This window comes from Cornus florida, unplaced genomic scaffold (genome assembly GCF_030987335.1).
Source record: "Cornus florida cultivar Cherokee Brave unplaced genomic scaffold, ASM3098733v1 CherokeeBrave_3.0.0_Hap2_Chr11, whole genome shotgun sequence".
In the NCBI taxonomy this organism is placed as follows: Eukaryota; Viridiplantae; Streptophyta; class Magnoliopsida; order Cornales; family Cornaceae; genus Cornus; species Cornus florida.
Genome location: NW_026775581.1, coordinates 116,547,437 through 116,612,789, shown reverse-complemented (window position 1 = coordinate 116,612,789; position 65,353 = coordinate 116,547,437). Strand labels below are relative to the sequence as shown.

At 35.4% G+C, this 65,353-nt stretch overlaps 4 protein-coding genes across 5 annotated transcripts in view; 3 read left to right on the top strand and 1 right to left on the bottom strand.

Moving 5' to 3' along the window:
* LOC132286681 (probable serine/threonine-protein kinase PBL8) overlaps positions 1-3,390 on the top strand; it is a 7,835-nt gene extending 4,445 nt beyond the window's left edge. For both annotated transcript variants that reach the window (XM_059789047.1, XM_059789046.1), the window contains exons 4-6: positions 844-980; positions 1,091-1,214; positions 2,599-3,390. In XM_059789047.1, coding sequence (XP_059645030.1) covers positions 844-980; positions 1,091-1,214; positions 2,599-3,101 — 764 coding nt within the window. In that variant the 3' untranslated portion in view covers positions 3,102-3,390. The remainder of the gene's footprint in view (positions 1-843; positions 981-1,090; positions 1,215-2,598) is intronic.
* Positions 3,391-7,595: 4,205 nt separating this feature from the next.
* Positions 7,596-8,399, top strand: LOC132286682 (uncharacterized). The gene is made up of 2 exons (XM_059789048.1): positions 7,596-7,763; positions 7,877-8,399. The coding sequence occupies exons 1-2, from the start codon at positions 7,685-7,687 to the stop codon at positions 8,152-8,154; spliced, it is 357 nt and encodes a 118-aa protein (XP_059645031.1). The 5' UTR covers positions 7,596-7,684; the 3' UTR covers positions 8,155-8,399.
* A 24,583-nt stretch (positions 8,400-32,982) lies between these two features.
* Positions 32,983-34,569, top strand: LOC132287164 (protein LURP-one-related 5-like). Its single transcript, XM_059789686.1, has 2 exons — positions 32,983-33,483; positions 34,030-34,569. Exons 1-2 carry the CDS (start codon positions 33,214-33,216, stop codon positions 34,447-34,449), a joined length of 690 nt encoding a protein of 229 aa, XP_059645669.1. The 5' UTR covers positions 32,983-33,213; the 3' UTR covers positions 34,450-34,569.
* Positions 34,570-36,322: 1,753 nt separating this feature from the next.
* Positions 36,323-48,679, bottom strand: LOC132287163 (ethanolamine-phosphate cytidylyltransferase-like). The gene is made up of 10 exons (XM_059789685.1): positions 48,525-48,679; positions 48,102-48,432; positions 46,031-46,266; positions 45,249-45,424; positions 42,926-42,997; positions 42,486-42,553; positions 41,008-41,128; positions 37,544-37,603; positions 37,317-37,439; positions 36,323-36,754 (listed from the first exon to the last, which is right to left on the bottom strand). Exons 2-10 carry the CDS (start codon positions 48,425-48,427, stop codon positions 36,683-36,685), a joined length of 1,254 nt encoding a protein of 417 aa, XP_059645668.1. The 5' UTR covers positions 48,428-48,432; positions 48,525-48,679; the 3' UTR covers positions 36,323-36,682.
* Positions 48,680-65,353: the final 16,674 nt, after the last annotated feature.

The following is a 65,353-nucleotide window of genomic DNA, read 5'->3' as shown; positions in this document are numbered from 1 at the left end:
CACATACAAATCAATAATTTAAAAACATGATAATCATCACCACTAATCTTATCCTTTTCCTTCATACAAACAAAGAACTTTTCTAAAGAGTATTTTTTGTCCCCTTTTCTTCACCACAAAAAACAAGAAAACAAAACAAAAAGAAAAGGAAAAAGAAATCTCTAAAACACACTTGAACTACAAGAAGAAACAAAGCATTTTCCCAACTACTTGGGTCGGTTATATGAATCATATTTTTCCATTACTCTATCTAAGGTATAGTCCTAGTCAAAGCACATGTACCATATCTTACTAACTGTACCCAAGTTAATTTTGGATTTCCCTTCCCCTAGCATTACGCTCAATGTGGCTATGTCACTCTTCCACTGATGCACTTAGTGCTCTTCGTTGCACATGCCTAAACCGTCTTAATCAATTACGCACTTTAAAAAACTTGAACTAGGAGTTGTAATGTTCAAAACGGTCTTAAAATGTTATTAAATTTATCTGCCGCCTACCATCCCTTTCCGTGATGCCTGGCTTATCTAGGAAATTGGCTTCCCGAATGTAGTGACAATCTATCTCTATGTGTTTAGTCTGTAATTTGTTCCAATTTTTCTTTCTGGCAAATAGTTCCACTTGCCTGGTCAATCTTGCAGGTTTTGGTCAGGCTTTCATTTTTCCTATTTATGTAGCGGATGAATTAATACGACTGATTTATTTCTTATTGCTTTCTTGATAATAGGTAACGTAGTTGAGAATCTAATCTTAGTAATTGATTATAATGACACTATATAGAGCTATAATTTTCTGTTCAGTACCTGGTATTGATTAGTTAACATGGCCCTTTCTTGAGGTATTCAGAGGCAACTGCTCCATTATCTTGGTCAACAAGAATGATGATTGCTCTTGGGGCGGCGAAAGGGCTTGCTTTCCTTCACAATGCTGAAAGGCCTGTTATCTATCGGGATTTCAAGACCTCTAATATATTGTTAGACTCTGTAAGTCTTGTTTTAAAGGATATTTTTATTCATTTTTCTCCTTCTAGCCATATTTCTCGATAGGGGGTGATTTGTCTTTGTTAACCTTGCCATTGTCGAGGGACTTGCAGGATTATACAGCCAAGCTTTCTGATTTTGGGCTTGCAAAAGCTGGGCCACAAGGTGATGAGACCCATGTATCAACGAGGGTGATGGGTACATATGGTTATGCTGCCCCCGAATATGTAATGACTGGTATGGCTTCCTATTATCTTGTAGTGGCTCGAGTTCGGGGCATCACTTTATCCCTATTGACGTAGGAAGATAGAAGTACTCCTCAATTTGGAGCTCAACTAATGGGGAATTGAATTGGAGCCTGTGTTGTTTTTATAAAGGAATGCAATTTTATCTTATGCCATGAATTTCTAGGAGTTGGTTGATAGTCGGCTAATTTTGAGAGGTAAGATGGTGGTATCATCTGGTGCCTGCGCCATCTAATAATAGCATTGAGGTTTGGTATGTAAGGCACTTTTAGGTTCAATTTAGGACCATAATGTCGTTTTCCACATGTCTAACCAAGCCATGCTTCTTCTTTTTTCGGGAGATTAGTAGCTTTTCTGTGTTAATTTTGTATCTTAACTTGGCAAATATAGTGGCCTTTCTTTTTCAATTTTTTCTTGGCAAGATTCAAGTATTAGAACCTCCTTACCCCTTGTCCTACGCCTTTACCGCTTGAGCCAAGGCCCAATAAGTGATTATTTGTTATTGCCATGGAACTTGGATTGCAATCTTATACAGTATAAGACTTTTACATTTGATCTGAAATTCTACTGTAGACCTGGCAACTTTCAGTCATCTTTTAGCAAATAATACTCTGTTCTATTTTCTCGTCTGCCAAGAACTGTCTAGCGTGATATTCCTAAGAAAGTGTAATATTTCTAATTAAAAGTGCTATAGGAACTTACAATTGCAATTTTGTGTTGTGGGCCTATCCATCTTTTATTCTTTCTTGATTTGGCCACAGTCATGCTATGATGACTAGAAGATAAAGTCAATGACATGTGACTTGTATTACAGAATATTTCTATATTAATCCTTAGTTTTCTTTTTTTATTCACTGAAGAACACTAATTTATACAAAAGAAATGGGACACCCTCTTGACTTTTTCTTTTCTGAATCCCCGCCTTCCATCTTTTCCTAGAGAGAGTCTCTTATACTATGAAATTATCTTAATTTCTTCTTACCATTTGTCTTACCAGTTACCATTTGAGGGTATAATTGAGAAGTCAATATATATGTATATTGTTATTTAAATTTAATTGCCCTAGTTAGCGTTGAAGTTAGAGTGAGATAACTAGCTGGTAAGAGAGAATGGAGAGAAATGGTAACCAGGAGAGAAGGTGAGGAAAGTTAAATAAGGGGTGCTATGGAGTGACAGAGAGTAGTGGATTATTAACAAATCCTACTAAAAAAATTAGTGATAGTGAGTTAAAAAAATAGTAGTAGAGCAATGGTAGGATCACACACTTGCACGTTTGTCTCATATTTCCCATGCTTCAGGGAAATGAAGTTTTGCATTTGTGTGCATGACCCTTTATGGGTGCACTTTCCTTAATGAGGCATGTATGTATTGGACAGGACATCTGACTGCCAGGAGTGATGTATACAGTTTTGGAGTTGTTCTTCTAGAGCTATTGACAGGAAGAAAATCTGTTGACAAGACAAGACCAAGCAGGGAGCAGAGCTTGGTGGATTGGGCGCGGCCAAAGCTTAATGACAAGAGAAAATTGCTGCAAATAATAGACCCTAGATTAGATAATCAGTACTCAGTAAGGGCAGCACAGAAAGCCTGCAGCTTGGCATACTATTGCCTAAGCCAGAACCCCAAAGCAAGGCCCTTAATGAGTGATGTGGTTGATACTTTAGAGCCTCTACAAAGCGGCAATGTTGGCACAAACGAAGTTACTTTATCATTGTCATCAACCCCTGCCCTGATGGGTGGTGGTGGTCCATTTGCCATGGGGGCCATCCCTGATCACCGAATGCGCAAATTGGCTGGCAGTGTTGGTGCTGATGCTTTTTGTCGGTCTCCGAACCCTAATTATTCATCGGGCAGCCCTGCAGCATGTCGGGTTAGATGAGAAATGTCACATATTTGTACATCTTTTTTGTGTGCCTTTCTTCTTTCACCCCCTTGTGAAATGACAAAATTTGCTTGTTAAAACATGGGCGCATTTTCTGTTTTGTACTCGATGATGTACATGGTAATGGTGACCCAGGCCTGTGTTAATTATTTCTGTCCTGACATTTCCTCTTTTCAATGTCTTGTGGTGGTTCTTTACCAGTTAAATTACAATGTGAAAAGCTATATTGTAATTGCCGTTGTAGGTAAATGCCAAATTCTATAATTAAATTTTTGTTTTCTTTTTCTGAACGCGTGCAGCATTTTTTTTTTTTGTTGGGGGGGGGGGGGGGGGGGTTCTATAATTAAATTTTTGTTTTCTTTTTCTGAACGCGTGCAGCATTTTTTTTTTTTGTTGGGGGGGGGGGGGGGGGGGGGGGTGGGGGTTTTTTTTTTTATTTTTTTATTGTTATTAATTTAAATTGAAGTCTCATCTTATGTAAACCCTTTCTTTTTCTTTTTCTGGTGTCACTCATTTGTCTCCCAATTGCTATTCTTATTAAAATTGGGTGCCAACCATCTTTTGATTATCTGTTTTGCCACATATTTCTAAATCTATTGCTGTTATTAGGTTTTCAAAGCAGAAAATTTGTGGAACAATGTGTTGACACCCATTTTGGTAAATTTTGTATTGATGATGTGGAGAGAAGGGTGGTATTTCACGTAGATTGAAGTTGAAATTGCATGCAAATATGGGAAAGAATACATTGAATTAGTTGTGGATAAAGATCATTGTTTTGAAATTTATCTTTTAGTTAGTTTTAGTTGCATAATTATGTTATCTATAGGATTAGTTTATTTTGAATTTATAGTTTAGTTTTGATAGAGTTGTAATGCAAGTAAAATACTTGCATATAGGAATTTGTTTTACGAATTATTCTATAAATAAACAAAGAAGCATGTTGTGGTAAAGGTTAAGCATCTTTTGAAACATTTATTATTATTCTTGCTTCCTCAAGCTTTTTCTCATAATAGCATCTTTGCTATTTCTTTCTCTCTCTCTCTCTCTCAATATCTCGTTCTATCTCGTTCCATCTTTCTTTCTCTCAATCTCTCTATCTGTTTCTCTCTCCTTTCTATTCTCTCAAATTGTTACTATAATTATTCATTGATAAAGTCATTTTAATTAAGGCAATCATGAACTCAAAAGAGGAGTTTTATTGTTCTCTTTCTCCTTGCATCGCCTTATAGTCAATATTCTCAAAGAGACTAGCGTTGACAACTCACAGTTGAACCATATAATTGGTTCTGGCACGCCCGTTTTACATTAATTTCGAATTGGATCTAACCAGCTGATTTTAGAGTCAACATTCTTGGCACGCCCAGTGGGACCTTACTGGGTGAGTGATTTATAGTAAAAAAATGCAGTTGGCTTCTCAGCTAATGTACCAGTATTCTAATCAGCCATACAGTTGGCTAGACAATTATCAACAACCAGCAGTCGATTATCGGCATGTTCCAGCAGCCAACTGTGTGGTAAACCAGTCACCAGCAGTCGATTATCGACAAGTGGTAAACCAGTCACCAGCAGCCGATTATCGGCAGGTGATACACGGGGGGCAACCGATGGCCAATCAGTCATATGGTTGGCCTAAAAGTTATTAGCGACCAGTAGCCGATTATCAACAAGTGACAAACCAGCCACCAACAGGTGATTATCGGCAGGTGGTAAGTCAACAAATGGGAGAAATAAGATCCTAAATAAATATCCAAATGGGAGAATTTATTCAGAAGGTATTTGCCCAATTGGGGGAGGAGATTATTCAGGATGTGAAAGTAATGAAGGCTCAGATATCGGCAATCCAAAGTCGTCATCAAGCTGAAAACTCGGCATCTCAACGAGCTTATGAATCAATTTTTCAACGTATTTCTTTACAGACAAACATTTCTCAAGGGTTACGAACAACTACGGCAGGAATTGTCCCACCGAACACAACTTTTGGTATACCCATCGGTAATCCCCCAATAATAACAGAAATACCATTGATGCCGATTGAGTCGAATGTAAAATCGACAAAGGTTATTCTACAACGCCCACCAGTTATGCCGATCCCCCCTCAGAGAGAACAGCAAGAAATGGGGGAGATTGATCAGGAGATTAAAGAATTGATGGCTCAGCTTATCCAGGCCGAGGTAGCTCAAGGGCATAAACGTGCTCAGCCTGTATACAAGAAATCTTATCCTAACCAGGTGGTAAATCAGCATGTCACCCCTGTATCTCAACCTCTGTTACATGAGGGGCTATCGATAACCAGTACCGAAATTGGTTAGTCCTGTCGATCTTGGCTGGAAATTTTATCAGAAAATCGGCAGCAAAGTTTGCCAAAATATTATCAGTTACCGACTACCGATTATCGGCAGGCGGTAAATCAGTCACAATAGATGACTTATCAACAACAAAGTTGGAAAAGCTATTAGCTTGGTACTAATGAATGGAAGGGTACAAATCGGCTGAAAGTAAAGCGGCCTATATACCAGAATTCTTTGCCGATTGTGATATCTAATAATCGGAAAAAACAATCATAAACTCAAAGAATTATTTTAGATCGTTGTCCTCAACCCAATTTCAAGAGAAAAAAAAAAAAAAAGAAGAAGAAGAAGAAGAAGAAGAAGAAGAAGAAGAAGACTAGTAGATGTTAATTTTAAAAGGTTACTTAGAGCTCAGCTGAGGCAAAATTGGCTGAGGCAAAATCGGTTGAGACAAAATCGATTAAAGGAAAATCGGCTAAAAGAAAATCAGCTGAAAGACCAGTGGCTACCGGGGGGCATGTGATTGCTAACCCCCAACAAAAGTTAGTTGATCAATACCCTCTATTTCAGCTTGCCGATTATAGTGAGGTAATGCTTACCGATCAATGGATTTTTGGGCATAATGCAGTCTTGCCGATTGAGCTGAATGTAAAATCGGCTGAGGCAAAATCAGCTAAGAAAACTTCTTACTGGCACAATGTCATTCATCTAGAGAGATAATAGGCAGATCGGCTAAAATGACGTTTCATAATAATTTAATTCCTGCCGATCATGATCATAATTTGCTAGCAAAGTTAGAAAATGCATGGGGGACAAGTCCTTCCTGGGTTTATGGGCAAGTGATATCGGCAAACTTTCTGAGAATCTATGAAGAGCCTAAATCAGCAGATTTGGCTAAATAAAGATCATTTTAGGGGTGATTCAGAAGAAATAAAATTTTGGAGCTCGTTAAGTTGCAATCTTATTCCAATTGATTAGCTCAAAATTTCCATCCAATGTATTTTAAAATTTCAAATATCTTATCGGCTTGGGCAGCCGACAGCTGATAAGACATTTAAAATTGAGGGCATTGTTGACACCCATTTATATAATTTTGTATTGATGATGTGGCAGTAGAGAATGGTGATATTCCACGTAGATTAAAGTTGAAATTGTCTTTTAGTTAGTTTTAGTTGCATAATTATGTTATCTGTAGGATTATTTTATTTTGAATTTATAGTTTAGTTTTGATAGAGTTGTAATGCAAGTAAAATACTTGCATATAGGAATTTGTTTTACGAATTATTCTATAAATAAACAAAGAGGCATGCTGTGCTAAAGGTCCAACAGCCTCAAAAACATTTATTATTATTATTACTTCCTCAAGTTTTTTCCCAGAATAGCATCCTTGCTATTTCTTTCTCTTTCTTTCTCTCAATATCTCGTTCTATCTCTCTCTCTCTCAATTTCTCTCTCTATTTTTTTCTATATCAATTTCTCTCTCCTTTTTATTCTTTCAAATTGTTACTATAATTATTCATTGATAATTTTTTTTTTAATTAAGGCAATCCTGAACTCAAAAGTGGAGTTTTATTATTTTATTTTTCCTTGCATCGCCTGATAGTCAATATTCTCAAAGAGACCAGCGTTAATAACTCACACTCGAATCATATAATTGGTTCTGGCACGCCCATTTTACATCAATTTCGAATCGGATCTAACCAGCCGATTTTAGCTTGAACACAATGGTTGATTCCAAAATGGTTAGATTATAACCTTCTTTCATGATATTACTGTGGGAAAATTTGCCAAGCCTTCTTGAATTAATCAACACAAACATTTTTGCATGAGATCACTGCTTATTATAAATGCAATTTTTTTTGCAATAAAGTTTTGCTGCTGCCTATATTTGTCATCACAAATGGAGATGCAAAATGGTGCCCTATTAATTAAGCAGCTGACCTAAACTTTGCCACCCCAAGGCATGAAGATATATAGTAGGGTTCCATATCATTCATTATAGCAGGAAAACTGGATTTCAATTGGTTTTGGGCAATTTTGGGTTGAATGCTAAATAAATTCATGCCAAGAGGTGTACATAAGATGACACTTCAATTTAAATTAATACATCATATTTTCTATTATCTCACACTGGCAATATTGTATCAGGACAAGCAAAAATCCCAATCAATTGACCCACTTCACCCAATAAACCTCTATTCATAGCTTTGCACCACACAAATTGTATTGGAAAGATCTCTCTCTCTCTCTCTCTCTCTCTCTCAGTGTGTGTGTGGTGTGTGTCTGTGAGCCATGAATCAGATCGCAATTAACCATGTCAGAACACTGTCATTACTAATTCTCTTCTTCACCCAATTCAATGTTATTCCAGGTATGAAACTCAAAACTTTTTGGCTCATGGCAGTTGTCACTGTATCCATATGCAAGAAATCCGGATTTATAAGTAAAGCAAGCACGCGCGCTTTTCTGCTCTTTTGCATGCAGGTGATCAATCATCAACAGCAGTTGTGAGGGAAGAATTGCAGCCGGTGGAGCCAATCGTATACAGGGTGGTGGATGAAGTGGTGGAGGGAAATTCGCGACGGAGGCTGGCACCCTTCCAGCTGTGCTTGGCTTGCAAGTGCTGCACAGCCGCTGCCGTCCCCACCAGCTGCGCTACCATGCCTTGCTGCTTTGGCATCGACTGCCAGCTCCCTAACAAGCCTTTTGGGGTTTGTGCTTTTGTCCCCAAGACCTGCAACTGTACCGCTTGTGCTGTTTAGGGACTCTTATCGTCTTCCTCCATCTCTCTCCACTTCTCGCCATACAGTTTGATATATATATATATTGTTGGATCCATTCCTTAATATTGTTCATAAATTCATACATAAGATGGTCATATATTGTATACATGGAATTAATAGCTGCTTATAATTAATATATACTGCTAAATCATATGTAATGTTGTTTAAATAATTGTTATTCCATGGATAGATGAATTAAGAAGCTCTTCTGTTCTTGATAATAATTAGTTCTTGAGCAGCATGATTGAATGGTTGAAAGAATCTGAGTCAAAGAGGTTACTGGTCACCAAGGAAATAGGAATCTATCTATCATCACTCAATGATATGGGACCATCCAACTTGAAAGCTCACTTCATTAAAATTCATATTTTTTTAATGATAAATTATATTTAATAAAACATATTATGATATATAAATACTAGTCATTAATTGTAAAAACTCATACTGGAGTTTAAATTAGTAAGGTCAAAGTTAGTTTATCTCTAATTTTTCCATGTTCTGACCTTTATCTTCGTAAGCAAAATTGAAGTGACTAAAAGTTCTTGTTCTTTTTATCAGTTTTTTTTTTTTTTTTTTTTTGCAAATTCAAAAATTAATTTAAAAGGACATTCTGATAGCTTATAAGAATGAATTAAAGTTCAATTTAAAGAAACGTTGACACGTACGTAGTATATTTTTTTAAAAAATATTAGCTAGTGTGAATGATGGGATTTTATGCCTCCAGGAGCGCAGTGACGTTGGCAGGAATTCAAAAAATAAATTCTTAAAGTCTCACTTTTAAATCGTACCCCTGACTTAAATCGTAAATCTATTATGGAACTAATACATGTGCTTTAATAAATAAAATGAAAAATAAAAAATTCTAATTTAAATAGTATCTGTATTATAAAACTGATACACATGTCATGAGAAAAAATAAGAAAGAAAAAAAAAAAAAAAAAAACGTGATGGGCTTTTATAATTGAAATCCACAAACAAGGTGAGGTGGGGGCATCTTTTGCGGATCACACATATAGCATCCAACATTGCAGGCATGGACACTGAAACAATTCCATCCACCCACTCTACTTTTTCCTTCCTTCTACACTTGTTTCAAAAGGGTGCATATGATTCCGTCCAACCACTGAATCAATCAATCAATTCAAACCAAAATCCAATCAGACCACTGGCGTGTGAAATATTTCTCCCGTCTCATTATAAATATTCACTTAAAAAATTGTGACTCATAAATTTTAAGTGTACTTTTTAAAATAAGAGAGATAGTATTAAAAGTAAGATGAATCAATTCTCATTAATAATAATTATATATATATATATATATATATATATATAAATATTTATGTTCAAATAAAATTAACCCTTTTAAAGGTTAAAAAAAAATGGTATTGCAAGTGTAACCATTGGAGATTGACTTTGGAATAATATCATGTTTTAGTATAACAATTCCATCCACCCACTCTACTTTTTCCTTCCTTCTACACTAGTTTCAAAAGGGTGCATATGATTCCGTCCAAACACTGAATCAATCAATTCAAACCATAATCCAATCAGACCACTGGCGTGTCAAATACTTCTTCCGTCTCATTATAAATAGAAACTGTGACTCATAAATTTCATGTAAAATTTTAAAATAAGACACAGATAGTATTAAAAGTCAGGTGAATTAGTTCTCATTAATAATAATTATTTATATTTATATTTATTTATGTTCTAATAAAACAAACCCTTTTAAAGGTTAAAAAAAAAAGGTATTGCAAGTGTAAACCATTGGAGATTGACTTTGGAATAATCTCATGATATTAAACATCCTTTGAGTTTTCTTTTTCCTGTCCAGCAAATAAGACATGCAGAACATACCACCAATTACGGCCCTTGATGATATATATATATATGTATGTATATTGTTAAGTATGTATTAACAAACATTTTATAAATTACTTAGAGACGGATTTAGAAATTCATATGAGGGGAGAAATTTATATAGAGAGATTTTTTCATAATTTTAGTAGGGTGTGTAGGTGCAAAATTTCTCTATATAAAAGAATTTAAAAGAAATAATACAACTCACTCAAAATAAAACAATGAATAACAAGAACTATTCAGAGAAAAATGTATATTGCTCGATCCTCTTCAGTGGAGGTCTAGGCCTCTATTTATATACAAAAAGGTGGTGGAATTATAGTAGGACTTGCCTTACTTGTCCTCTAATTCATTGCATATACATCATTATTTACAAATAGAGTTCTTTCATTTTCATAATTCCTTTCATGCCAAACTTTCCTTTCACAGAGTTTTCCTTTTATGATGAATCATTTGATTAGCAGGACTTATTCATTCTCAAATAGTTTGGACCGGATACATCTTGGCCAGCTGAGCTTGAATAATGGGCTGGACGACTAGTGCCATCGATCTTGGTCTAAAGGTAAACTCAATTTGGGCTTGACCCGGATTGGGCTTCCGCAATTTGGGCTCGACCCGGATTGGGCTCTCGCAATATATCAAAGGATCAAAAATATAAATTCGTAATGTGATGAAGTGGGACTCTCACCGGAGGGGGATTTTTTCCTCCACACTTTGTCCCCAATTCCCTCTTTAATTGGACTACGGTTCCTAATTAAAAGGAAATTGAAGTTGCATGGTTACCTATTTTGTAAGAGGCAGTTCAAGGAACGTCCGTTGCCATTCTGTCCCAAGAGCTTCTTCAAGACCTGTTTTTGCCTTCGCTATGCTTACTGTATTCTTTGCTTCGTCATTAAACCAGATTTGTTCTTCACCTATTTCTTTGATTTAATATCATGAGTACTTCACCCACTCACGATCATATAGAGACTATAGACTCTGAGTCCACACCTTCATCTTCCCCTATTCTCATTAAGGTTCCTCCCCCTAGGGTTTTTTGATCCCCTTGCATCTGCGAACGATTCAGTCATTTGAATGGAGGATTCCCTACCACAAGCCGAAGTATCAACTTTTGGGTCAGATAGTGTTTTCACCAAAGAGGAGAGAAAGACCATTTTGTCTATTCGGCGTCTCAAGTTCACCATTGAGTCTGTAATGGAGGAATTTGAAATTCCTAAAGAGGTAGAAATTGTTGAATACCTCAAGAAGGCTGATTTCAGCTCCGGCGAGGGCGTAGGAGAGAACAAATTGCTCTTATCGGTTGGGCACCTTAATGCTTTTTGATTTCCTCTTCACCCCTTCTATCACTTAGTCTTCAATAAGTTAGGTTTTGCCCCTCTTCAAGTAAACCCTAACTTTGTTCGGAAAGTCTCGACACTTTTGGTCCGCCGAAGGCTAGAGAGTCTTGACTTGACTCTTGCTGACCTATTGATTAGCTACACCATCTCCAGGCATGGGACCGAGCCTGGCCGTTTTTATTTCACTTCTTCTCTTCAACAGAGGATATTTAAAGACCTTCCTAATCCTGAGAAGAAATGAAAAAAGAAGATGATAATTGTTAAAGCGAACTATGCTGTGTCTCAATCAAGCAAACTCCCAATTCCACGTAAATTTGGGAAGTTAGGTATAGAATGTTTTCCCTCCCTTCATGACAAGTGCTCTGGTTGTTTCCCATGTCGAGTCTTACTCTTTTGTCACACTTATGAATTTCTTGGTGTTTTTTCAGCGACGTTCCCCTCCTCTATATCCAAAAAGAGACTTATTTTTCTCGAAAAACAAGTTTGGAATGATCCCCTTTCAGTTGAAAAGTTACTTTCTTCAACCAATCTTAAGGAAATTTCCTTCAGTGTTATAGCTGCTGACCTGATGGATTTGGCACTCCCCTCCTTTGATAGCTTTCTCTTAACTGAGGAAGAGAAGAAAAGGGTTGAAACCCTTAAAAAGAGAGCTGTAGAAAAGGAGCATCTTGCTATTGTACGCTTTACTGAGCAGGAGAAAGAGGTTGAGGAAGCTCCTTTACACAAAAAGGCAAAACTGAACCCTTCTTCAACAGCAAAAACCAAGGGAGTTACTCCTTCAAAAAGCAAGGGTAAGAAAACTGGAGAAGCTGACTTTGAGGAGGAGGTGAGGGCTTTTGTCCTCGCTGAGAAATGTGAGCCTTTGAGGCCTACCTTTTCTAGGGCAGATAAATCAATCCTTCACCTCGGGGATTCGGTTATTACAGACCCTTCTGCAGCACTGGCAGTTGCACGGGGAGTATGGTTGCCCAAAAATAAAGAAATTATGGGCAACATGGGGCTAGACTAGCTTCTTCCTTCTGCTCCCGTTCGTGCTGTGGAAGTTTATTTTTTTCCCTTCGTTGTTAGTTCCTTAGCTTTCTTTCCACTCTTTTTACACTATTATTGTTATTGTTGATTGTGTAGAGCCTATACCACACTATGGCCCTATGCGCCACTGCTGAGGCTCAGTCTCTTTCTATCAAGAAATTGGAAAAAGACCTTGTCAATGCTGAGAAGAGGGCTTCTAACGCAGCTCTAAATATAAAGATTGCTTCTGAAGCAAGGGATGTTTACAAGAACCGTTTGGAAGCATCTGAAACCAAGCTGAAGGCATTGGAGGCTGAGAACAACATTTGAATGATGCAATTGGCACCTGCATCACTGCTGGAAAATAGATGCAAAGACACTACTCCACCTTGGTACGCTTATCCAGGGCAAAGGCCTTCAGGTTCGGCTTCAACCAAGGCTCAGGTGACAAACTGAAAGACCCAGAGGCTTTTGATGCTGACATAGAAGTGTCTTTCCCTTACACTGAGAGTCCACAGGCCCAAGAAGCTGAGGTGTTATTCGCTGAGATGGTGAAGTCTCACCAAGAGGACCATCCAACTCCAAGTTCATCAGCTCATCCATCTTCAGACCCATTAACTCCTCCAGCCTCAAGTCCGAACGTGGTGAACGCTTTTGATTCTGCTCATTTTGACCCCAAAATGAAGTGAACTTGTATAATATTTGCTCCGGAACAACATATAATTTGCTTATAGACAGTAATTGTTATAATTTTTATATTTACTTTTGAAAAGTTGCATATCTATTAACGTTTCTGAGCTGCACATACTTGCTGAGTAATTTTTCATGCCTTTGAGAAAGATTCATTTTCTCTGGAAACTTCGGACTCCTTATGGTCTGAAGCAAAAACAGAGAGGATGGTAAGAAGAGAGTTTCTATGACAGTTCGGTCACTAACTAAATAGTGTTCTACCCTTTATGATCTAACCATCAAGGGAACCCTTCTTGCCCTTAATTTGTATAGAGTAGGTATATCAAAACTCGTTTTTTTTTGTATCATTTTGATATGGGATAAATTTCCTAACACTATTTGGCCAAATATTGGGCCTGAAAGTAAGGTGTCCATAAAGAATATTTGCCCCCCTTTGGGTTTGAACCCATTGGAGTACCTTCGGACTCATGAGGTCTGAGGTGTTAAATTCTTCAGTAGTTGTGTATGCCTTAGAGGGATATTTCATTATTATCTTTGGACTATTATGATCTAAAACGTAGGGTTCCTTAGCAACGAGAGGAATTGTATTGTACCGGACACTTAGGGTCCGAAGCATAGAGTTCCTCGGCAATGAGCCAGAGAGGAATTGTATTGTACCGGACACTTAGGGTCTGAAGCATAAAGTTCTTCTGCAATGAGCCAGAGAGGAATTGTATTGTACCAGAAACTTAGGGTCTGAAGCATAGAGTTCCTCGGTAATAAGCCAGAGAGAAATTATATTGTATCGGACACTTAAGGTCCAAAGCATATAGTTCTTCGGTAATGAGCCAGAGAGGAATTGTATTGTACCAGACACTTAGGGTCTAAGGCGATGTATTCCTCGGCTATGAGCCTGAGAGGAATTGTATTGGGCCGAACACTTGGGGTCCGAAGCATAGAGTTCCTCGGCAATGAGCCTAAGAGGAATTATATTGTGCTGGACACTTGAGGTGCGATGCGATATTTTCCTCGGCTATGAGCCTGAGAGGACTTCAGCGATACTGCCTTATTCGTGGGATCCATAGCAGGTAGTGTCTTTAGCTTCTTGCTTTAGAGGAATGTTGCTGATGTCTTCAGACTTGTAGGTCCGAAGATTCAAAAACGAGAGAAGGCCAATGAAATGAAAAAAGTGATAGTGACCTAGCCAGACTCCCAAACGCTTGGTTAGGACCCTTTATTTCACGGTTACCCCTATCTTGGCGTTTACTTTTTACAACTTCTGCTTATATTAACTATCCCCACTCCTCATTTCTATTCAATGTGGGAGAAAAGTAGAATATGTATTTTGGGCTAGATTAGTTGGGCTTTTGTTAAAAAGAGAAAATTATTTCAAAGAATGCCCGCTGGAACTATTAATTACCAGCGGACCCTCTTTACAATACACCCAAAAATTTCACTGTTCCTTATATAAAGGAAACCTTAAAGTTATGCCTAAGCGATGTGAGACCACAACAAAATATATGCTTTGGGCTACATACATTTGGGCTCTGTGTCCAAAAATGAGAGAAAATATTGCAAAGAGTGTCCTTTGAATATATGCCTTAATTTTTAATGGTCCCTCGTTGCAATATATGTTCATGCTAAAGTCCGCCCCTATGTAAAAGGACTTGCGGAATAATAGATTATAGATGTGAGACAAAAGTACAACCAAAAAGCGAAAAAAAATATATAGCTTCGTTTGTCGTAGTATCTTTCTTTTGTTGTCGTAATATCTTTCTTTTATCGTAATATCAATAGTAGGGTATATGTGTTGCCCTCTATGACGGAAAAGAAAGTAGCAACAAGTAATATCCCACATCAATAAGTTCTTAGAAAAAAGCTGTAAAGAGGATAGTTAATAAGAAGCTTTTATTATGTGGGCTTATAAGCAGCCATATTTGTAGAAAGACAAATATATTGTCTATTTGTAAAAGAAAAGCAAGTGGACTATATTGTCTAATGATAGTACCTTTTAAAGTGTATTGCATTCCATGGACGTGCAATTGGACGCCCATCAGCTTCGACTAACAGGTAAGCTCATTTCCCTACCACTTTTGTAACTTTGTAGGGTCCGGTCCAATTGGGTTGTAACTTCTTTACGTGGGCTGTTTCTTGCTTCAGCACCCAATTGCCTACCACAAAGTTTCTGAACCTGACGCGCTTGTTATAACTGTTACGTAACTGTTTTCGGTATGAAGCAAACCTAATTACTGCAGCATCCTTCTTCTCCTCTAAGAAATCGAGGCTATGCTCAAGCTATCGATCATTGTTCCCTTCAAGCAATAAATGTGTCCAAAGAGTAGGTACTGCTGACTCCATAGAGATGAAAGCCTCGGACCCATAAGCCATTGCAAAGGGGCTTTCCCCCATTGGACATCGTGGGGTGGTTCGGTATGCCCAGAGTACCTTAGGCAGATTCTCGTACCACTTTGACTTGAACTGCTCCAACTTTTTCTTCAGACAGTTAAAGATGGTTCGGTTAGTTATTTCAGCCTGCCCATTCCATTGTGAATGACTAACCGCGGCCAACTTGTGCTTCTGTTGTCCAAGTTCTTACCATTGTCCATCATGATAACCTTCGGCACTCCAAATCGGTAGATTATATTGTTCCATAGAAAACTCTTTCTTGTTCATGGGTCACGCTTGAATAAGCCTTTGCCTCTACCCATTTCGCGAAGTAATCCGTAGCTAGCAACATGTATTCCTTTTGTTCCACAGCTTTGGGTAAAAGTTCGACCTTATCAATCCCCCATTATACGAATGGCCATGGATTTACCATTACGTGCAAATTCTCAGCAGGTTGATGTTTCATTGAGCTATGTCGCTGGCATTAGTCGCATCTCTTGGCATATTTTTCAGCATTCCGAGCCAGGTGTGGCTAAAAGTAACCTTAAGTTAAGACCTTATGTGCCAAGGATCTACTGCCAGAATGGTTGCCATAATCCCCATTATGAATTTGCTTTAATATTACGAAGGCCTCAGTGGGGCTTAAGCACTTCAGGTAAGGACCTGAGAATAACTTCCGATACAACTGATTATTGATAATAGAATATTTGGCTGCAGTCAACCTGAGTTTCCTTGCCTCGGCTTTCTAATTCGAAAGAGTTCCATGCTTGAGGTAAGCTTCCAGCGGATCTATCCAGCATAATTCTCGTGGAATGTCTGGGATCACCATTATCTCCTGCCGAAGACTTATACTAGGTTCGTCTAGGATGTCTATTGGCACTATCCGGACCAAATCTTCCTCTGAGGAAGATGTCGTTGTGGCCAGTTGATCTGCTTCGGAGTTCTCCTCATGAGGTACTTGGTGGAATTCGATTTAATCGAATCCACGTGTAGCACTCTCTATAGCCTCCTTGTATGCTTTCATTATTTCTTCTTTAGGTTGATATTTTCCTGTCACCTGATTCACAATAAGTTGGGAGTCATTAAAAACCTTTATACACCTTACCTGGAGTTAGTTTGTCAACCGGAGGTCGGCGAGCAAGGCCTCATACTCGGCTTCGTTGTTAGTGGCAGGAAAAGACAGACAGATTGACTGCTGTAGTTTGGTGCCTTCAGGGGTTGTGATAATGATTCTGGCCTCGGCACTAGTTAGGTTCGAGGAACCGTCTACCCGAAGCTCCAATTGTGGTTCGGAAGGGTCTGGCTCTTTGGGCTTATCTTCATATTCAATGAGGTAGTTGGCTAATGCATGGCCTTTGTGTGACACCTTTGGCTCATAAGATATATCGAAGGAACTGAGTTCAATTGCCCACTTAGTTATTCTTCCGGACAAGTCTGGCTTGGAAAGAATAACTCGCATGGGGTAGTTAGTTAAGACTACGATGCTATGAGACTCAAAATAGTGCCGAAGCTTCCTCTTTGCATAAACCAATGCTAGTATGATCTTCTCTGCTTTGTTGCACCGCGTCTCAGCATCTGTCATCGTCTTACTTGTGTAGAAGACTGGGTACTGATTCTTTCCTTCTTCTCTGATCAGTACGGCACTTGTGGCTATGCCGGAGATTGCTAAATACATGATGAGAGTTTCACCAGGCTTTGGAGCGGACAAAATTAGAGGTTCAGCCATGTAGCACTTTAATTAATTGAGAGCCATTTGCTGCTGAGGTCCCCATATATCCTTGTTTTTGGATCATATTGCATCAAAGAACGGTTTGCACTTATTTGATAATCGAGATATGAAACGGCTGAGAGCTGCAATTCGGCCAGTCAGAACCTGTACTTCCCTACGAGTTTTTTGTTCTTGATTTTGTATGAGGGCCTGAGCCTGAGCCGGGCTTACTTTTATTCCTCTCTTGTTGACAATATGGCCGAGGAACTGCCCTGAAGAGACTGCCAAGGAACACTTGGAAGGATTCAGCTTCATGTTATACCTTCTCAAAGTGTCAAAGACTTCCTGGAGGTGCTTGGGATAGTCCTCTTTCTTTACACTTTTAACTACCATGTCATCGATGTAGGCTTCGACCGTCCTTCCCAGCATCTCGTAGAAGATCTTGCTAACGAGACGTTGGTAAGTTACCCCAGCATTCTTGAGTCCGAAGGGCATGACTTTGTAAAAGTAGGTGCCTTTCTCTGTTATAAATGCGATTTTTTCTTCATCCTTTAGATTCATAGGGATCTGGTTGTACCCGGAATACGCATCGAGGAATGTGAGTCTCTCATAGCCAGTTGTAGCGTCGACCATCTGATCTATCTTGGGTAGTGGAAAGCTATCCTTAGGGCAAGCCTTGTTGAGATTGGTAAAATCTATGCATGCTCTCCATTTTCCATTCTTCTTCTTAACTACCACCACGTTCGAGAGCCATTGTGGATAGTGCACTTCTCGGATGAAACCTGCTTGAAGCAGTTTGCTTACTACTTCAGCAATGATTCAATTGCGCTTAGGAGCGAACCTTCTTTTTCTTTGCTTAACTGGTTTGAACGCCGGATCCACCTTTAGGCTATTGCATGAGATTGAAGGACTGATTCCTACCATGTCCGAATGATCCCAGGAAAACGCATCTGCGTTCCATCGAATGACATCAACTAACGCTTCTTTCTCTTCGGCTATGGGGGAAGAGCCCATATAAGTGATTTTTTGAGGATCGTCGAAGATAACTTTGACGATTTCGAGAGATTCCTCGGTAGGCTTTGTAGCTCCGGCTTCCTGCTCTACTTTCAAATACTTGGGTAGAGGACTCTGTAATTGCTATTTGGAAGTACTTTCGGGGATCTCATCTGACTGGGACTGCTTAATCATCTTCTTTGCTTCATTCAGTGTCAGTATGTAACATTCTTTAGTAACGACCTGATCTCCTCAAAGATTAATAACATCCTCACCGTCCGGAAACAAGCATCGCATCACCTGATGAAAGGTAGACGGGACTCCATTCATTCAGTGGATCCAACCTCTTCCTATAATAAGTTTTTAAGAATGATGGATTTCTATTAGAATAAAGTTTTCCTTCAATGTCCTTTTTGCCGCAGTGACGGAAAAATCAATCACCTTTGTGCCATCGAACCCCATTAAAGGACTAGAGGTGAGCCGAATTAATGATGACGGGATCTCCAGTTGCTCAAATACCACCTTTGTGATAATATTGGCGCTGCTACCTGGGTCTATCAACACTCTTTTGATCATACAATTTGCCACCAGAAGACTAATGACTGGCGGATCCTTGTGGGGAAACTGAACTCTGGATAAATCTCCATCACCGAACCCAATATTGATACTACCTGAAACGATAGTATTTACCGAGGACAGCTTCCTCAGCTTGTGGGCTGTCCTCAATCTGGATCGGTATACCTCTTCTGACTCTTGGTCGTCCTCTGACCTCACATGTATCGCGTGGATAACTTTCACCTGATTTCCCTCTATTTTTCGAGAATTGACCTCCCGAAGCTTCACGTACTCTTTTGGTGTGAAGTAGTGTAATACCCCTAGTTTTCAAAAGGATAAAATGGGAATTTAATTTTGTTTTTATTGCGTTTTTATTTAATTATGTGACTTTTGTGTTTTGGGTTCTAATTGATTAATGATGATTTTGGTTTATGTGTATTTGCTTAATTGATTTGTTGATTATTTTTGTGTATTTAAATTAATTATTAATTAGAAATTGTTTTACTTTAATTGTCGATGTGTTTGGAATGTTTTCTTTAATTATATTTATTTATTTGTTTTCCTTGGGTTGTTTGTTTTAAATGTTTTATTTAATTATCTATTTAGTTGTAATGGGCGTAACTGTTTGGTCATTTGTTAATACAGTGTTTGCGGATACTTAAGTTTAGGGTTATTTCATAATTAGGTTAGCCGACTTATACTTGGGATGGAGTTAGGATTAGGGTTTTTCTAGGGGCCTATATATATATATAAACTGGGTGTCTGCAAGGGTTTTAACAAAACAAACCCTTTTCTCCGTAACTAGAGGAAGAGAGAAATAGAGAGGTTGAGGGGAAAAACATGAAGGGAACTGGGAAAGGTTTTCGACTAGGGATTGAAGCTCATGTCAAGGAGGAAGGTATAGTTTACTGTGAGATAGAACTGAGCAGTGGGAAGGTTGCCGATAGTCGTCCGTTCGTCAGCGTTGTAAGGTTTCAAACCGAAACCTAAAGGCAAGTTTCATTCTATCTCCTTCCTGTAAACTTGTGTTCTGTGCATTCTGTATAGTCTCTAGGAATTAATTCAATTTTTAAAACTGATGCTTGATGCATGTTTGCCGAACTATAAACTGATTAACGTAAAAATAACTGAAGTTTGCTTTCCTTGCATAAACTATTGGATTGTGTATTAAACCTTTGTAAATTAATTTACAATGGGTTGTAAGGAGTTACTAGGATGGTTAGGGAGTTAATTAAATTTTAAAACGGAATTTTGATGCATGGGATCAGACTTTAAACTAGTCGTTTGTTCAGTAAATTGTGATTGGTGTTCTTGCATAAGCTGCTCTGATCTGTTTAGATTTTTGTCAATCAATTGGTAGTGGAATCAAAGGAGTTTCTAGGAGTGTTAGGGCTTAAATTGAACCTTTAAAATCCTTAAGAAACTTAGAACAGACAATTGGAATTTTCGCCAGAAGCGAAGACGAAGAACAGATGAAGCAGAGAGGGAAAACGGAGGCTGGAGAAGTGGAGGCGGCTCCACCCTTCAATGGAGGCGGCTCCACCCTTCAATGGAGGCGGCTCCATTGAAGTGGAGCCGGCTCCACAAGGGGTTGAGGTAGCTCCAATGTGGGTAGAGCTGGCTCAACCTAAATTGGAGGCGGCTCCTTTGAACGGGAACCCCTACGGGGTGTTTTCTGTAATTTTTTCAAAGTTCTGGGGTTAAACGCAAATACTGAAAATTAAAGGGGGTTTCAAATATGTAAAAATTAACCTGTTAAGACCCTTAAACAGTTGGTTTATGCTAGGGTGCTAATCCTAAGGGGCATTAGGAAACGGAAAAGTGGATTAGGCAGGCTGTCAAGGAAGGAGGAATGTTTAACTTACTAAGCTTGTTTTAACAACTTAAACTGACTGGTATTGAATTACTTTTGGAATGTTATATAAATTATTTATATAACTTAATGGAGGCCAGAAAGGTCGGTTTAGGACATGGTCATAGACATCATTAACTTAGATATTAAATGGCATGCTGTCAGGAGTGGTAGGGATTTTTGTTGCTAGTTTTGATTTAGCAAACTAAATGGACTAGTATGGGGATACTGTTGGAGTTCATATAATGGGCAATTTGGACTTCAGGGTGTTATATTATATTAGGCACAGGTTTTGGAGTGGAGGATCAAAGGGACGTCATGTGGTGTAAATGTTAATTTTCATGCCGTCGAGGATTGTGGAGGATTTCATTACTAGGCTTTGTTTTGGCAATGTAAATAAACTAGTATGAGAGGATGGTTTGGGATATCTAGTATAATGTATTTAGTTCATAATTCTGTCTGATCATTATACCAGGTTATGGATGTTAATTGATGAACTGTTTAACTTCTGTTTTATCAATTGTATGGATGTGGATAATATAAATTGTTTATCAATACTTTAACAATTTATTTGGAGGATTAATGATTATAATCATATACTGGATGCATAATAGGATCTTAATAATATATGTTTTCTATAATGCTGGTTTCTGGATTTATTTGATATCCATTTGAATGTGCATCATCTGTGGATCATATGCATGTATGTACCAGTATGGGACGATGACATACGGAGCGATGGATTAGAGCAAAACGCTAATTCCAACCCATTCATACATAAGGAATGGATTAACTAAAACAGTTAAATCCTACATGGATGAATGTCTTGTCAACTAAAATAGTTAAACGACACAATGGTTATTTGTTTTATCTTTCTGCACTAGGAATGAATTTATATATATATTTATGGTGCCGTGATATGAGCTTGAGTCTCCTGATCATGGTTAGGGTGCATATATCACCTGGGATAGATAATCAGGCCTGTTAATGTTTCCCTGGTTATTCTACTCGGGTTGAGACGGATTATGTGGGCTGGTGAACGTCCTATAGTGTGTACTTATATCTATATGGACTACTTTAGCTATTGTTGAGCTATCTATGATGTATCTGCGTATCGGGTTTATACATGGATTGTAGTAGTATGGAACTTACATGTGGGCTTGACCCACTCTTTTTTTTCAGGTGTTTGACAGTACCAGGTTAAGAGCTTGTTCGTGGGGATGCAGATACAGTCACTCACTCTTCCGACTAAATAGGATTTTCTTTCTGATTTTGATTTTGGATTTTAATTCTGTAATGTTTTATCATTTGGGATTATTAGGGGTCCACTAGTTGGATTCCCGAGTTGTACGGAATTAAAGGTTTAAATTTTATTAAATTTTTAATTGGAGGTTTTTCGTATTTAGATTTCTACTCAGCTTATTATTTATTTTCTTTTATTTCGTTTTGTATTCCTGCTTGTTTACATATTGATTGTCTGATATCCCTCGGATCTGTGCTCGGACTTGATCACCCATAACTCTAGAATCGAGGGGTATCACAGGTAGTCTGCCAACTCACTGATCAGTTGGTCAATCATACATCAACCTTCGTAATAGCACGAATCATTGTAAAATAGGGCTATTAGTCAGGTAAGTCGAACCACTGGGACTGCGCTAGTCTAATACAACCTAAATGTCTAGAATCATTCTTAGAATGATAAAGGGTTTATAGAGGTTTTGTTGGATGCCACTTAAGCTAGGAAATTAAAAGTGCATAAAACAATAAATTGCAAGAATTCAAGGGAGTGAAGTACAAGTAAAGAAGGCTAGGGAAATGAATCCACACTACACCCTAAGTACATGCTAGATTAGGTCTAAATTTTGGGGATAAATAGCATATATGCAATGGTCAAGAAATATTAAGCAACTCTGTTGCTTAATAATCATCAAGAAGTTCATTTAATCAAAACAAGAATGATCCATCAAAAGCTACCATAGTTGAACTACTTAAACTAAGGTGTAGAATCAAATACACTATCTCAAGCAAAAGACCATCAAGCTTTCAATCAAATGGTGAAGCATATGAAGGTAGGAATCAAGTATAAAACATCAAAGGAGGTACCTAAGCAATGGAATATCAAGTTTCAAAATCAACATGCCTTGAAAAACATTCATAGTCTATATTTTCATTGTCACTATGAAAATAAAAGCAATAAGATTGATCCAAGAATCATCAAAGATATGACAATGAACTTACATCAACCATTTACACATTAAAATTCATTACAAGAAGGAATATGCTCTTAGACTATGAAACTACCATACATTATACATTATAGTCCCCAAAAATATAGCCTAATCTAGAACATAATCAAAAGAGGAGGCTTCATCACCTCCCTAGAGAAGATTTAGTTACCCATAGGAGCAATGGAAGAAGGAAGAAGCTTGAAGACCTCCTCCATTTTCGTGTTCCCTTCTCAAGCTTGAAGAACTCTCTCCCCTTGCTCTCTTCTCTCTCCTCTAATCTTATAGAATGAAGCTTAATGATATGTGTGGCCTCCCTCCCTTTATTAGATATCTTATCCACTCCAAGAGGCTACCAACCAACATCTCCAACCACTTCATTAAAGAGGAAAACAAAATGAAGAAACCAAGGTGCAAGTGGGCTGAAATGAGCCATTTCCGAAGGGCATTCTGCCCAAAATTCGAGCACTCGAAGCAAGGCCTCGAGCACTCGAATTTAGTGTAAAAAGTTCTATGCTTCACTTGCTCTGCCCAGACCTGCTTTGGTAAAATAGCCATAACTTTGCGCTCCAAACTCCGAATGATGAACTGTTTGAAGATTTGGAGAGCTAATTCAGAGCTTTAAATACTTCATGTTTTGGTGGAGATCCAAATCTCAAGGATGGTTGGTCGAAAATAAAGATCAAAGCAGAATTTCATTGCTGCCAGGCAGTTCTGCGCACCTCTGGTAAAAAGGCCATAACTCTCTGCTCCGAGCTCCGAATGACAAACTGTTTGAAGATTTAGAAAGCTAATTCAGAGCTCTAAATATGAAATTTTATAATAGAAGTCCAGATCTTGAGTTTTCAAGGTCAAAATGGCGAGCAAAGTCCAGGTTCCACTGCTGCCAGAAATTCAGCATTGTGACCTTTGATGTTCAAAACTCCACAAAGCATCCTTCTTGCTTCTTTTTGGCCAATGAACCTGAAAATATGCAAAAACGTGCATATGAAGGTAATCTACATAATTAAACAAATAATGGACTTAAATAATGCAATTAAGGGCGCTTGAATATGCAATATTCGGCGCTTATCACTCACCTTTGGTTATCATGTTTTCCACTTGCCGCCTAAGGGATCTGCAATCATTGGTTGTATGCCCGTAATCCCTATAGTAAGCGCAGTGTTTGCTCTTGTCCCTTTGCTCCAAGGGTTACCTCATTAGTTGAGACGCTACGAATCTCACCTTATTTTCTTGGAATAGCCGAGCCAAGGTGGTACGAAGAGGTGTGAACCTTTCCTCTGTCCTTTGTCTCTTCTCAGGTACCTGAGCGACCAGTGCTGAGGCATACTAGATTCTTTGACTTTTTGAACTTAAAGCTTTTCCCGAGGCTTATTTTCCACTGTGACGATGGTGGCATGCTGTGCTCGATAGGCTACATTATCCTCAAGTCGAATGTAGATCTGTGCCCTAGCATTGAAAGTCTGTATGTTTGGAGGGAAATATTTGACTAGGGAGGTATGGAACTTGGTACCCTGAATCATATTGATCTTGAATGTCTCTATAGCAGTTTCAGGATGACAATCTGCTATTTCTGAGGCCTCCATCTTAAATCTGGATAGGTAATCCTGTAGCGTTTCTCCTCTCTTCTGCTTTATGGTGAAGAGGCTAGAGATGGTCTTCTTCTGCTTCTTGTTTCCGCAATATTGTGCTAGGAACATAACGCATAAAGTTTCATAGTTCGGGATGGATTTGTGTGGCCTATTATTGAACCACTCCAATGCGGCTCCCGTTAAACTAGTCGGGAAAACCTTACGCATGAACGTATCGTTGTGATTGTCCAGAGCCATCTTTTGTTAATAATGGTCGAGGTGGCGAGACTGATCTCATATACCATCAAACTGAGTGAAAGAAGGCATGGTGAACTTCTTATGTCTGTCAACAAGGTATATATCATCGGTAAATGAAGTCCTCACTAGAGAGTTCTTATGCTCTCTAACCATCTCAGCGGGCGTCTAAATCCTCAGGAGCCTCTTCTCATTAAAGGCCTCCTGGATGCTAGCGTTATTCGGAATACCATTAGACCATATCATAAGCTTACGGCTGGACTCGGCCTATTTGTCCTGCATGCGACGAGGATGATTATCTGAGGCGACCACTTCGGTTCTTGTCCTCTGCTCTTGCTGAACGTCGTTAGGCCGAGCCTCATTAAGCCGACCCTCATTGGCTTGAGGTTCGTTACCCGGAGGAATGTTTTGGTTGGGGAGAGGTGCTATCGCGTCCCCAGGTGGTGGTTGCGGTGCTATCTGAGCCATCGCCGTTTGAAGGGCATCGTTTCTTTGCTGAAGCAACGCAATCTGAGCCGTGATGGTCTCGTTCACTTGACGAAACGTTTCAAATTGGTGCAAGAAATCTTCTCGCATCTTTTGCATTAACTCCATTTGTTGATCAGCTGCTGCTGCGGATCCTCTGATTGACATTCCAAATCGTAGTAGCATAAAAGATTTGAATCAATTGTGGGAGTATATTTCTATACGTTTCCCACAGATGGCGCCAAAGTTTAGGCGCAAAATTTCTCTCTATAAAAGAATTTAAAAGAAATAATACAACTCACTCAAAATAAAATAATAAATAACAAAAACTATTCAGAGAAAAACGTATATTGCTCGATCCTCTTTATTGGAGGTCTAGGTCTTTATTTATATACAAAAAGGTGGTGAAATTATGGTAGGACTCGCCTTACTTGTCCTCCAATTCATTCCATATACATCATTATTTACAAATAGAATTCTTTCCTTTTCATAATTCCTTCCATGCCAAACTTTCCTTTCATAGAGTTTTCCTTTTATGATGAATCATTTGATTAACCAACAGGCCTGTGGCCGGTACAAGGCTCCTACTTCCCAAAGGTAGGTCAGGAATTCAAACCTAAGTGGAGGTAGTGTGTGAGTCCCAATTAGGAAAAAAAAAAAATCATTTGATTAGTAGGACTTATTCATTCTCAAATAGTTTGGACCGAATACATCTTGGGCCAACTGAGCTTAAATAATGGGCTGGACGACTAGTGCCATCGATCTTGGTCTAAAGGTAGACTCAATTTGGGCTTGACCCGGATTGGGCTCTCGCAATATATCAAAGGATCGAAAATATAAATTCGTAATGTGATGATGCGAAAGACTCTCACTGGAGGGGAATTTTTCCCTCTACATGGGACAATTTCATAATTTTATGAATATAAATGCAAAAAAGTAATAAATTCACAGTACATCTGTGCCTGAAATTACCCATTACAGGACTTGAATTCCCCACCTCTTTTTGGGGAAGGAAATATCATACCATTACCTTCCCAAAATATATATATATATTATACCATTGATCTAAAAGCTTGTTGGTCACTTAATATACTCACTGTTACTGCTTCTTCTTCTTTTTCTTTTTTTATTTTTTTTTTTTTTCCTCAGTAAATTCTACTACCGTATATTAACGCACAGTGTGTGTGCAATGTGCATGTGTTTGACAAACTGTAATTGGTTTGGAGCTTCATCGCGCGCATGCACCAATTGTCTATAGCTTTGTCGAATTCCATGGGTGTGGTTGCTTTCTGATTCGAAAGTAGAAAATGAGTGGGGGTCACCTCTATTGGACTTTGGGGTGCACTTCTTTGTCAGCATTTAGGTATAACCCATGTGCCCTCTGCATGTGAGAGATGGCCAATCTCCCTTTAAATAACTTCAAAATATTCTATACGTATGTATTATTATGTTTTTTTTTTATTTTTTAATAAAAAATATGTAAATATTTAATTTTTTAATATTTGTATTTTAAAATTTGTAAATACAAGAGTATATTAGGTAGGGGTGACAAATTTTGACATGACACGAGATAAACAAATTTATATTGACTTTAAATGGATTCGGGTCATAAACGGGTAACACAATTAACCCGTTCACTCAATTGTATCGTGTTAGGATTGAAGAGTTCAATCTGTGTAACTTATTTATACATGTTTAACTTAATGTGTTATAATCATAAATATAACACGTGTAATCCGTTATCTAATTAGACCCAATTACTATGGACAGTTAAGTCACTTCAACATAATCCTTGACTACACCGTATTCTATCTACTTGGTTATGGATGTTTGATATTTTTATTCTTACTTTGAATATTTTGGATTAATCGAGACTCGTATTTTTTTAGTATTTATCATTTTGATAAACATGTTAATACGTATAAGCCGTTTAATAAACAGATTGGATTGACGTTGAAAGCCTTTGATACAATTAATTATTAAATGTGTTGTGTTTGAATTTACTTGTTTAGTAAAATACCCTTAAGATACGATAATGACCTGCGAGAATGAATTGACACCCCTAATATTAGGGTATGAACTTAAATTGAAAATAGAAAAATAATATAGATATTATAACAACTATACTTATGCTATATTATACTATTTTCATTTTCAAAATTTTGATTAAAATTGCCAATAATCCAATGAATATATACCTTCTAGTGTTTATAAAATGATACTTGATAATTAATTTGATGTGTTTGCTTTAAATTGAATTGAAATCATTTTGTTGGCTCAAAAACATAGTTGGGGAATTTGTTTGGAAATTTTGTAATTTAGCCATTTGTTAATGGTGTGACATTTTTATAATGATAAAATTTTGTTGAATAACAACATTTTGAAATTAATGTTACTTGAATTATTATTTAACTTACGCTATTACAAAAGTGCAATCTAGAAAGAAAAAGAAAGCTGAAAAGAACTCTTTTTTACAAAATCCAGAACGAAAGAGAAAGATTCTGATTAAATATTTCTTTTTGCAAAATACCAACTACTAAGGACATAATTTCATTCCAGAACGTTTTGTAACCATTGCTTTGTCTTAATAGGTTTTAACTTTTACCTTTTAGTTTTATATATAAAATATAACATAAATTGCAATGAATCAAATTGTTGCAATTATTTATATATATTAAATTTAGTTATATAGAGCAAGTTGTTGTTAAACAACTATGTTTTACTGTTGTAGAAAGTTTAAAGATTGTCAATTTAATGGCTACAGAAAATGAATTTATTATCTTCTTTGATCATTTAAAATAATTTTTTTACATTGCTTGACATAGTTATTCAACGATAGCATTTTATTTTATTTTATTTTATTCACTAGTGATGCTATAGCAAGGGAAGAAAATTTCTCCGCCTTACCATTTGCTACAAGTTTTAATGAGACCTAGTTTATTATAATAAAAAAAAATTCAATGCATTTTGGGCTATGATTTTTAGTTTTCTTCAAAAATTATGACTTTTAGCAATTAAATTTTGCCGTCTTCACAAAATTCATCAAAGGGTCACTATTTTGTATAGTGTAAAAATTTAAATCAATTTATGTATTACTACTACTTTACAAATATTTTCCTGGACAAAATTTATATTGTTTTTTTGTTGGTCCAAGGCCCAGCCCAGCCCAGGCCGATTGCTGTTCATACCCTGACATCCCAGGCCAGGGCCTAAGATTTTAGGGTATAACCGAACTGACCACCCCATATTTCATACCAACCTAAGTTTTCATGATTGTGTAAAATGAGTTACGAGTGTCCCAACTACAGTAATCAACTAAATTGGCACCCTTATTCTCCTTAATTCTCAAAGGATATATATATTATATATACACATATATATAGAGAGAGAGAGCGAGGAGAGAGAGAATGGGTGGAGAGATGTCATGAAATCACGGGAATAGAATATGATTGCCGGTGCTTTGCTGTGCAGAGGTCATGATTCCATGTCTCCATCTCTTTAAAATTAGTATAAGAAACTCACTCCACTTGCCCTCTACCCAATTTTAGCACACTTTACCATAACATAATACACATACTCCTAGTGCCAATCCTACATTGTCCATTGAGTGTGTGTACGGATATATATATATATATATATATATATAAATCTACATTTCGCTTTGCCTTCGATCCTGGAACTACAATCACAAATGCAATTCCTATGTCACATTTTTTTATTTGGCTTTAAAGCCGACTTTCCAAAATTTTTAATTTTTATGTTATTTTCAATTTGATGGGTAACCACGGCGGCGCGGACCAAAGAGAAACGTGTATGTGTGTGTGTGTTTTTTTTTTCTAGCAATTTTAAAATGTAAAAAATAACGATATTCAGGTCTATTTGTTAGGCATACTTTAGTGAAACAATTAATATTATTGATTGTCTAGAGTGAGACTCCATTTGAGATCCTACTTCAAGTTATCAATAATTTTAGTTATTTATTTTGACAAGTAAACGCAAGAAATATATCTGAATATCATTTTTCGAATGTAAATATGAAGAAGAAGACATATTATTAGGCCTTGTAATATAAAACAACCATCTTTGCTACTAAAAATAAGACTACCTATACTAAAATCGTCTCAGACCTGATCATGACGAAAACTTTGTGCACTAAGCTAGCCCTACATATATATTGCATTAATGGAAATAATTAATCATATATCCAACTCTGTCACCAGATTTTGGTGCTCCAAATGCACTGTTGAAACTAATTCACCAACCAGCTGGTAAGAGGCATGCTCAAAATACATCCACAGACAACATTCAGTTGAAACCAATGTACTGTTTTGTTTCCATTTGTCTGTCATCATACACAAAGGTTCGTGAAAATCAATCGATTAATCCCATGTAGGAAAATATATATATATATATATATATATATTGGAATGACAGATACACAAGTGATTAGCAGACAGATTTATCACCTAATTATCAATTTGTATACTAAGATCCTAACAATAAATTAAATATGAGTTTAAGAGTTAATTAATTTGCACCTAGTTCATAGTGCCTAGAGTATGACAAAAAATAAAATAAAATAAAAAATAGTGCCTAGAGTCACCAAACCACTTACTAACCACTCGCTTAATGGTTGATTACGTTTTCATAGATGGAATTAATATTGCCCTCGGAGGTCTATTCTTGGATAAACTTTGATATATATATATATATATATATATATATATATATATATAATATGGTACAAAAGTGGATAGCTTGTCAATGTTAAAGGTCGTGTATGTGTGTGTATATATATCTATCTATCTATCTATTTATCTATCTATATAAATATAATATGGTACAAAAGTGGATAGCTTGTCAATGTTAAAGGTCATGCCCATTGAGGAATGAATTTGTCAAAATAATAATAAAAAATAAGAAAAACAAAGGAGTTGGTGATAAACTTCCATCTATATCATTTTGTTTTACTAAGTACCCCACAAAAACCAACATTTTTCCTCCTTTTTTTTTTCTTTTTTTTTTTTTTTTTTTTTTTTTTCTAAACACAAAAGCCTAAAGTCAATATATCAGTACAGATGCATAAAGTTAAACCAGAAAAGAAGGCTCCAGATTTGTGGAGGAAACAGAACCCAACACTCTGAAATAAAACCACCATGGGAGAACGCAGTAAACAGGAGAGACCGAAAAGTCTGGTCATCAGCACGGCAACCGTTCTAAAGTTACAACCACAAAGCGCTCCAACATCCAAAAAAACTCTGCACAAGATCAAATCAAAGAGAAAAAGATTAAATCGAGGCAGGAAAAACCAAAACAGACTTAAATCAGAGATCTAGTCAAAGAAAACAACAAATCCGTCCATGTGATCCGAAAATGAACCGAACATGAACAAATCTAGTAGAAGAAAACAAGAAAATGGCGTAAAAAAAGCTCACGGAGCACACTTATTAACTGTGACCAAGTTGTCTGTACAGGGATAATGTATTACTAAGTGTCTATCCCAAATAACAGTAAGAAAGAGACTAGAAATAGATGTACGTAATTTTCAATATTATTTTATACAAATTAGTTTCTTTCCTACACAGTCATAGCCTCATAGGCATAGTTTTCAATTCAATTTCCTATCCTCGGATGTGTGTATAGCAGCATTTGAGGCAACGAAGACTAGGGCAACAAAAGTATATCAAGCAAACAACGTAGCTCGAGCGTGAATGCTCAATTTCTATTGCTTAGTAAACGAGCGTGATTTTAAATAATATGGGACTCGCTCTTAAATATAGGTTTGTGTAGGTTCGTAGAAATTTATAAACAAGTCAAAACAATTTTTGTTATTAACAAGTCAAATTCAAGATTTTCCAAATAAATAACGATGAGCTGAGCTCGAACTCAAATGCACGATTTCTAGGCTCGTTTAGTAAATGAGTTAATCGTGAATATTATTATATTCGGCTCTTGAATATAGGCTCGTGAGGGTTGTACATGTTTATGAACCTAAGTTCATGAGTATAGGCTTGCGCAGAATTGTATAAATTCATGAATAAATCACAACGATCTTAAACACAAGCTCAAATCGAGCCTATAGACGATTTTTGTTATTAAATGGGCCAATCTTAAGATTTTCAAAATAACGACGAACCGAGACCAAGGCCAAACTCAGCTTTTCGAGTTTGTCACGATCAACCTTAACTCAACTCAGTTCATTTACAGAACGATAAAGAGGGGTGCACACCTAATTTTAAGCATCTGATTATCTCTCCACAACAAATGGCGCAAATCAAGAATACAATTGAGAAATTGACATAAATATAAACATGCACTACACACAAAATATAAAGATTTACGTTGTTCGACGTCAATTGTACGTTCCCAATCATGATCTAGACTCCCTTTCTCTCACTCTATAAATTTAGACACTAGATAATATTGGACTGGCTCAAGGGTTTAGTGATGGTAGTAAGGTAAGAGGCTGGGTTCTAATATGTCCTGATTTCGAACCCCAACACCTCATTATGATCCCTGATTTAACGATGTTGTCGTTATGGGACTAGTTATAGCGCCCTCAATTTATAACTTGGGATGAGTCTAAAAAAAGCCCTGCCGAGAAGAGTTTTGAGATTAGCGTCGGTCAAGCAAAATGTTTTCACGGATTACTTATAATAATAATGAAATGGAGAGCACATGTGAGAGATTGGTCCACATGACCATAGGCCCGCGTGACTTTACAATGATCCAAATGATTCCTCTAAACTCCATTAATAATATATGGCCTTAAACACCTGATAATCATAATTATTATTCATTCTTATGTACGTAGGTGGCAGGGAATACTCTTATAAACTAATTTCAAAAGTGAAAGATAAAAAAGTATTCTCTTTGTATAAATCGGAGTATAAACCCATCAAAGTAGAGACAATAAAGGCCCGATGATGACAGATGTCTCCACACAACTTTTTCTATTTTAAATTTTAATATACATTTTTCAATATGTACATATATATAATATCATTATTATCCCCTCAAAATTTTCAAACCTCTGCGTTAATTTTCATCATGTTATTGTCTTTAGGCCTTGAACCAAATATATGTTAACTGCAGTTGTCGTCTTTTAAAATTAAAACCCTATGACCCAAAACTTATGTGAACCCTTTAATCACTTTCTCACTAAGCATTTCTCCACCCCATGAATCAAAACTTAATTGCCTCTAGAGCATATTCCTACTTCATTCACTCAGAATTGATAATTTTCTTTTCAAAACAATTATGTTGGGTTTTTTTTTTTTTTTTATAAAAATAAAAATATAATTGTTTGGTTCAATTTTTTAAAAACAATTTTTAAGAAGATGTGAATTTTTTTTTTTCATAAAATATAATTTTTTTTCATAAAATATAATTTTTTTGTGTAATAAAAAAAACTTAACTGCACAACTACTCATATAAAACTCATGGCCTTCCCCATTTAAATTTGACTAAGAACTTCTGACATTCTCTCCCCCGCCCTAACCACACACGCTTGAATTCGCAACACCCTTGTTAGGATAAGACTGTCTTGTCTATCTAGATAGGATCCGAAAGTTTTTCTCACAAATACTTGACTTAAAACCAAATCAAAAATTAAATCTACCTTTAATATCACTTATAACCACTTATAACGGGACGACACTTATTTCTACAACCCATGACTCCCGTGGGGATGCAATGTAGGACAAGAACGTCTAAGTTTCTCACAGCAGTCTCGTGTTAAAAATAAAACCTTTATCCGTGTGTGTGTGTGTGTGTGAGAGAGAGAGAGAGAGAGAGAGAGAGATGGGCCTGTTTGTTTGTTTGAGAAGCAACAAAGGAAAACAAGTTGATTAATGTCGGTCCTACACAAGTGATCGAGTAAACCACTAAACCAAACAAAACATCGTATAGACAGAAAGAACTAGGACCAAACTTCTATCTAATTCCCACGTACGTCCTTCCTTCCCTTCTTGACCAAATTCCCTATATATATATTAATGTCAAACGTCTAGACAGACTACCTTTCAAAAAAAAAAAAAAAAAAATTTCTAGACGGAGAGAAAGATAGGACTTTAAAGTTCCATCGACAAACTAATAATCAAACAACCTCAGCCACCAGAGCCACAAATTCAAAATTCATCTTTCCTTTGAGACCATGTCCAGAATTCATCCGGCGGAGAATACACAGCAAGACTACTTGTCCATAGAGAATGGTGATCATATTAACCGGCCAAGTCCATCCGTGCTCACCGTGTGGAAGAGATCGAGCATGACTTTCCAAGGCACCGATGGATTCACAGTTTTTGATAGTCATGGAACACTGGCTTTTCGGGTTGATAACTACACCAGGAAGAGCCCTTGTAGCACCGGCGGACTCGTCCTCATGGACGGAACTGGCAAGGCTTTGCTATCACTCAAACCCCAGGTATACACACTCATTCATGCATATATTGCCAGGCTGATATCAGTTTTTATATGAATATGTATGTATATCAATTGTGTGGTATATATATATTTTTTTCATATAGAAAATATCAGTAGGCATGTCTGTATATCAGTATATACAGAGATCTGAAAATATTGAATCTAAATCTTTCTATTTATCTGGAAAAAAATATATATACATATTCCTTCATATGATCAGTATATAAAAGTAGAAAACAAAAAGGAAATTCTCGATCTCTATATATGTATATAAAAACTTTCCTACAAGTTAATGGATCTTTGTACGTACGTTATATAATATATATGTCCAGAAGAAGAGTTCATGCACATAAAACTACTGTATTGAAAATAAAAATAATGAGGTTGAAAAGAGATTTTTACACAATTAAATCTTTGTTTCTAACACATTTTTTTCTAAATTTCAAACGCATAGACATATATATGTTGAAATGTGTGGAAATATAGAACAAATGTTTGAATTAAGTTAAATTATGATACAAATTAATTAATTTAACATGAACTGCAGATATTGAGCATGCAACTTCAATGGAATGCGTATAGAGGAGGAGAAGATGAATGTGGTAAAAGTAGTCGATTATTCGCGATGAGAAGACCAATCTCTCTGATCAACAATAGTAGCAAATATGAAGCAGAAATCTTCATCGGAGGTCCGACAAAGGGAAGCCAACCCACACCAGATTTCAGGATAGAGGGCTCGTTTGCGAGGCGAAATTGCAAGATCATCAAGACAAGTACAAGTAGTCCCAGTGGCCAAGTACTGGTGGCAAAGATATCGAGGAAGAAGGTAAACAAGACTGTAATGTTGAACGACGACGTTTTCAGCCTGCAAGTACAGCCCGGATTCGATCTTCAGCTTATTATGGCCTTTGTAGTCGTCTTGGATCGAATCTGTCGCAAGCCTTTTGCACCTGTTTTGTGCTCTTGAAACACTACTGTCAATTCTATCTTGTACACAAATCTTTTCCAATTTTCCTAATAAGGCTCTCAATTTCTTTGTATCTAAATAATATTTACGCTTTTTTGTGAAAAATTAAAATTAAGCTCAGCTGTGTGATGCAATCCATATGGGTCCTACTTCATTTCATTTCATGGGTGAAATGAGTTAGGTTAATCATTTCGGCTTGCTTTATATTGGGTAGTTAGGTGTTCCTCTCCGATTAACGAGCTGGACCCATAACCTTGCTGTCAATCATGGACTGCCATGTTCTATAATTAAAGTGATAGGGAGTTGGATGGATTCAGTTGGATCGAGGAGGTCCAACCATTGGATCCGATTAACCTAGTTACCACTTTTTTTCTAGTTTTTGCAGATGTTGCACCCATTCTTGAACATCTCCTTGTTTTTTTTTATCATAAAGGATTCCATTTCGGAAAATTTATGTTGGGTTGGAAAGATGGATTGAGAAAAAGAATGAAAAAGAAGATTCTCTTGTTTAGTTGGAGATTTGTAGTGAAGGAAGCAAGGAGATATAAAATATCATCTTTAACTCACATTTTTTCATCCACCCAAACGGGAAGTGGAAGAGAGAAAGATTAAAAATAAATAAAATTTAATTTATAAATATAAAATACAACTTTTAACTTAAAATTATCTATAAAATCATAAAAATTTTCATTCTCTTTCTTCTAACCAAACAAAATAAAGTATCACATTATCAATCCTTTCCATTATCTCTTTTATTCAACTAAACAAAAAATCATCCTTCCAATCATCCATCCCCCCTCTTTCTCTCTCCTTTCTATTCATTTTTCTATCTCTCATACCAAACAACGGCTTTTTGGATTGAACGAGTTTATGATACTTATATTGAGTATAGAACCGGGTTGGAGAAAAAAGAGGACGACCCAATGGGATGGAGAAACATTCTTGAAAAAGAAATATAACTATAACTATTGGTTTGACAATTGAGAGCTACATTGACAATTTTGATCCGACTGTAGGGAACTAGGACAACATTCTTGAAAAGGAAACCCGTGCTACAGCTATTTGGTTGACATTTGAGAGCTACATTCATAATTTTGATCCGACCACATACCAACATTCACATTTTCACCATTCATTTTTATATAGAATCATCTAGATCCATCACTTGACGCCTCCATTTTTCAACACTAATAATTCGTATATCTCTTAATTTTAGTCGGGTACACCACCCCTCATCTACTCCACATTTCTCTCCTCCATGACACACAAAATACATACCCACACGTATAAGATGAATTTATCCACAAATCAACCTTTACTTACCAACAAAAATAATTAATTAATTAATTAAACCAAGTCCCAACCACACATGCCTAGCCTCATGAACATTTTTCATAAGCAAGTTTTAACACTTAATTGTTTTTATAATAAACAGGTATTATAAATAAAAAATAATAAACAATTTTTATTTTTATTTTTATTTTTTTTCCCCCTTCTCAATCCTTGATTTCATAATAGAGTTTAAACTCAAGCTCGAGAACAGGCTTGAGTCTCAGGTCAAAATAGGCAAAGCGAGTCAAATTCAAGCGCTGTGTGTGCGCCTGGTTACGAGAGAGACGTGACATTATGCTACAAATGGTTAACAACCACTGTTTTAGCAATCATCCTGAGAAAACTTATCGACGCTACACTAAAATAAAAATAATACTAATAATCTAAGCAAATTACCGATCATAGTGTCCTAAAAAGAATTCAAAAAAATCATCTAATTTTTCCTGATTTTTCAGACCTTGCGACTCTCATTCCTAATACAACATTTTATATTAGGCATTGCAAGTTTCTCTTCTTTCAGAAAACATAACTAGGATACAAATAAACAAGAAGTTTCTCTCTATATATATTGGATATATAACCCGCAATATAATGCGGATAGATATATTCTCTTACAGAGACAAAAAGCCAACTATCATGTAATCTGTCTGCTATGATCATGCTTTTTTACTCAAAAGTGGTTTTACTAATACTCAATTCTAAAAAAGAGAATAAAAAATACAAATACAAATATTTGTGTTAGCAAAATGATCTCGACCACGTGCTATCACCTGCCCTACTGCAGTAACCTGTGATGGAATGTAAAGGAATAAAACCGTCCATATTCTTCAAAATCAAATGGCTAAGAAGATACATACTGAACAGATTGCTCATGAATGTACTCAACATCTTCTGAAGCCAATTAATCACCAGACACAAAAGCCTTATCCTCATAATATCTTCTCTCACTTTCTGACTTCCTCTCATTGCGTTTCTGAATAAAAAATAAAATGTGCTCCAGTTAGCTTCAATCCCAATATACCAAAGGCAAGTCAAAGAAATTGTAGCTTTTTCTTCAACTAGTATTTAAAAACTCAAAACTCTTTGATTATTGGGCATCATATCACAAGCATGAAGATTCTCGGTGCAGCCAAGCACCATAAACCCAGCTGGTCCACAACACTACCTAAACATTGATAAATATCCATTTTCAAATTCTTTATTTTGTTCTTCTTTTTTTAAATAAAAATAAAAAAATTATTTACCTGGACAAGAAACTCACACACACACTTTGCCTCTGTGAGGACTTGAACCCTTGCCCTTCCACTTTGGAAAGTGAGGAAGTACCACTAGGCCACTGCCCTCTGGTCATTTTCAATTTCACATATGACATTTGTCATTTAGCTTACTTCCGCACTCCCTATAACTACATGTCCATGTAGTACATCTAATGATCATTGTAGGGTCTCATAGGGTCTCAAAATTTATAGGAAACTTTGGTTTCATCAAATTCAAAGAAACGGACGATCATAGCATATTTCGGAATGAAGAATAACCTGATACGCCTCGTGATTTGATACAATCCTCCGTATAATTGTAGTAGTTGTGATATCCAGAGGACTTTCCAACAGTTTAAAGATACCCATACTGATTGGAACATCATATGGGGTTTGGTTTTCCTGTAAGACAAACAATATGTCAGTAACCAGCAAAAAATCATCGTGCTCGGTATCAAAAATTATCATACCAATATCACAAAAAGCAACTAATCTCACACCACCACCTGAAAATTATCTTCTGCTACTGTCCCATGGACTACTAAAGAGATATTGAAGGTTGTAATCTGCAGTGACAAGAATTTCCAATATGTTAAAAATTGGAATAACATACACATATAATGTAACATGCCACGTCAAGCAAAATGAACTCCAAAATGGTCATGTCAAAACAATAAAGCCTAATGTAAATTTTAGACATGAATTGATCCAGATATTGTACAAGGCAGAAAACAGTCGACATATTCCTTTGTCAGACTTATGACATTAACACTGCATCTGAATTATGGGAGTAGGAGGAAAACAAGAGGACAAAGAAAGAGAAGTTAATTCCTTGAATAGTGTTTTGGCTATCTACCAAAGTAGGACGATTTGGAAGGAAAGAATAGGAAGGTTATTACACTTGATGCACTATTTTTTAAACCGAGTAAATTCCTATTTTGCTCTTACCACTCACAAATAAAACAATCCTTATTTTTTCTCCACTCTCTTTTTCCAAAAACGATGAAGGGTATCCACTATTATTTTCTTTCCTTTCCCTCCTTAATTATTATTATTATTTTTTCCTAGTTACCTCCTTAATTATTCAAACACAAGGGGAGGTTAACACTATCCGATCCTCCACTTTCTTTTCTCTCATGAATAATATTATCCTCTTCTTTTCTTTCCCTCCTAAAAAACGCACTAAATTCAAACGCACATGTCATTTTGCAACTTCTGTAAACATGAATTGAGATCAAATACTTTCCTAGAGGACGGCGGTGGAGTTTCTAGTAAGAACAACCAAATATAAAGTGCTCTACATGGGCTTTTGCCCTCTTCTTTTGTTCAATAAAATTTTGTATATTCATCAAAAATAAAATTACAAGGAAGCTAAAAGTATCTATCTGCACATTCTCTACAAGGGCTTCAAGGCCAGTATAGCACTGATGTGTAATGGTTGCAAAACACATCCTATGAATCACCTGAGGGTGAAGAGCAGATCCCTTCAAATCTTGAAAATTGACTCCACTAACACGTTTACTCTTAGCTGTTGTATGCCATTGATACGACCAATTTAATGTATCATGGTTTATATTAAGGTAAAGAAACTAGAAGTCATTCAATTAAGAAGTGCAAACAGAAAGGACAAAAGGACACCTATAAACAGAGAACCAGAAAACACAAGGACAGTTTATTTTTATTTTTTAACTTTTTAAAAAATAATAAATAAATAAAAATAACAGCGGTTTCAACTATCTTAAACCCCCTGCTGTTTCTAATGTGTCACACAAAATAGGATAATGTGTCATCAAGGCCTTCCACATTCACAAAATTCATCAAAGATTAATGTCCTCAACTGACCGGAGAATTAAGGCCACAACACCTCCTCACTATAACTATAAATGATGCCATACATCACATGAGGAAAGAGGTCTGTTAAGTTTTTCAAATTGTAGCATAATAACAAAAGTAAATAAATATGTTCTAGTACAAGAGAAAAAGCAACAAAAAATGGCACAAAATCCTTAATTGGAACATACCACGGCCAATGTGGTTAGCTGAACCCAAGTAAGATCCCAAATTATTAATACCCCGGTCTGACTACTGTGCAATAGTCCACTCAGTATCACACTAATCTACTTGCTTGATATTATTTCTTAATACTGATTAGTTGGTATTTATTGTAACTATATTTGATTAAATTTTCTTGAAAGATCAGTGGCTTGATTAGAAGTTCAATTGAGATCGCTAACTTATTATGTTTGTCACAACCCGCCCACCTAGTGTAGATCTTGTCCGCTTTGCACATTCCCTCTAAGTGCTCACGGTTTTCCTCAAAACGCATCTACACAATTACGGGGTGTCCACACGTATAAGTAACCACACCCGCTCCACCCAGCAACGTGGGACGTCACAATCACCCTCTCTTGGGACCCAACATCCTCACTAGTGTAAGCCTCAAGGGCTTGTGCACGCTCCCCCATTTCCGGCTGGAGATTGACTCTTATACCATCTGTCACGACCCACCCACCCCGTGTAGATATTGTCCGCGTTGCACACTACCCTCTCGGTGCTCCAAGTTTTCCTCAAAACACATCTACACAATTAGGGTACCCGTCCACACATATAAGTGCCAACAAAAGCTCCCCCCACGCGGTGTGGGACGTCACAATGTTCATCACATTCCTGTACCATGGATTCAGTTCGTGAAACACCTACCATTCCTACCCAATCCTGAAGATCAATTTATGCATTCAGTATGTGTCAGCAATAAAATATTACAACCACCTACTACAATTGAACTTTTCTTCTAGCAACTTTCTGCATCCCAGCTTAGTCAATCCCATATGAATAATGAGCAACTGCATAAGTAATGCAGATGACTCAAATCTCAGCTCAAAATAAGTCAAAAGTGAACCTAATTTTTTTTTTTTTTGATAAGTAAATTTTATTGAAGAACCGCTCAAAAGGGGAGCGGGTCCCAAGTACAAAAAAACAGGGCCAAAATGCCTCAAGCCTAAATTTGCCAGTAGTCATAAATATAAAAATAAACTAACCAACATTCTAACCCAAAATAAACATAAATAAGATTTATTTTGGGAGGGTAACAGAAATAGGATTTGACTAAGGATAAAACATAATAATGCAAGGGCCTCCATGGGGCTATTCTTGAAATGAATCCAATTTTTTTTAAAAAAATCCTTCTTTCAATTTGTTTTTCCTTATGCCTCTTATGGACTGCATCACCTAGCCAAAGATTTGACAATTTAAACAAATCAAATCTTGTCTTAGAATATGTTTATTTTAATTCAGATTTTAAGAATTCCCAATTTGCAAAATAAATTAATGACGACAGTTTTTAAGCTCAAAATAGAAAAACAATAAATTTTAAAAAGATACGTACTTAGAATAACTTTATAAAACTAGGATCCCAAACTCTTATCAAAGTTGCCACCAATCCGCAACTTAGGACTTCACTGTACTTACACATTATATGGCCTCATGTTATGAATGAAATAACTTGGCTAGCATAACTACAATAACATATAACTGGAGAGTGTTGATCTTTCAAAAAAACCAATGTGATAGCCACAATCCTGGTGTATTGTTGTTGACAGTTTCAATCCTCCACTAGAGCACATGACGACTCTCTTGTGGTGATTTTGAACTGGATCATCGCATTGTCTTCAGAGAGCAGAGATGATGAACAAAGGCAGTGTCAGTATTATCTTATGTTTTTCAACATGTAAGCCGTGCCATCTAACAATGATATGCTTGTTGCAACTTGCATCTCTTTCTCCAATATTCTAAAACCCATTATTTACTGAATATAACGCAGATTCTCTAATCTCTATAAATATTTTACTTCTTGAATCAATCAACATCAATACCGACATCATAAAATATCAGAAAAATGAAATCTCTAAAAGAGGGAATAAAAGAAATTAGGAAATATAATTTATAAAATACTAGAAAAATATAGACTAACCATGTCTTTTGAAATTTCCAGGGGGCAGCCAATTATCACCTCATCTACGTAACGGCAAGCCAAGACGCTTAAGCTCCTTTCATGAAGATTCATAATTGGGCGGTGTGCTCCTCTATTAGCACTGTACAAGACATCAGACAACGAAATATAATGCATAAGGATTCTTCTTCTAACAAGAGAAAAACCAAACTGGCATCAAAGCAAACAGGTTCTGGTCGACTTTAATCATTTGCTCGTGAATTGATATCCAAAAGAAAAGAAATTCACATCTCTACTAGAAGCCAAATAAAAGCAAAATCATCTGCACTGAAGATTGGACTTGCTAGCAAAAAAATACACTCATAAGGCATAACCATTGCATCAACAGTAGATCAAAGTGCAACTGCATCTGGACATGTGTGTACAAATATTTAAACACAAAGTGCTTACATCACTCACTTCAATAAACAAATCCAGATAATATTAATAATGACTATGAAGATGATTTGAATGGACAGAGTAGTAACCATAGCAACGAGGCAAATGGTTAAAGGCCATGCTCTAACATGCAACGTCAGCATGTTGAAAGTAACTTTTGGCAAAGCATGGACACGGTTACGAGATACGGACATGACAAGCTACATGTAAGTGATGTGACAAATTCTTGGAAATTAGGATACAGATAAGGGTTGGACAAGAAAAATATATATGCTATATGTATATACATTGTATATGTAGATTGACAAAAAATTATGTATGTATGTATCTATTAATAAATTTAATATAATAATTGACTAACATGTTAATATAATATAACAAACATTTCCTTATCAAAAAAATTTTAAAAAAAAACTAGAGTTATGTTGCATAGACGTAAACTATGGACTAAATTAGAAACGATATATTATCATTTTATCTATATTATTATTTTGTGAAATAAATCTAAATATTTGGACTTCCTTAACAATTATATTATACTATTATACTCAGAAAAGTTCAATTGATGTTCAAGACTTGTCAGACATGTTTCTTGAGTATCTGAAATTATGAGATATGTGGTTAAAGTATTAGAGAAGTATCGGATAAGTGTTCAAAATTGAAAAAATAAATAAATTTCAAATTATGGCTACTTTTAGAAAGTATCACACGTATCAGTCAGTATCCAACAAGTATCAGTATCTGACAAGGATATACCAGTACGGCCCCCTTATACAAATATTCATGCTCATAGTCTTTGGCACATAAAAGAGTTTGATTAACAAAAGTAAGCATATCTTCCAGCCAGTGAAACTTTACACTCCTCTCTTCTTTCTTACTTGCATAACTTTTCAACGCTTTACGCATTTTAGATCATATAAAAAAACAAGAAATAAATTTATTGACCAACCTTCTTTATGTGGTATTTTTTACAACTCAAAACTCATGCAAGTAAACAGGGAAAAAAAAAAAACGTGCAGGAATTTTGAGAGATGGAGAAAGATAAAGAGGAAGTTTGCAACCTGACAGTTTGATCTGGGTGAATCCCAACAAGTAAAAAATCTCCAAGGCCCCTGGCAAGCCTCAATATCTGTACATCACAAATGAAGAGTCAACACAAGTTATAGAAATTCATAAGACAAAACATAAACACGCAATTAACCCCCACCCCACCCCAAAAAAAAAAAAAAAACACACACACACTACCACTATAAAATTAGGAGTGAAAATAATCACGCAGTTTAAAATGATAATTGTGTACATAGGTTTTGCAAAAATGAGAGTCAGATTGGTGCAGCAGCCAATTACAACCATGGCATTTAACATGGAAATTTTATTCAACATAGAGATTAAAAACAACCAAAGGGAATTGTGCAAGTTGGAGTATTCCATCAGTCTAGACCGTTAACTTAATCAATCATTCATCCATAAGCATGTAAAAGTGCATAAGAATACTACATACCTCAACATGTCCAGCATGAAAAAGATCAAATGCACCATCTATATAAACTATGCGAGCATCTGGTCCGGGCCCCTAGATTAAAAGCAAAAGAATTGTCAAGGATCACAAGGTAATCATCGACAACAATATTTTAACAAAAGAACCAACTCAATCCAACTCAACAATGCTTTATCCAACTAATTGGGGTCAGCTACATGAATTTGTTTCACCATTGCACTCTATATAGCCAGTAGTCATAAAAATATATATAATAAAAATAAAAAAATAAGTAAAAATTTGAAAAAAGAAAAAGAAAAAAAATGAAAAAAATAAAAAAGAAAAGAAAAACCATAGAGAAGGAGATCTTACCAAAGGACAAGAGAAAAATATACAAACGACTATAAAGAAATAAAAACAGAGAGATTTAATAACACCAACTTTGACATACATAGATATAAAAGACACTCAAAAGGCACCAGTTTGAAAAGGGGGAGAAAATCAATAAGAACAATCTAGAGGTTTTGCATATATATGTTTTTGGTTAGAAGAGGAGGGAGAGAGAGAGAGAATAAAATGGCTCCTCTTTTGAGTGTTGTGTGATCGTAGAGTTCAGGCCAAGCCAAAAGGAGTGTTCGGTGAAACAGTTCCAAGGCCAGCCATGTTGTATGAAAAGAAATGTTGTGCAGTTAATAAACATGTATAGAAAATAAATACAATTGAAATGAGAATGTTGAGATTGATGAGAGGAGATAAAAAGAAAATATAGACTAAAACCGAACCCATCTGTGAAAAGTAGAAATACCAATTGAAGGGGGAAAATGAGTGAAAATCATTTAAGAGGTTTGGCTATGAACAACATAGACCACCTAATGCAACGGTATGGAGGAGTGATTTTATCTAAGTTGGAGGTGTTAAAAGGGCGAGGAACACGGAAAGGAACTTGGGTTGAAGCTGTGGTAGAGGACATTTCTGCTGGATTGTACTCAGGATGTGGCTTTACAAAAACACAAAACATAAGTAGAAGCCTTCCCATGTTCCCCTTCAAGAAAAACTTTCAAATTTAGTCCAATTCATTAAAGTATAGATATTTTGCAAGTTAGGTTTAAATTAAATGGCCAAATAAACCGAGTTTTGTAAATAGATATTTCACATCTAAAAGTTCCAAACCATCTATATGACTCAGTGTGTGTATATAAATGAGCTTCCGAGCTGCAGAATCCCAATAACATCCATAAAACTCATTACTTCACAAAAAGGCCCTACAGAGCTCGTATAAGCACTTTTGATACATTAATGCTCAAGGTGATGCAGCAACAACATAAAAATCACCAAATAACATAATTATGCTCTGATGTGAGCCATATATAAACTAGCAATTGATGATAACAATGATTGCTATATTACAACTACAAAATGTTAGTCTTTCCAGCTTCTGAGAATTTATGTAATCTCCCAGAAAGTCATCAAGGATGTTTTCATTCGCTATTTCTTCCTAACCCATCAGGCGGATCTGTAATATACATGCAAAATTTCCACCTCTATGTCAGGCCTACCTTCAGGTAGATAAGAAATTAAATTAATAGGCTTACAGGATTCGACCTGATGAAGAATCTCAAAAAGACTTCCACCCCTAGTTCTTATTGAATATTGAGAAAACAACTTTCCACAAGTTCAGCCTTTGGATAATCAATTTTATTGAATTACTTGATCACCAACATGCATCTAATATGTCTCCTCAAATTTGATCCACAGTCAGATGTCAACAAAAAATTGGGAAAATAAAAGGCCAGAATGTTAAACCCAAGGAGAATTGCACTCAGAAACAAAATAACATGTTAGACGTCCAAAATGGACAACTTCCACAGCTACAAAAGAAGCACCAAGCACTTTTCAACTCCATGCATCTCCTCTCTTGTTCGCAAGATAGGAATAATGCTTCAGACTGAAAGCATTATCTTAGAAGTAAACGCCCCAGTAGACATGTGATGTAGAATAGACTAAGCAAATAGAAGCCATATTAGTCATCTTTTTAACTTTAAAAGTAGATAACTAACCTCTCCTCACGTTGAGAAGAGAGACATTTAATTTGTAATACTTATCAAATTCTTCATTAGATATTTCACCAAATATAAGATCGCATTAACAATCTTCTGACACTATCTTCCTTCTAATATTCATTCTGACATGAAAATCTCTCTTTGGACATTGATAAGCATCATAATCAAAGAAAAAACACATTGTTGAGTGGGAGTGAATTACACAATTCATTAGAAAATTGCACACACAGAATTGCATTAGAGAATTGCACATAGAGTATTTTAAGGACTATCTAAGTAATAGGCACCTTCCCATTAGAGAATTGCACAATTCTGCGAGATGTAGGCAGAAAATGAGAAATGCGAGTTCCAGATCCGCCATCTTCAGATTTTTGGCTGTGACCATGGCTGAATTGTCTTTGCAGAGAAGAATGATTACTGCTGTCACTAGTTGACCTCTCTCTCACACAAAGAAGCATACGACCTGTTCAAAACATTATCAAAATTCAAGTACATGCCATTAGTTTTGAAATCTTTAGCAGCATACGTGAGTTCATTTTATAAAAGTTGACCAAAATGAAGAATAAGTATTCCAGTGTGCAAAATAGCTTCTGCTGGGATGCCTATATAAGAGAAACAAGGTGAATTTTGCTTATAATACAATATTATCACTATCATTGCAAAAAGACACAACAAGGATGCTAAAATCATCATCCAAACCCCCCACCACCAACAAAAATAACAATAATAATAAACAGTTCACTGCTTAAGTTCTCTATTATTTGGTGGTGCATTTGGCTTAAGAGGAATCGGAGATATTTTGATGGAAAGGAGAAACCTGTTTCTATGCTTAAGTTCTCTATTATTTCCACTCTTTTTTGTTGGATCTAAGGGAGAGATTCTAGATCTTTAGAGGAGATTTTTGTTTTTTTGGCCTCTTTGAAGGTTTGAGGTGCCTTTGGCCCTCGTGTTTCTTGGGTTTCTGCTCCCCTTTTGAGCTCTTTCAATAAAATATTACTTATCAAAAAAATAATAATAAACAGTTCACTGCCAAGCCATTAAAACATATGAACAAGAGCATAATATATACCAACAATGTCAGTGCTTGAGACTCCTTCTGTGCGTTTGATCTGCTTATATCGTCCAGCCTTCTTAGCAAGGGCATAAGCGTCGGTTCCATCAGGGAGAATACACGGATCATCCCCATGAATAATATAATCTATATCATACTCATCAAATAGCTTCTTCATAAAATCTTCAGTTATAGCATAAGGTGCATCAGAAATGACCTCGTCCACCCACTTCACAGCACTGACCATAATCATCCTATAACAGAATTACCAAACACATATGTTATTTGCTTACTGGTCCAATAGAACGCTTCCATTTTGGCAAGGGTAACTGCATAATTTATCAAGCAAATGGAATCAAGCCAAACAATATGAATAGCATCACATGGAAAGATAAGCTATAGATAGAGCTCTAGTATTTCAATAACAAACAAAGACAACGTTGTCGTCGTCATCCTTGCCTAATCCCATATAAATGGGATCGGTCACATTAATTCTCTTGTTCCATTCATCTCTATTACAAGCCAAAACAAAGACAACATATATATTTAATATTTGAAAATGTAAACATATTGTAGCAAATCCCTCTATTTATGAAATATTATTTTTATACTAGTTAATATCTCCATTTAAGGTATAAAAGTGGGCACAATTCTCTCATTCACTTTAAAAGAAACAGATGAAGCCATCAAACTAGATCCAATAACTTAGATCAACACCTTGCTCCCCCTAATTCCCCGGGTGATGGAAACAAACAAATGAATCAGACACATCAGGTGCTTGAGAAACGATTAAAATGGAGGGAAGCAACAACGAGAAAAGCCCCAAATAAATGATAACCAATAGCTGCCAATAAATAATATTTTGACTAACACCTAGGATCTAGCTCTAGTGGTATCTCCTCCTCCTCTCATGTGGGAGGTTGAAGGTTCAAGTTCTACATGGGGCAGTAGTGGATGTGTAAGCGTGTTGGGTGCATGCGTTTCTCGAAAAAAAATTACTAAAAATAGTTGTCATTCCAGTACATAGAAAGACGATGGGAGTCATTCCATAGGTTAGTTTCTTTCTCCCATTATTTCAATGCCCCGTTAGAATAGCTAAGCCCGCCTCGTTCATCCAGTCCCATCATCATATTGATGATAAATCTCCTCGTGCTCTGCCATAAGAACTTGGAGTCCATATCATGGTGAAGTGTTCCCTCCCCAGGCCAGAAAACATTAATCTAGTACGTGATGGACCAAAAAGTTCTCAAAGAAAAAATACAGTCTGGTTGAACCAGAAAGACTATACAGATGAACCGTGTGGCTCAATAAGGTGTAAACCCACACTGGTTTCCAAGTCTCGTCATGTTCTCTCCTTTCCTTTCCATTCGCACATTCCGATATGTCTTTTAAAAACCAGACAGGAGTGCAATATTATAAAAGGTATCACTTATCAAATTTAAAAAGATATACACATATATACATTTAGAAAGTAAACAAGTGCAAATCAGCTTTCTAAATTAACACTGGATGCAAGAGCCCCTGGTGTCTTTAAAAGTATAGCTGCTTGTTTATGGTACTTGTATCCTTTCGAGGTGTACTTTGTTTTATCTTTGAATTTAGGATTCATGGTTCATGTCAAACCCCTCCTGCCAAATGATGAAAGCTATGTATAGAGAGAGCAAGAAATATACAATTCATCATTCAGGAGAACAATGTAAATAAGGATGTGTCATGATCAACAAAACCCAGAAAAAAAAAATGCAATTAGTTACAATTAATCCAGCAACAAATTCAATAAGCCATAACAGAAGGATTTGATGAACAGATTCTAGTGGATTAAGAAACAACAACAAAAAATGAATACATATTGCAAATACATCTTAACCTACAACGACCACATCAAACAAATAAACAATAAGGTATGTATTAATTGACTCTTTCTTGTTCTAAGAGAATAAAAAGGCAAAAAGAAAACTCCCATCATGAGCAGATCCGTAAACGACAATGTGATTCATATTCACAACAACATATATATACACCCATATAGAGAGAGGACTTAAACAGAAATGAAATGATATCAAAATAGAATTGAGGCAGAGAAAGAGACCTCTCGTGAAGAGGAGTAACGGGAGGGCCTTTGTTAGCAGTGATTTCGGCGTCACTAACGACTCCGACAACCAATTGGTCGCCGAGGGCTCGAGCCTGACGGAGGGCGTTGCAGTGGCCGTAGTGCATCATGTCGAAGCAACCATCCATGTACACCCTTACCGGCCTCTTCTTCTTCTTCCTCCTCCATAACCCTAACTGAGACTGCGGTGACACAAAGTATAATCCCAGAATCGATGCCCCTAAAATCACACCTCCGATCAACCACGTTGCCACATACCTCGAACTACTCTGAAAATTCTCCGAGTGCCCTAGCTCTGAACCCATCGTTCCTGCAAATTTTCGGAGTACCACACTACAATGTGAACATATATATATATATATATATAGATAGATAGAGATAGAGATAGAGATAGAGAGAGACGTTATAGGCTATTGATGGGAGTCATGGGGTTTCCAGATGATGATATTCGGCTACCCATTTGCAGCTACTGTGCGGATCGCTTCTGTTTTTCTATTTTACATTTCTCGTTCTTGCTTTTTCTTTTTTTTCCCTTTCTTTGCCGATTTTATCCTCCCGCGTTTGCCTGGCACCCCAAGGGCCTAGGGCTTTGGTTGGAATTTTTATTTTTATTACATCATCCGCGACAAAATGAGAGGCATGAAGGTTTAGCATAGAAGCAATTTATTTTTGATAATAATGTTTAGTATTATATTTTTTAAGATTTCTATTTTTGGAAATTTTTGTCCATTTTTATTTTGAAATAAAACAATCCAGAACTTTGAAATGTGTGTTATAATTCAGTTCTTGTTAGTTATGAGTAGCTTTTAATCCTTCTTATCTTGTAAAAATAAAAAAATAAGTAGCATTTTATCATTATAAAATTTCATAAGCACTCTCAGTTAAATTTTGGAGCATTAATAAAACTTCTATATCATTGTCATTGATATCATAATTTGCAATGGCAATATCAGGTGTAATAAATTTTGGCAATTAAATTTTTATAAAAAATTATAAACTAACTAATACATTGCATATTGATCAATACAACAAGTAATAGACACATAAAATTTAAATAAATAAACTACCTATAGTGATGGACTCATGCCATATAATATACGAGTTTTGGATCCACGTTTTCATTGTTTTGGTACATTATAATACGAGTATATAATATACCATTGAAGTGTCAAAGCAGTTTTTGGACTCTTCAAAATAAAATAAAAAAATAGTATCACCAAAGACTGTTGTCGTACTTTCTTGACTTCAAAAGTAAAAAACTTCTACCAATGTGTTTCTTACTAATGTGTGTATATATATAAAATATTTAAAATGGGTGTTGGCATTCAAGGATTGAGTGACTGACTTACATAATTGCATTTTGCAACAAACAAACAAAAAAATAAATAAATTAAAGAGAGGATAGAATTTGAATGTGAATGGAGTAAAATAAAAAATTATACACATTTGTATATTAGGAAAATAGATGTGTGATTTATATGACAAATGATTTGTTGGGTCTTAAGTCACATAAATTTTTTTAAATAGATATTATTTATGTGTTCTCATTTTTATATTTTACATTAACTTTACTTTGTATGGTTTAAATTTTGTCCTCCTTACTTTTGCTTCTGTTTTGTAACGTAGGTTAAGTCGTAAGCGGAAGTGCGAAAATATACAAAATTTAATAAGATAAAGGTATATACGAACCTGAGAACAACGTCTGTTTAGAAAAATGGTGACTTATGCCCTTCAAAACGAAAACACTAATAAATTACAAAGAGACTAATCAATTAGAATAAATTGTAGAACATTGTAGAACATTCGGAAGGAAAATGTTAAGAGTAACGATTTTCATCTTCACAAAATATGACAAATAATGTGACCTGTGTTAATAAAGTCATGGTCAATTTGAAATAGACAGAATCTGACATGATTTTTATGCCTCTCGTAATGATGAGAAAAAATATATATATCTAATGATTCTTTGAAAAAAAAAAAATTTCCAAAGAGGAAAGAAACTTTATTCAAGAACAACATTAGGGACAACTTGCCATTCTCATTTTCTTTTTCAAATGGTTTGAATATTGTATGCAAAAACTATTTTAGAACTAGAGGGGTTAAACATGTAAAATAATAGACATTATAAAAAATAGGGTAAGGTGCAAAAACTCTCTTGAATTATGTTTGAATTTATAAATAACCCTCTTGAATTATATTTTGTGCATAAAACCTCATAAATTATCTCATTTATTGCAACATACCCTAAGGACTATACTATATTTCATTAAATGATCATAATGTCCCTTCTTATTGAATTACATAATATGTTTTTCTTATCTAAATAAATTATGAAAAATTCATACTAATTTGATGAGATATTTTCTATTAAATTTGTAAAAATTTACCTTTAATTTTTTAATTAATTATTTTAAAAAAAATTAGTATAAATTTTTTTTCAAAAATTAATTAATTTTTTAATTTTTAATGAATATATTACATGAAAAGAAGGTATTTTTTTAAAAGTATTTTATTAAAGTTTCATCAATATATTGTATTGAAAAAATGATAATTTTTTTTACAATAAAAATGTTTAAATTGGTAATAATACGTTTTATTATAAATAATAAAGTTTTAGTAATAAGTTAATCAATTTAGAAAATGGTAGTTACAAACCTATTTATCTTTTTTTTTTCATTTTTATGATAAATTGATACTAAAAATAAAATGAAGCTAAATAGTATAATTAATATTTACATAAGAGAAAAGATAATAAAAATAATTTAATAAGAAATGAAAATTGTAATGAGAAAGGGTAATATAGTCTTTTGTGATGAATTTGTCCTTAATTGCAATAAATCAATAATTCAGGGGAGCGATTTTTAGTTCAGGGAGGTTATTTGCAAAAAAATAATAATTTAGGGGGGTTTTTTACACTTAACCCTAAAAAATAAATATATGAATAATTATAAATTGAATTAGAAAGGTAGATAAACTGCATGAACCAATAGACATTAAACAAGTATTTTTTTTCGTGGTAAGATTGGAGAGGATAGGTGAGTCGAAACCGAACTCCCACACAATTTAAGGGTGCCTCTACCACCTGGATGGTCCAATTTATCTCAATGTATCTAGATAAATAAAAATAAGGGTTAAATGCCCAAAAAAAAAAAAAAAAAAAAAAAAAAAAAAAAAAAAACTATTAGCTAATTAACAACAAACCCCCCGAACTATACATTTTTGTTGCATATGACTCCATTCGACGTTGAAACTCACCGCTAAAATATGGCGTACGATCATATGACCCATAATATTTAATTTAAAGATTATAATACCCTTATAAACATGAAAATACTATATTGCCACAAACACACCATCTTCTTGCTACTACACCCAAACACGCCCTTGGAACCACTATTCATCTTCTTCACACATTTTTTACAAGAAAAAGAAATTGCCGGCCTGAACCGCTCTCTCTCCCTCCCTCTATTTGTGCGCACACACACAAATATATATCTCTTTCACAACCTCTTGGGTTGTGCTTGTGTAATTATGCATTTGTACATTGTCCAGAGAATCGAAGAAATCAGAAGCGACGTTTAAAGCTATGAGCTTCAATACTTGGCCGAATCGGTTTGAATGAAATAGAGGGTTTGAAATCCAAATTCAAAAGTGACCCAAAATTCCTCGCCGAAACCCTAACTTCCTCTTCACCATCACAGGCCGCTACTTACCGCCCTAATCTCTCCACGGCCGAGCCAACATCTAAGCTCTCCACAGCTGCCCGATTCTAGACCCACCGCCCATCATCGGATCTGTCTCACACATACACAGCCGCGCTTCATCACAAGCTGTCATCGTCACCGCTGTACCAGTCACTAAGTATCACCGCCTCACCGAAATCACTACTTCTTTAGTCGTTGATTCGCTGTCGTCGCCACCTTTACGCCTGCCCGCCCATCGCCATGTCTATCTCACCGGTGCACTACCAAAGTTTCCTCATCTTTTTCAGCCGCCAAGCTCTCAGCATCACAGCCCGCTGCTCACCACCCTAAGCTCTCCACGGCCGAGTCAACATCCGGGCTCTCCACAGCCAGCCGATTCTAAACCCACCGCCCATTACCAGATCTGTCTCACTGGTGCACAGCCGCGCTTCATCATAAGTCACCGTTGTCACCGAGTATCACCGCCTCACCGGAATTGCGACTTCTTTAGTCGCTAATTCGCTACCGTCGCCACCATTTACGCCTGCCCATCATCGGGTCCGTCTCCACCGCCAATCTTTCCCCATCTTTTTCAGCCGGCGCCTCCATCTTAATAGTTGCGCCTTTTTCACCAATCATCCCCCTCTTCCTTCTTCATTTGGGATATTGCAAAGACGTATATATATATATATATATATGTATAATACACACACATATATATGTATATATATATATTATATCAAAGCCACGTCAACAAGTTAAAGATACAATATTTGAAACTGCCTCCTTTAAGTAAGGGTGAAATTGTCTTTTGCCTTTTCAGGTGACTTGATATGGTTAATTGCAACAAAATAATAGTTTTGAAGGGTTTTTTAGCAATTCAGGGGTTTTTTTACGTTTAACCCTAAAAATAATTGAATAAATTAATATATTAGTAAATTTTTGTAAAAATTTGTACATAAAAAAATGAAAATTATACATACATTTGTACAATAGTAAAGATTCTTAGAAAAATAAAAGAAGTTTTAGGATATCTTGATTTAAAGAAACATTTCTTCCCATGTCAATTCTCACCCTACGCAATCAATTTTGTATACTTCTTCTTTTTCTATTCTCTCTGACCTCCTCAATGAATCTGTATAGTTGGCGGAGGGTAGGACACCCATTACTTGTTGTACCCACTGCCTTCGTCTCCACATGAACCAACCAAAACCACCATTATTGTCATACCATCATGTTTTTGCAACATGCTATCTTGATTTTGTTATATATATATTAAAATGGTTTGTGATTCCAATTTTCACACTTCCAGTGTGAACTTGTAGCAGTTGGGAGATGAACCATATGCATATTGAGAGAGATCGATGTATATGAATATACTGTATACATAACTTTGTTTATGAGTTTATTCATAGAGGTTAATGGTGGAGGATTTGTTCATATTATGATAGTTAAGTGAATTAGAGCTTCCGGGTGAATCTTGGAGCTGGAGTGACCCCTGATATAAGAGTACTTATCCATAATGGATATATTTGTCATGATCTGTGTGTTGTGAATATGGATGGATTTTTCTAAATATAAAATAGAAAGACACATCTTTCTGTTTCCTTTTACTCCTCCCTCTTCTTTTGTCGTTTTACAAAATTATTGGCTAATAAATTGTAAAACAAGTTGATTTCCTATCATCAGTAATTAATTGTGATTCAACATGACCATTACATATTTCAAAATCAATACTTCTTTGCTCCAAAATAGTTGGGCACTCACAGCTATTTTGAGACGGAAAAAGTAATAGTAATATAAAACCAAATAGTTTTGAGGCATGAATGAAACTCTAAAATCATTTTAAAATCCTCCCAAGTACATAAAACCTGAATTGTAAATAGCAACTTGATTTATGAACCTAAATAAAATAAATGACAAAAAAAAAAAAAAAAATAGAAAACAATTCCCAAAATTTTGGTAATGCAAAAATTATACATTGAACTTTAAAATAAAAATTAATCCTAATTTTATATACGTTTGCTTATTCTCCTGGTGTAGTAGATGTAAATCAGGTAAGTTTTGTGCGCATGAGTCGTATCATTCTTTAAATCCTGTAGTATCAAATATGCAATCTAGTGGTTTTAAATGGCCATGCAACATCAAAATCAATTATGTAATTAATACATGACATATGACAAAAAAAAAAAAAAAAAAAACATGACATTAAAAATTAAAATGACCATGCAACTTTAAATTCAATTATGCAATTAATACATATAACATTCTAAAAGTTAATATTCTTTCTTAAGCTTGAGCTCTTTCTTACGCTCTGAAATTTGAACTTGAACCCAAAACAAGATCTCAGATAATTTTTTTTTTTTTTTTTGAAAAATAACAAGACCTCAAACATTTCAAGCACAGTTTGCCAAATTTCTAAGTTACTAGTGTGTTATTCGAGGGATACTTGTCCAAATTGTATATAAAATTGAGTGTAGAATAATAAAGTGAAATAATATCCTTAATGCATAAAATTAATGACGAGGTAAAGTAATTAGAACTTTGATAAAAATAAAAATTAAGCACTTAAAAATTTAAGAACTGAATTTTAAGCGTTGAAGTTATTAAGTGATAATTAAAAAAATAGGCTTAATTTCACTGACACCGCTCAAGTTTGACCAAATATCACATTGAATAATTTTTCGAAAATAATTATCACTCGCAATATATACGTTTAGTCCATTTTTCACTTACACTCCAAAAGTTAATTTTCAAGTGTGTGAGATACCTTTTTGCATGTAAAATGGCATTACTATCCTTCTAGACTTAAAAAAAATAGTTGAAATAGCTTGAATACCCTTTGGGCTTCATTATATAAGTTTAAAATTATTCTTTATATATATATATATTTCTCATTATTCACACCAACCAAATTATAATTATTTTTTTAAATTGTTATTTATATATATATTTCTCATAATGTACATAAAAAATATATATATTTTTGGAGAAAAAAGTGAGATGAAGAGTTTTGGGGATGATAGAGTAATAAATGAGGGCAATTTGGTTATTTCAATATTTTGATATTTTAGATTAAAATAGATTAAAAAAATAGGGATAAAATTGTCATTTTGCACCATTTTTACGAAAAAAGTAACGAAAAATAAAATTGGGGTCTGAGCGATAGTTAATTTAAAAAAGATATTTGAGGGTAATATTTGGCAAAACCTAAGGAGGTGTCAGCGAAATTAACCCTAAACATAAATATTTTTAAAATTTTTCAGCATTTAGTGATAAACTGTCACTTAAAATTTTAATCCATTTTAAGTAGTGTTTATCAGTAATATTTAAATTACGTTATCAAACACAGTTAATTAAATAAAAGCTTAATTTATTTGAGAAATTTACACGAACTTTCCTTATGGTTTGCCATAATTACAATGACCTTCCTTGTGGTTTAGAAATTTACTTGGACCTTCCCTGAAAATGAAAATATCTTACACGGACCTCCCTTCTGTCATAATCAACGCAGTTAAAGACAGAATGTACTGACGTTGTGTACAAAATTTATTAAAATCCCCATAATACTCTTGTCCCAACCATTATGTATGTATATATATATATATATATATATATATATATATATATATATATAACCATTATATATATATAAAACCTTGAAGACGGCTGATTCCTCCATTGATTCTGGTGAAGCCCATACCAAATTACGGCGTGTATATCGCTATTTGTCCACTCTCGTTCCTTCAGTCTTCAACGCCTTTTGCTCCACCTCATCTCGGTCTCTTATGAAATTAGCCAGATTCGAGCAATGATGTTGAAATTTAAAAAATTAAAATCCAAGTTTTAATTTATGGGTTGGGTATGTACTGTAACTCACTGGATTGGGGTCTTCAATGATGTTAAGGTCATTGATCTAGACTAAAATTCACCGGTCGGTTGGTCATTGTTCTAAACCTTTTTCGATTCAGGTCTCTGAAATTCTCGGTCGCTACTGATGGGGTTTTAGAGAGAGTATTAGGCTTCATTTGGATATAGAGGAGAGAAAAGAAAAGAAAGATTAGAAGAAAAATGAAAAGAAAGGAAAAGAAATGAAATGATAGCTATAATTTATATTCATGTTTGGATAGATAGGAGACAAAAGAAAGGAAAGCATAATATTCTTGTTTGGATAAAACAGATGAGAGAAAAGAAAGGAAAGGATAATAATCAAATTACTGTATTACCCTTTTGTAAATTGGTCAAGAATATCACTAACATTCTAATAATCTAATTCTGGATCCTAAAGTTCCATTAAACAGTGGATTTAATTTAGATTAAGGGGCCCAAATCCATATCCACAAACAAAAGATTCAAAATAAAGACAGGTTGAAAATGTAAGCACCACCTTTGCAAGCATTTCTGCAACATGTTTTCTCTTTCTTTTCTTCCAAATTTTGTTTCTCTTGGACTTCTATATTTTTTTTTGATAAGACAAAAACTCCTCATGATTCAAATAAGAAGACATGATGATAAATAAAAAGTGTTCCCATGCACCCTTGTATAATATCTCTAGAAAATGAGATAAAAACTGCTCAAAACTAATTAAAGAAAAAGCCCCTCAATGAAAAAGATCCTTATTCTCAACTATAAGCTTAATGGGATTTCACATACTCATGAACTATGTGAAGACCCTGAGTTTCTACCCTGTAATCCTCAACAACAACATAAGAACAACCAACCACCTTCCTTGTTTTCCCTTTAGAATCAATCTTACATAAACTAGCCCACTCGCCAAGAGTTTTAGAATTGGGCACTGATATCAAGTTGACATTATGATCAGCATAAAGTGTTTTGACAAGTTTAACATAATCTGGCTGGTTGCTGTCCTCAGCTAACACACAAAGCTGTGCAGCATGCTTTTCAATCACCTTAGCACCTTCATGGAGCCCTCGTGAAAACCCCTCACGAGCAAGTGATTTCCTCTTGGACTTCTGTATTTTATTAGCTAATCTAACTAGTGCAAATAAAAATATCTAATGGAACCAAATGCCAAGATGTATTGCAACACAAACAAACATAGCTCCTACTTAGTTAACACATTACATATACACTTCTAAACATGGCATCTAGTAAATCAACCTTATGTCATATGCATATGCTACAATCAAATACATTAAGAAATAACACTGTTGAAACATTATCAAATTTAATGTCAAGAGGATTGTGGTTTACCATCTTGCAAGCTCTATAACAAAAAAAGAAAAAAAAAAAAAAAGAGACATTCAAGCTAGCAATAACCAACACACCTACAACAAACACTAATAACATCAACCATTGGTTAAATCATAGAGTTTACATACCAAAAGCTCCATAACAAAATAATAATAATAAAAAAAAAAAATAAAAAATACATAACTAAACTTAGACATAATACGAAGTTCTACTAATTGTTCCAAAATATTACCAACTTAAAAGACATTGTCAAAAGTCAGTATAACCAAAACCATTATCGACGTCAAGAATTATTAGACATCAGTTCCTCCAGGAGTGTCTTGCGAAGCACAGGTGGGCAACCAAGAAATTGTGTCATTCTATCAAGATGGTCATGCTTAGTCAAAAAAATGAAGACATTAACAATTGCATGCCCCTCTAGTCCAATTTCCGCCAAAATCTTAAAGATTTCTTCTTCATATTTTCCCTTTTGGTTGCACTTCTCATAAATATGGTTGAACTTCTCATAAAGATTGTTGAATGTTCTATGAAGATCATTTCCCTATTTAAGAGCTCTAGCCACACCTCTCACTATTTCAATTATTTCATTATCTCCATCAACAGTCGAATAATTCCTTTTTCTTTTTTCCTTTTGAAGAAGTGGGATGAGAATATGCACTTGAAGGTGTTTCAGGAGACATCATATTTATATTTTCAAACTCACGATCCATAAAAAATGTATTATCCAAACTTACTTCATTCTGTGACACCATGTGATCAATATCATCAATGGTCTTCATCAGATCATCATAAGGACTTGACTCCCTTTCATTATTCTTCTCTTTTCCTTTTTTTGCCCAATCATTAATCCTCTCCTTAGTAGTTGCTGCATTAGACCTAGTTGTCCTATCCTTGCCAAATAAATCCAGCAACTTATCATAGTTGGAAATTAGAGTAGTCTTCTATTTCTCAGCTACTGGATTTGACTGTTGGCGAAACATAAAAAAAATGCATTATCATTATTTCAAACTGAAACAAAGGCATAATAAATGTATCTCTTAAAATAAAAAATAAATTAATAAATAAATAACCTCAATTAAAGAAGCCCGAACTTTAGGTTCAGCATACCACATTTTTGTTGCTTCACTCCGAGCAAATCCACTCAAACCAGTTTTGAATAAGTCAAAACACTCATTAAATATTTTCTTGATTGTTTTCAATCGATTCTTCACTTTATCTTTGTTGATATCGATACCTAGTCTTTTTTTCAATTCGTGAACAATCTCACTATAAGCTTTTGTTGTAAATGTGCCATCAATCATATTCCCCTTCACAAATTGACTATGCAATGCATCTACAAAAATAACATCCATTTGTGCAGTCCAGACATGTAATACCCCTAATTTTAAAAGGATAGTCCTGGCATTTATTTAATTGTTTAATCTTTTATTTAAATTGTTTAATTGCGTGTTATTCTCTTAATTGGTTATTTTAATTGTGTGTTTCTTCCATGGTTATTTAAATTTGTTTTTTTTTTGTTTTAATTAATTGATTAAATTGTTTGGTTTTTCTTTTCTTACATTGTTTTAAATTAAATTGTTTTATGATGTTTTATTTGACTTAATTGATAATGGGGTTTATTTAATTAAATTGGTTTAAAGTGGGATTGTGTTTTCTGTATATTCACGTATTAGCCGACACAGGTTTTAATTAACTTCTATGGGCCGGTTAGGATTTAGTTAGGGCTTTAATTAATTTAGGGTTTTGGTATAACTCTATAAATATATGGGTATACGTCTGCCGAGGGTTTCTGAAAACCCTATTTACCATATTCAGGTATACAGTGTTACAGAGAGTTGTGAGGGCAGAGTAACAGAGAGGGAGTTTACGTACGTTACAGAGAGAAAGATTTAAGGGAAACACAGAGTGAACTTGGGTGATTAGCAAAGCAACTCAAGGAGGAAGGAGCGTGGTAGTGGGGAACTACAGTGCAAGACACAAACATATCACACAGAGACGGTGAATTAGAATTTCAAATCTGAAATTCAAAGGCAAGTCTCTGTTCCACTCTATCCCTTTAATCTGTGTTCTGTGCATACTTAGTTAAGACTCCAGGGATTAAAACAAGGATAAAATGGACTTAAATAAACTTTATAACAAGTTTTATATGCATGTATGAATTTCATTTACTCTCGTGAATTAACTGCTTTGCAAGAATTGTTGATTTTCTGCTACTTGATTTTGCTGCAGATTGTTTCTGAATCTTGTGTTAAATTCTTGTTGTGAATATATATTTATGCTTGAGAATTAGTCTGAGACATTAAATGAACCCTTGTATAAGTAAGTAACACAGTATTGAATGTCACCAAATTAATCTGTTGTGAGTTGCTTAAAATTTTAGACTAAGGTTCTGTGATCGTTGCTCCTAAACTTATGTTCCATGCATGCTATCATTGAATATTAGTGGTTCAAATATGTACCTAGGACTGAGATTGAACCTATAATAAAAATTAAAACATGTTACAGAGGCTCTGGTAATCACCAGAATCAGAGAAAACGAAGCTGGAACGGATAATGGCTGCTAAGGGAGGGAGAGCAGGCTCCTAAAACCCTTAGAGCCGGCTCCCAAAGAGTTGGAGCCGGCTCTAAGTGATTTAGAGCAGGCTCCAAATGGTTTTGAGCAGGCTCAAAGTTTTTAAAGAGCCTGCTCCATCTTAAAACGCACAGAACTGAGTTTTAGGGACTTTTTGGCTGAAATTGGATTTTCTAAAATTATTTAAAGGCTACTGGATGTTGTAATTTAATGTTTAAGACTTGTAAAAATGTTGGGAAGTATGATTACAAATAGGAACTAAGAACGGAATTAAGCTAAGATTAAACAGTGAACCCGTGGGTGGATGATTTGAAAATTAATTTCTATTGTCTATTATTTTTGGAATTTTATTTCTCTGCATGACTTAGATTTATAAATCATGTTTTGCAGCTGTGTTATAAGTATACTGTTGTATAGTTATATGTATGCTTAGTTGGGATCAACTGGTGTTAAAATCTATATTACATTGCATCAGTTATGGTACTGTTTGGAGAAGTAGATTGTGTAATTCTACTCTATCAATTTAACGGACTGTAATTGGGATTCTAAATCTTATATTGAATGCATAAGTTGGTTATATACATGTTAAACTATATTTATGCTAATTCTGGAGTATGGTTGATAAATACTTATTTTTGTTTTTGTCAACTTCGTTAATTGGAGGATTGTATGTACCGGTATGGGACGGTGACATACTAGGTATGGATTAGTCAAACACTAAATCCTACCTACTTTGGATTAAGGTATGGATTAACCCTATGAGTTAAGTCCATCACCTACTTGTGTCATGTCAACAAAATAGTTGAATGACTTAATATGGTTTCAGGACGGATGGATATACATATACCAGACCACCACACAGATGGATGGTATTATGTATTAGGAGGAGTATGGACTTTATATATTTATTATATGTGCCATGGTATGAGCTTGAGTCTCAGGACCATGGTTAGGGCGCGTATATCGCCTAGGATGGATAACTGGACATAGGTGTTGTTCCCTGGTAGGTCTAGGTACTCATGCCCACCCTAGGGTGCGTATTCGCATATTGCCTTCTATTTAGGCTGAGACAAACCTACTGGACTAGCGAGCGTCCTATAGTGTGTACTATATACATATATTGACTACTCTAGATATTGTTGAGTCTTCCTAGGATGTATCTGCGTATCGGATTACTGTTTGGATTGTAGTAGATCAGGACTTGCATATGTGCCTGACCCACTTCTTTATTTTTCAGGTGCTCGTCAGTTCCAGGGTTAGAGTTTGGACGTGCAGAGCAGATACAGCTATTCACTCCTCCGATTATGTAGGAATTTTCTCTATGTTAGCTTTGGATTTTGTTTTTTTTATTATTTCAGTATCGTTTGGAGAATTTAAATAAGGGGTCCAATGGATGGATTCCCGAGTTGTAAACTGATGGAGTTTGGGTTTAATGGATTTTAATAATTATAATATTTTGCGGATTCTGTTTTTAGTTCTTTTCAGCTTTAATTTCATTTCTTAATTCATTTTGTATTCCGTGTTCATTATAAATACTTTAATTGTTTGATATTCCCTCGGGTTCGGGCCTGGGCCTAATCAACCCGTGTCTCGGATCCGAGGGGTATCACAAAACACATCTATCCCTCTTCGACCCACCACTTATGTTTGATTGATTACTCATTCTTATATCTACATAAAAACAAGTACAATACAAAGAAATGAACAAAAAGATAAATCATTCAATTAAAGGTAAACAAAAATTGTATGCAAGGTAGGAGTTTATAACAAGCTATAATTCGCATTCTACATCTCCAAATCAAGCACTCTAACATAAAAGAAGTTACAAAAAAATTAAACAAAAGCAAATAAGTTTTAAGTTATTGCAACCAAATAAACATTTCAAGTATCACACATAATTAGCTACCTAGTCATGCCACATATGGGAAGTTATTGAATCTCTCAAGTATTCCTCCAAACTATGATCTTCACTTCTCTCCATTGGACCACGCTCTTCATTTGGAGTTTCATTTAAGAGCTCCCGATCTACTTCATTAATAAGGCTTTCATCCGAATACATGCCCAATAAATAGTTGTGTATGATGCAACAAGCTAAAATGATATCAGTTTGACTTTTAACATCATATGTTGGTTCAGTACTACTTCCTATGATAAGAAATCGTTTTTTTAACACACCAAAAATTCTCTCAATAACATTACGCAGTGATGCATGTCAAAGGTTGAACAACTCTCTAGAATTCTCTGGTCAGCGTGAGGCATATTCTTTTAAATGGTAGCGCACACCTCTATATGGCGTGATAAGTCTAGCCTTTAATGGGTACCAGGCGTTAGCAAGATAAAAATTTTCTATTAAGAATAATAGTAATTAATATTGGCTTCATATATAAAAAATAAAAATAAAAATCTTAAATATTTTAGTTAATGTTACTAAAAATTACCTTTAGGAAGTATTAATCTATCTCCTTTTTTTTTTTTAGTGCACTAGTCATAACTCTTGAGTCTGAAGTGGTACCCTCCTATCCAGGTAAAACATAGGTAAATTTCATGTCAAATGAACAAGCTGCTAACACATTTACTGTTGGATAATTCTTTCTACCACGATATCTGGGTGCATCTTCATTAGATACTTTCACACGAACGTGTGTTCCATCAATTGCCTCAATGCAATTCTGAGATAAAATCATTATATAAAAAATTTCATGTAACAGTTTATGAAAAAAGAAAAATTAAAGTATTGAGTTAAATATTAATCACGTTTACCTTAAAATATGGATGAAACCCATCGTTATTGAGTATTTCTGAGGGGATGTCCAATCCACTAGGTTGCTTGAGGAACTGTCCTTCCAATGATGTTACTGCTTTTAACACACTATGAAAATGACGGCTTATGGTTTCACCAGAGTGACAAAAGAAAAATGACATTGTCCGATTCCTCACATTGTGTGATATAATGTGAAAAAATTTGGCAACTTGCTCTTCAACACTTGCACGTTTTGTAGGTCGAAGACCACCATCTTTTATTAGCATCTCACATAAATTTTGAAAAGCTTCTGGTCCCATACGAGTAATGTTACGACATTTCTCACTTACCCTAAACTTGTTCATTAGTTTTTCCCGTGTTATTTGTCTTTCTGATTGTGTAATAGGTTTATCTGCATAGTTTCTACATTTTCGACGCATAAACCAATACATGGCAAGGAGAATGACTAGAGTTGCAATTTGACGTCGTCTTTGTACCCACATAAAATGGAAATGCAGTATCTCATTTTGTTGTTTATCCATCTAAAATTGTAAAATGCAAAATGATATATTAATAACAAGAAAAAAATGTAGTATCTCATTTTGTTGTTTGTCCATTTAAAATTAATGAATAATCTACAATTGTAGATAATTAAGTATGTACTTTCTTTTGATCTTATTTGATTAATAAGTGAAATCTCAAGCCAATGACAACTAATTATAAAATGAAAAAGGAAGATGTAAAATGACAACTAATTGTAAAATGAACTATAAAGAAGTAAAATGAATCATTTTTATACCTGGATGGCTTAAGAAAAGTGCTTTCACTTTCAGAGATATTGAATGAAGCACTTTCACATTAATTTTTATACCTGAAACATCAAATGACAATGTGAACTCAGTAAAATTGACAAAGTCACATTAAGTAACACTAGATAGAAAATTTAAAACTATTTATATAAAACTGAACTATCTTAAAGAAGAAAAACTATCCTACTTTAAGTGAACCATAAATAACATTTAATAAAAAAGAAATTTAAATGAACCAAGCAAATCTAGTAGCTTTTCAAAGAAGAAAAAAAACAGATTAATATATATTTCAAAAGAAAAATGTCAAATAATTTTCAAACTAATTTGTAAACTATCAATAGACTATGAACTAAATAGGGTTAAATGTTTTTGGAAACTGCTTTAACATGCAAACAAAAAATGCAAACTTAGGGCCTGTTTGGGGGATGCTCTATCTTGTGATGGGCTGTTCCCTACAGTGCAAATGGACACTATTGAGGACACCAACTTGTTTGGCATGGGCTATATTGTGCCCAACAGTGCAAGAACAATTTCATAGAATGGGCCAATTTCCGGAATAAAAAATTGGTGTTCCAAAGTGTACCCAAAATATTAGCGGCCCACTATTCACTGTAGAGCTTGGAACAATAGTCCAAAGTTAGAGCATTCTGAGAACACATATAAATATATTCGGTGGAACATTTCTAGGGTTCTCTTGACGATTCACAGAGGCGATTCACAGTGTACCGAGGTTGAAGCTTTCCGATAGTCCATCACTTTTCACCGGTGAGTTCCTTTGCTTCTTCTTCATCAGATTTCGTTGTGCTGTGTATAAAATAGATATTGTTGTTTGAAGATCGAACTTCAAATCGCTGAGCTATGTATGCAGATCTGAAGAAAGGAACCCTCTGTCTCACCTTTGCTCTGCTCTTTCCGGCGAACCCATACCTCGCCGCTGCTCTCTGCACTCTCGGATTCACATCGTCAACACCAAGTGAGTTTCTCGGCATTTTGGATTTCTTAAAAAATCTTTAGAAGTTAGAAATTCAGAGCAGCTCTCACTTGGCATTTCTTGAATAGGTGTGTGAGCGTATATTTATATTTCTGTGTATACACACACACACTGACACACATATGTATATATATGGATATGACCGGTCCTTTACAAGGGTCTCGATACCAAGTCAAGCTTGAAGAGTTGTGAATTTAAGAGGTGGCCAAGTTTTACATTTATAGAAAGCCACTACTACCTTTCTCTATATAAAACATAGATAGGGCGAGTAGGGATCGTCCCAAGGGATTTGATGGTGTATCGAATTGTGAAACTATGGTAATTAGGATTAGTAGGTCGAGTGATCATACAATTGATTGGTTGGTTGATTAAGCTAAATTGAATTCAACTAAATAAAATAATATGAAGTAAACAAGAGAGAGAGAGAGGTCTTGGGGTATAGAGATCACCATCAAGCAATACTTTTCTACACTACTAACAAGTGATCAATTGAGGGTAATGGATGTGTTGCAATATGATAAGGGTGTGTGTGCATTAGGTTGATTCCATTGGCAAGGATGACAAATCAAGCAACTATTGTCTAAACATCATGTGAAGAGCACAATATATCTAAACAATAGAGCATATATTGTCTAGACAACAAGGGGATAGCATAATAGATCAAAACAAGTCATTAATCTCTCATTAAGCTCACAATCCACATACAACACAATATTAGAGGAATATGCCATTTGAACTCACAAGCATGGAACATCAAACATCAAGAGTAGATTGTCCTCCCATCTAACATTACACTACCACTACACTAAATCTACACTACTAGCATGAAAATAAAGCTATCTAGACTAGGGGAGAGGCACAAACCATCAAGAATAAGCATAAACCATCAAATGAACCAAAATAGCATTCATTAAGCATATCATCTTGATAATCTCTAGATCTATAGCATCAATACACATAGACATGCATCAAAAACACTAAATCTAGGGATAAGCACATGAATATCCTACTCTAGCATACATAGACATATGGATAGAATAGAATAGTCAATTGGAAGCATTAAACCATACAAACCATGAAATAATCAAGATTTATATATACATGAATATCAAGATGTATCATACAACACCTATCCCTCAATAATACACAAGATTAGAGTATAGAAAGCATGCTTGGGGCTAACTCTAGCCCCAAGAGGATGTCTAGCCACTCATGGTAGTGA

Bases quoted from the DNA above. Each gene is read 5' to 3' on its own strand.
- LOC132286682 (XM_059789048.1), top strand. From the start codon at position 7,685: ATGAATCAGATCGCAATTAACCATGTCAGAACACTGTCATTACTAATT. The intron at 7,764-7,876 runs GTATGAAACTCA...TTTTGCATGCAG, and splicing joins CCAATTCAATGTTATTCCAG to GTGATCAATCATCAACAGCA.
- LOC132287164 (XM_059789686.1), top strand. From the start codon at position 33,214: ATGTCCAGAATTCATCCGGCGGAGAATACACAGCAAGACTACTTGTCC. The intron at 33,484-34,029 runs GTATACACACTC...CATGAACTGCAG, and splicing joins TGCTATCACTCAAACCCCAG to ATATTGAGCATGCAACTTCA.
- LOC132287163 (XM_059789685.1), bottom strand. From the start codon at position 48,427: ATGGGTTCAGAGCTAGGGCACTCGGAGAATTTTCAGAGTAGTTCGAGG. The intron at 37,440-37,543 runs GTGGTGGTGTGA...TTTGTCTTACAG, and splicing joins TAGCAGAAGATAATTTTCAG to GAAAACCAAACCCCATATGA. The intron at 36,755-37,316 runs GTTATTCTTCAT...TTTTTTATTCAG, and splicing joins CAAATCACGAGGCGTATCAG to AAACGCAATGAGAGGAAGTC.